We start from the raw sequence: 57,441 nt of genomic DNA, 5'->3' as shown, positions 1-57,441 counted from the left end.
TCTTCTGAGAAGTGAAATGGGGATAGCATTTAATTTGTAAAGTGTTGTGACAGCCAGCTAGTATAGTAGTATAATACAGTTCTTGTACTGAGTTTGTAGCAAAACTGACTGTTCCTCACTATAATAGGTCTGTTGCAAAAGATTCCTGCTAAAAAAGGTCTTGTCAGTTTTTCTGGGATTTTGGAGATATATGTACATGTGCATAAAGGTACAAGCAACTCAAAACAGGGTCTTATAATGGGAAGTGGACAGGAACAACCTTAACACACTAGCAGCCCTATCTATAATACACATTATTCTCAGATCCCAGTAATAACAGTAGGCTAAATTGAGGACAAGAATAGTAGCCAAACTCTGAATTTGGTTTCCATACTGCTATATCACCTTAATTTTTAAGCTAATTTTTAAAAATGGAATAGTTATAATATAGTAACATTCCCCTCTGGCATTATCTGGCCCAGTGATCTGCTAGGTTACTCCAAACCTTGACTCTGGGAGCCAGCCTTACCCTGCTCTGTTGTTCAAACCCCCCCTCTCCCCACACACACCCCTGGGCTGTTCACGCACAGCCTTTGGTATGTAAGCTGCTTCCAGCTACTTGCAATCAAATGATACTAATCAATATCTCCAGTCCTAGACAACCTTAGGAATCTGTCTTGCTGTGTTTCAGTTATGCCTGCTGGATGCTGCAAGCTTTTAGGAGTTTGTTAATTTAACAAATTGATATGTACCAGGCTTGTTATCCCAAGGGGAGTCTACGATGCACTTCAAATGCACTGCTTTAGGTAGAATAAACAAACAGATTTATTAACAAAGATAATTTTAGTGATTATAAGTCAACATAAGTCAGATTTGGTCAAATGAAATAAAAGCAAAACGCATTCTAAGTCGATTGTAACACTTTCAGTGCCCTTACAAACTTAGATGCTTCTCACTACAGGCTGGCCAGTTGCTCTTCAGTCCAGCTCTCTCCTTTGATCAGGTCTTCAGTCGCTTGGTGTGGTGGTGTCTGTAGATGTAGGTGGAAGAGAGAGGAAGAGCGTGGCAAATGTCTCCCTTTTATCATGGCCTTTCTTCCCTCTTGGCTTTGTGCCTGCCCCTTCAGAGTCAGGTGAACATTACCTCATCACAGTTCAAAACTGACCAAAGGAAGGGGGGTGACTCCCTGGAGAGTCTAACATTCTTTTATTGCTGCCTAGGCCAGTGTTCTTTGTTCCTGGGAGGCTGGGCTTGTCCCATTCCTGCCCTGATGAGGAGTGAACTGACTCTCTGCTCTTGGAGAATTTTTGCTTGGGCTTATTTTAAGCCATGAGGATACATTTTCAGCCTCATAACTACATACATGAAATTATAACATAACATTATTGTAACAACAATGCTCAGTGCATCATGAGCCTTCTGAAGACACCTAACATGACAAACTGTTGGATACCACACAACCATTTTACAAGGATGAACATGGGGGTGCTGGGTGTTCCCCTGAGGTACAGAGCATCACACCCGTATAATCAGGCTCTGATAACATCCTCCTTGCTACAAACTGGGCTTTGTAACGGGCCTCTGCATGTCTTCTGATAGCTGCAGTTAACTTTTCCCTTAGTTGTCTTTTGGGTTCTGGAATGCTTTCTCTGTTTTCTGTGTTTATCTGGTGCCCAAATACTTCAATCTGTTAAGGCAAAAAAGGAACTCTTAAATGGGAGACACAATATTGTAGCAATATTAAATAGTTTACATCTTATTCAATGAAGCCTTTGAGTTGTAGAAATAGTCAAACACTTTTAAAAAGATTTGTTTGGAAACCTCTAAAAAAGGACTGTTTTACTATTCTGTAACAATCTCAAAATGTAAACTAAGACTTTGATAGCAGTAGGCAGGGGTGGCTCTAGGAATTGCGCTGCCCCAAGCAGGGCGGCACGCCGCGGGGGGCGCTCTGGCGGTCGCCGGTCCCGCGGCTCCGGTGGACCTCCCGGAGACGTGCCTGCGGAGGGTCCGCTGGTCCCGCGGCTCCGGTGGACCTCCCGCAGGCATGCCTGCGGATGCTCCACCGAAGCTGCAGGACCAGCGGACCCTCCGCAGGCACGCCTGTGGGAGGTCCACTGGAGCCGCCTGCTGCCCTCCCGCGGCACACTGCCCCAAGCATGCGCTTGGCGCACTGGGGTCTGGAGCCGGCCCTGGCAGTAGGGTATTTTTGTATTAATGTTTTATTTGACATTTGCGTGGTCTCTTCTTGCGTATCAATGGCCTACTTGCATTAATGTCCCTCTTAAGCTACCAACTCTCCCAGCCAATTGTTCATTTCCTAATGCAAAAACGTGTTTATATATATATCAAATATATATTTAAATTAAAAACATTACCTTACACTGTTAATTCTCCGGAGGGGCATTAGTATTGAAACGTGACTTATTTTTTCCTGACCTTGGTGGCTTATTTTTGGGCCACATGTTCTTTTTCTTGGTTTCTTTCCCCATCCTTTATGATGTTTCAGAGCTCTGTGTTGTCATAACCTTACATCAGTAAAGATGGTTGGGTGAGTCTCCTTCCAGTGCCATTCTTAAATTGTCCACCATTTTCAATAGAACAATCCACTCTTTAACCGTTTCAAGAGCTGAATGCACTGCCTATGTCAGTGGTCCCCAACCTTTTCCGGGTGGCAGGCACCGGACAACAAGCCACTGAGGACCATGGCCCGCGGACAAGCATCCGCCGAGAAGTGGCAACGTCAAAAGGTGTCTGCTGAAATGCTGCCGAAAATCAGCGGCATTTTGGTGGCGACGCCTCTTGATGATGCTTTTTGGTGGCATTTCGGTAGATGCTTGTCTGCTGGCCAGTACGTGGGTGCACATAGATGCCCTGGCGGGCGCCATGGTGCCCCTGGGCACTGTGTTGGGGACCACTGGCCTATGTAGTGCTTCCAGCCTGGAGAGAGAGATACAAGCAGGTAATCTAATTCTAGTCCACCTACAAATATGTGCCCTGTTAAATCAGTTTTTTAATAAATCACACCCTTATATAAACTGCAATTTTGTAGTCCAGGCCTGACAACATGATATGAGGATTAAGTGCCTGCATCATTTACACTGCTGCAATACTTTCCCTCTCAAATGTACACTGCATAACCATAGGGTTATATCATTAAGGGGAGAGAGGCTAAGGGTGAGTAAGCATATGGAATACCTCTGCATTTTTGCAGTCTTGGTTGTAGTTCCGAAGATGTTCTTTGGTAGCTGCATTCAAAGAATCCTGCTCAGCTGCATTGCTCCCATTAGCAACTGAAAAACACAAAATAAATTCCTTTTGGACACTGGGCATCAGAAAAGTAAATTTACAACAATTTTAATTCCTTATGGAATATAATTGTATTTTTGAAGCTTATTTGGAATAGTGGTGTTTTAAACAAGACAAGCTGTTAATACCCTGTTAATACCCACTTTAATGTAAATCATTGGAGCCGGTTCTCTCAGTGCAGGCCTGCAACTCTTTGGTGTTAACTAGACACATTGGCTTGGAGAATCTCCCCTGAGGGCCTATTTTCTTAAGCAGAAGCAATTACATTTTAACCCACAGGATGTCGTCATTGCTCCACAGAAGTGCTGATTTAAAAAACAAACAAACCGATTTTTACATTTTCACTGACATTTGATTATCATTGCAAGTTTTGTTCAGCAGGCTACAAATATAGAGCCAGAAAGGGCACATCAAGCGAAAGGATGTTTACACCTAAAGATGAATGCAGGTACCCTCTTAACCTTACAGATGGGCGGTTCCTTCAGAACAGGCTCATTGCTGAGGAAGTAGAACTAGTAGAAGTGCTGTTTTGGACCTAGAAAGACTTTGAGGCTTTGTCTATCAAGATATGCACTGCCCAGCATCAGAAGCTTGTAGCATCTTGAAAACAGTTGGGAAAATGTGCTCTACTTTATAAATCCTTTCCTTGGATAGCCATGCAGAAGAGAGCAAATTTGCCAAGTAGTTTTCTATCAAAATACTTCAGTCAACTGATAATTCTTGTTAGCATGTAGCTAGATTAGATAGACATAGTAATAGAATTCCGAATTAGGAGAGGATTGGGCCTGGGAGCTTCAAATATTGCAATGTAATGCTAAAATTGATGGAATTTTATAATTTAAATTAATACCATGAGAGGTTAGAGCCCTGGTTATTAATCCAGTCCTGTCAGAGGATATAGTTAGTAGTATCTGAATTTTAGATATGACATTCACTGGTACTAGTAAAGGGATATCCTGATATTTATGTAACTCAGTTTTTTTTTTCAGTTCAGTGACTATAACAGGATTTGTCCAGAGCCATTATGTACCTGACACCCCAGGTATAGAATTATTTGTCTAACATGTCCATTGGGTTGCACAAGTGGAGCAAGGCTATAGCAATCACTGTTTTGGAGATGCTTCTGAACCACTTATCCATGGTATGGATGGATAGAGGCAATATACCTAAACTCCAGTTATTGGTAAGTCACTTTTCTGTACTGCAAACAACATATGCGATATATATAGTAATCACAACAGAAAACTATATTTGAAACCATTGGTAAAAAGAGAAATATGATCAGTCAACAGATATTTCAGGGACTTTATTTGATTTGTAGCTTTTTAGAAAACCATATTACTTACTTGTGTTTCCAGCCTGCATTAGCTGTTCAAGTAGATCCAATGTTATAGTTTTTGCTGTTTTGCCATGAATTTCCCTGGTCCTGTTTGTGCCATCTGTAACTAAAGCAAAGGCTACAAATGTAGACTCACCACCTTTCAGTCCAGGAATAAATTTCTTAATCTCTTTAGAGGTGAATAACATACGGGTTATGAGGCTCAACCCTGATGAGGAAAGGTTTCTATGAAACTCCCTGATAGATAGTTATGGAATGATCTTCCACAAAAGTTTTTTCCTAATCCCAGGCTTTTAGTTTCTGGCTTATGCTCTAAAACATGAAAGTTTATATCTTGTATATATTTTTATTTGTCCCTCTCTCTTGTGCTTCAAAAATATCTCCAGCTTAATCTTTCCATGCTAGTGAAATAGTGCACTATACTGTAGCTAACGCAGCTGCCACTGGGGGTGAGTGAGTTAAAGAGCTATCCTGGTTATATTTGGTAACTGTAGACCAGCAGTTCTCAAACTGTGGATTGGGACCCCAAAGTGGGTCGCAACCCCCTTTGAATGGGGTTGCCAGGCCTGGCTTGGACTTGCTGGGGCCCAGGGCTGAAGTCCGAGCCCCTCTGCCCAGGGACAAAGCCAAAGCCCGAGGGCTTCAGCCCTGGGCAGCAGGGCTCAGGTTGCAGGCCCCCTGTCTGGGGCTGAAGCCATCAAGCTTCAGCTTTGGCCCCCTGCACAGAGCAGTGGAGTTCGGGCTTTGGCCCCCCCCCACCTGAGGCAGTGGGGCTTGGGCGGGCTCAGGCTTCGGTCCCCCCTCCTGGGGTCGGGAAGTAATTTCTGTTGTCAAAACGGGGTCACGGTGCAATTAAGTTTGAGAACCCCTGCTCTAGACTAAATAACTCCCTCCAAGGAAAAGTGCCACAAAAGGAATAGGGAAGTCCTGCCTAAGGTAGCTGTTGATGTTCTAATGATTCATATATAATGCCTGATACTTTAAAAAAAAACCCAACCCTGATAAGCTCTGGGCTTCAGTAATATGTTGTAGCAATGAGTTCCACAAGTTAATTGTGCAGTATTGTTAGCCCTTCCTGGGAAGAGAAACACCTAGCTAACTCCTCTGGGATACTGAAGAGCAGGTTTGACTGATTTCAAAGGCAGCCCCAGTCCTCAGCTGATTTCAAAGCTCAGCCCCAGCCCTTCAAAGCTGGAAGGAATGTGGAGCATCACTGATTGTACAAATAAGAGCTGATCAGTTTTTTCCCTAGGGTACTCTCCATGTCCCCATCAGAGCCTTTATGATATAGGTATGTATGTGATAAGAGCCATGTAACTTTCACTAACCTGTAGGAGGTGGTGGTTGTACTGGGGAAGGTTGAGGATGCAACGTCTGAGATGGAGTCAGGGACTGCAGCGAAGGTGCAGGTGCTATGAGGCTATAAGAGAGTAGAGACACATTCTCATATTTTCCAAAGGCACACTCCACTGTGATACATGCTGTATTTGTTTTCCTGAAGTCCCTTTGATGCTGCTTTCTATCACACCTGACAACCTGCTTTTCATTGTCTGACCATCCCCTCCTTTTCACTCCCTGTCCTTTCTTTGTCCTACATACTTGTGCATAAAGAGGGACAATAACAGAGGTGAATGAATTCCAGATCAGGCTAGAAGAGAGATGATACCTGAGTCCTTCCTTTTGCTTGAAGCATAATATCACAGATAACATAAAATGATCCTATATAAGCAATACAGATTTTCAGTTTTTATTTTTAAGTGAATTTGATGTTAGTGAAACACATTGGCTTGACAATCCTGAAAACTGATGTCTTCTCTTATCCATAGAATGGGTACAGCATAGGCAGCAGCAGTGCAATCTTTCAATGCACTCCCAACTAGTGTACCATAACCCTCATCTGGAAGAAAACATAGGGGCAGTGGATAGCTCAGTCTCCATGCCCTTTGTGAATCACACTCTTAATCCTTAACCTCTCAGTTTAAAGGTGCCAGTTAGTGCCACTTATGTTTAGAGCCCTGTTCAGATACAAATTTAAATCCACAGATATAAATTGGTATCCGTGGAACCTCAGGGCTCTCCCAGGAACCGCAGCAGCAAAATGAGCATAATGTGGGGCCACTGCTCCCAGAAGCTAGCGCCCTGTCCTGGAAGCTCTTCTGGCGCAGCTGTATTGCCCCCAGCCCTGCCCACTGGGGTGGGCACCAGGCTCACTGGCAGCTGTCCCTGGTTGTGCTCTTGTGTTCAAACGGCACACACGCCCCCAGACGGGAGACTCAGACAGCTGCGTGGAAGGGACAGGGGCAGGGCTGGGGGCGGTACAGCCGCACTGCGGGAGCTCCGGGCATGGGGTGCTGGCTCTTAGGAGCAGCAGCCCCATGTTCTGCTCCTTTTTCTGCTGCAGTTCCCGGGAGAGCTCTGCGGTTCCGCGGATACCGATTTATATCTGTGGATATCTGCATCCATGGATATAAATTTGTATCCGTGCAGGGCTCTACTTATGTTGTTGGAGTTTATGAGGAGGACTTCATTCCACCAGCTCATTTAACAGGGGCTACAAAACATGTATCAGGTACAATAAGTACTTAGATAACAATGATTTTGAGCTTCTTTCATCTTGGTCTGTATTCATAGATTCCAAATCCAGAAGGGAGCACTGTGATTATCTAATCTGGCCTCCTGTATAACAAAGGCCAGAGAACTGCTCCAAAATCATTCCTAGGGCATATCTTCTAGAAAAACATCCAATCTAGATTTAAAAAGCAATGATGGAGAATCTACCATAGCCCCTGGTAAATTGTTCCAATAGATGATTACCCTCACTGTTAAAAATGTATGCCTTATTTCCAGTCTTAACTTGGCTATCATCAACTTCCAGCCAGTGGTTTGTGTCATTGTCCTTATTTTACAGATGGAGAAACTGAGGCCCAGCGAGGTGAAGTGACTTGTCCTAGATCACCCAGCAGACAGGCAGAGCCAGGAATAGAACACAAGTCTCCTGAGTCTAGTTCTCCATCCACTGGGCCATACTGTCTCTGAGTGGAACAAATGACTGAAAGTGGCCGTATATCATTACTAATCCCCTGAGCCATTCAGTCCTCCAGTTCTATGGAAATTTTGTCCCACGGTTCTGGAGAAAGAATCTTCTTCCCACTTTTGGTCATATGACTTAGAAATATTTGGCTGGAACTCTTAAAATATTTGTTAAATTGTAGTTTACTGTATTTCATATGGGATTTTGTAAGGCATTAATTACTCTGGTGCATTACAAAACAACTGTGGAAAGTCTTGGGGATGTTATCTTGACTAAGATCACGCCCCCACCCCCCAGTGTTCTCTTTGGTAGCATATCGCACAGTATCTTACCTTCCCTCTGAGTATGCATCAATAGAAAGCTACAAGAGAAACAGAAAGCAACATCCTAAATCAAGATTTTTTTAAACAGCTTTGAGATTAGCTCTGCTTTCATTATGTCTCCCCCTGAAGACCCATGTCAGAGCTGTGGCAGGCCAGCTTTTGAATATCAGACAAGACAGAGTGGGCCTGGGAGAGTTTCACTCCTTCCACAAAGGTACCTCTCCCAGTCTATTGAACAAGGGTTCTCTGAGCTACCTCTGGAAGGTTGGGCTGTTTGGCAGCATTGTTGACAGAACATTCATTTGCATCAATGTTAGTACAAGGCAGAATCAATGCAGCACCGGATAAGTATGTTTTCTCTATGGGTAACTAATAAATCTGGAAGGTTGAAAGGAGTTAAATTAGGTTATTTATAATAAATTGCTCTTCTGTAATGCCCTTCATTCAGATATCTTAGAACACATATAAATATTAAACTTCATAACCCCAGTAGGATATGCCGTAGTAGTTATTATTCCTACTTTGGAGATGTGTAAACTAAGGCATAGAAGGGATCTGTGACTTGCAAAAAGACATATATTGAGACAGGATTAGAATCCAGGAGTATTGAGCCCCGAGCCCTCTGCTCCACCTACTATAAAAGGCTCATTTAATTCAAATATAGTTTATCCATTGAATGGAATTCCTCAAGACCAAGACGTAAGACAAAGATGCTAATCAGAACAACCCAAACTAGCAAACTTTACCACAAGTTTCTGAGGATTATAAACTGGTTGCTGTGGAAATGATTATGATGTCACAATGGAATTAAAAATATGATGGATAATAACAAAAGCTTAATTAGTAAAGACCTTGTTTTCATGTATAAGTGCCTGATGATACTGAGGGAAGAAAAATAAATGATTTAAGCATCAAAATTTCTAAACAGAATGTTCTTAAGAGTTGGCTATAGCCCTCATGGGCTCTTTATGACCTGTAGTACTTAGCAGTGTCCATTTGGGCTTATTTTAATAAATTCAGCTCTTTTATTACCCTCTTCTCCATGAGTTGTTTGATTTCAGCTTGCAGCCCACTGATCTGTGCCTCTGCCTTCCTCTGTATTTCATAGCGCAATTGTTTCTCCTGGAAGATGTAATTTGAGATGGCAAAAGTGAGTAAATAGTCTAGACATCAAAAGCCAGTTGTGTCTTTTGGCATCTAGTTTACCAGCAGTGATCAGGAAGGCAAAGATCAGTGAAAATTCTGTTGCCACTACAAGAGAACAAGCACAGAAAACATTTCTATTAGGGCTGTCAAATGATTTAAAAAAATTAATCACGATTGCACAATTAAAAAAATTAATCCCAATTAATCGCACTGTTCAACCAGAATAGAATACCATTTATTTAAATATTTTTGGATGTTTTCTACATTTTCAAATTTATTGATTTCAGTTACAACACAGAATACAAAGTGTACAGTTCTCACTTTATATTTTTATTATAAATATTTTCACTGTAAAAAAATAAAAGAAATAGTATTTTTCAATTTACCTAATACAAGTACTGTAGTGCAATCTCTTTATCCTGAAAGTTGAACTTACAAATGTAGAATTATGTACAAAAAATCTGCATTCAAAAATAAAACAATGTAAAACTTTAGAGCTTGCAAGTCCACTCAGTCCTACTTCTTGTTCAGCCAATCGCTCATACAAACAAGTTTGTTTACATTTGCAGGAGATAATGCTGCCTGCTTCTTGTTTACAAAGGCTCCATGAAAGTGAGAACAGGCGTTCTCATGGCACTGTTGTAGCTGGCGTCACAAGATATTTATGTGCCAGATGCCCTAAAGATTCATGTCCCTTCATGCTTCAGCCACCATTCCAGGGGGCATGCGTCCATGCTGATGACAGGTTCTTCTTGATAACCATCCAAAGTAGTGCGGACTGGCACACATTCATTTTCATTGAGTCCGATGCCACCACGAGAGGGTTGGTTTTCTTTTTTGGTGGTTTGGGTTCTGTAGTTTCCGCATCAGAGTGTTGCTCTTTTTATACTTCTGAAAGCATTCTCCACACGTTGTCCTTCTCAGATTTTGGAAGGCATTTCAGATTCTTAAACCTTGGGCTGAGTGCTGTAGCTGTCTTTAGAAATCTCACATTGGTACCTTCTTTGCATTTTGTCAAATCTGCAGTGAAAGTGTTCTTAAAATGAACAACATGTGCTGGCTCATCATTCAGGACTACTATAACATGAAATATATGGCAGAATGTGGGGGAAACAGAGCAGGGGACATACAATTCTCCCCCAAGGACTTCAGTCACAAATTTAATTAACACATTTTTTTAACGAGTGTCATTAGCCTGGAAGCATGTCTTATGGAATGGTGGCTGAAGCATGAAGAGGTATACAAATATTTAGCATATCTGGCACGTAAATACCTTGCTACAAAAGTGTCACGCAAATGCCTGTTCTCACTTTCTGGTGACATTGTAAATAAGAAGAAGGCAGCATTATCTCCTGTAAATGTAAACAAACTTGTTTGTTTTAGTGATTAGGTGAACAAGAAGTAGGACTGAGTGGCCTTTTAGGCTCTGAAGTTTTACATTGTTTTGTTTTTGAGTGCAGTTACGTAACAAAAAAATATATAATTTGCAAGTTGCACTTTCATGACAAAGAGATTGCACTACAGCATTTGTATGAAGTTAATTGAAAAATAATATTACTTTCATTAACCATTTTTACAGTGCAAATATTTCTAATAAAAAATAATATACACTTTGATTTCAGTTACAACACACAATACAATACAAGTGAAAATGTAGAAAAACATCCAACATATTTAATACATTTCAACTGGTATTCTATTGTTTAACAGCACGATTAAAATTACAACTTTTTTAATCGCGATTAATTTTTTTGAATTAATCGTGTGAGCTAACTGCGATTAATTGTCAGCCCTAATTTCTATAATGATGTTCGGGTTTGTATCCTATCAGAATTAAAATTATGTTGGGCAGATTTCTGGGGTTCTTGCTAAGAATTCCATATTAGGACAGTGGGGGACAGGGGAGCTGATGTGCTACTGGAGGTGCCCTCCTTAGACAATACATAAAAATTAGGCCTCAGCAACTTGTCATTAAATGTCTGATGGCATCTTTTGCAGGATATCCAGGCCACGTTTCAACTCAAATAATTGCATGTTGCCTACAGTAATTAAGTTCCTTCTGCAGCTTCAGTTGGAGAAGCTTTCCCTCTCTTCCTAAGGACCTTGTTGTGTGGTGCTACCGCTAGAGATAGACTGCTGTATCCCACCACAGAGAGACTATTCCCGTGAAGAGGAAAGTGGCCCTGATATATTGCAGACTAAAGCCTTTTAGGATCCTTCAGAATAAAGCTCTGTAGAAATGTAAGGGATTATGGCTGAAAGCATGTTATTTCCATACAGCCGCTGCTATCGGGGGTGTGAGGAGGTAATTACAACTCCAGTTTGGCTCATATCCTGTATCAGCCATGCAGTTCCTCTTCCTCTCCATTTCTCCAAATTTCACCTGTGATAGTTGTTCTTCCAGATAGACCCTTTGTGCTTCAAAGGTTCCTTTAGTCTCTTCCAGAAGCTGTAGTAGTTTGCCCTCTTGTTGCCTGTAATTTCATTAGTTAATTTCAGATGGTGAGACTGTTTTGTAGAAAGTGTAGATCACTTAACATACACAGGGGAGGAGTTTCAGACAGTATTTAAGATGCCTCCCCTGCATGTCACTGTATATTACATGAAAAATGAGTGCTTGGAGAAGGGGTACAGCCACCTCCGTGCTGCTAGTTAGCAATAAAATAGATTCTTTGGCGGGAATCAGACGAGGTGGCGTGTGATGGGGAGCCAAGGGGCTAAGAGGAGAGAGTCATAAAGGGGAGCAGCGTGATGGGAAAGTATAATTGTAGTCCTATATCTGGGAAGACTGGGATTGTTTTGGAGGTTTTTTTGTCTTTTTACCTCTTTTGTTCCTCTTCTCTAAACCTTTGCAATCTTTCTTCCTGTTTCAGTCTCTCCATGTGCTGCCTTTGAAGCATCTCACGCTCCGCTCTGCAAACCAGAACATACTGATTTTTTTTTAAAATAAGTATGTGTGGATTTCCACCTCTACTCCTACATCCGAGACACAGCCCCAAGTATACCTTTTCCTTCCCCCTACAGTTTTATTCCTTTCAGTGCCTCTGAGTCATATCTGGCTTCAAGGGTAACCATGCACAAGGCTTTGAAGCTGGTGTTCTTGTTTAGATTGTCTTTTCTTGGTCTGCTCCTCAAGAAGGCAAGCACTGCTGGCTAGAGGCCTGGGGAGCTAGGAGTATGCTCTTGGGCTTGATCTCCTTATTGGCACTTGCATTAAGTAACTGCACACCACTGAGCTAGTGCCAGTGAATGCATTAGTCTTCCTTAGAACCTTTTCTCCTGCAAGGAAAGAAGTTATCACCTCATATCCTAGCACAGTAGGGATATACACCACTAACTGCAAAATGTTTAGGAGTTAACAGTGCAACCGCCCACTATGAGTCAGATGCCTCAAGCTTAGATACTGATATGCTTTAGCTCACGAAAGCTCATGCTAAAATAAATTTGTTAGTCTTTAAGGTGCCACAAGTACTCCTGCTTTGTTTTTTTTTGATATGTTTGTGTGCATGTGAGGGAGTTGTGTATGTAAATGGGTTCCACCGATCAGCACTTCTAAGAGCAAGGAGATTAATCTTTAGAATTGACCACATACACCCAGTGCTACTGCTGCTTTGCTTTCCCATGTCCCTTTAGGACACTACGGTGCATAGTGCTACTTAAAAGAAGCTACTGATTCGCAGAGCAAGCATGGACTCTAGTTTAAAAGCACAAAAGGAATTTTATTTAAACTCTCAATTTCTCCCTTTTCTAGTTGAGAGTGAATTTCCTCTCCCAAAATGTGCCTGGGACAGGTCTCCAGAATTCTACATTGTTTTGGTTCCTGGAACATTTAAGATGCCCCAGGCTTGCAGGGAGTTCCCATAAATGCAGAAGGTTAAGTAAAACTGCATTTAATTCTGATTAAAGAGACAAGATGGGAGAGGTAATATCTTTTATTGGACTAACTTCTTCAGGTCTTCTTTGAGTTCTGTGTATACTCGAAAGCTTGTCTCTCTCCAACAGAAGTTGGTCCAATAAAAGATATTACCCAACTTGTCTCTGTAATATACAGGACCAACACAGCTACAACACTTTAATTCTGATTGTTCTGCTAGTGTTAGGTTTAAATATAGTAGTGTGTAAATATCAGGACTGCAGCTCAGTCATCTGCTCAGCAGAGAGCATTAACCTGACAAAACCACTTGGGGGGGTAATGATTTGCTTATTAGCATACTTATAGCGCTGATAATAAAGTGGAGTATGGGAGGCTGCCAGTGGATGGTGCTAATGTTTTTTGTTAATCATTGTATTTAGGGAAGGACACTCTAGGAGAATGGGGGGAAGAGGGAGAGGAAGAGAAACTTTTAAAGTCAGTGGTTGAGACAGACTCTCTAACTCCATCTACCCCCAGGGTGGGTAGGAAATCACAGGCTGGTATTGCAGGGTCTCCAATGTGCATTATCCCCTAGGCTCCCTAGAGGTAAGGCTAGTAAATCTGTTTCAGTCCCAGGTATAAAGTGGGAATCTTTGTATACTTTTTGCTGTTCATGGAGGTTGGATAATAATGAAGCTAGAAGGACCAGTTTCACTGTTTACAATCAATTTCATTCGCTGGCTCTCACACACACTTAGCTCAGTGCTGTTGGGTTTGTGACCCAAACACTTTAGGAAAAGATTTCAATTCCCCTTTCCCTTCAACTCTCTTCTTTAAAATTTACCAAAAGAAAAACTGTGAAACGACTCCCAGGCTTATGCAATGAGCTTTCTGTAGGCCTCTGCTTGCATGAAGCTCATTGCAAGACTTGAGTCAAAATCTAACTCAAACTGCCCCCCCACCCATACATTTTACAGCTGATCCTTAAAGTTTGGCACAAAATACTCAGGGTGCTGGGAGGTCCCACACTGAATCCAGCAGCTGGAGAGTTAATTTCTCTGCTCAAGTCTCACAGCTCATAGCTGCAGAGGTGAAAGCTGTTGGTATAATAAGGTGGGGCTCCTGAGGGGAGCAATCAGGAGCCAAGTGCAGCACAACGCCATAAATTTGCCTCACAGGCAGAAGTAGGAGACCTGTGGTGAGCAGCAAACAGACTAAATCAGGCCTCTCCAAGGAGGTGGATCTGGGCAATAAGCTTTAGAGGATATTTTTTTGGTGGTAGCACATCAAGGACTTTTGATAGCTGTTGGCTTAAAATCATTTGATTAAAACCTGTTTCCCTCCAACTCCTGCCAATAGACACTTGGGAGGAAAACCCCACATCTTGGAGCACACTGACAGACTCTGCTGGTTTACTGCTCTCTAACCCTTTTTAATAGGCACCCAGCATCTCCTCTATCCCAGCCCTGAAGACAGAGCAAGGCAAGGATGGAGCTGCTCTGCACCTACTCTCATGGATGGTATAGTGCCCCTTGCAAAAATGCAAACATGGTTTCTTCTGTAATGTAGAAGTGCATATTTGTTCCCCTTTGAAAATTGCTCTTGGTGCCTTCCCCTCCGTGCCCTTGCTGGGCTGTGTCACAGATATCACCCCCAGGTCTGTACTGCTGCACCGGGTATGTATGGTGCATTCAGGGCCTTTGAGATGTCAAAGGCAGCAGTCTTGGAGTGAGCTACCCATTTTAATAGTCCCAGCCCTGGCAGTAATGTAGAGAAAGAGATGAGTTCTGTATAGTTACATCTACTGTCATCTCTAAATATGACTCAAAGTCCTGGTAAGAAAGCTCTTGCCCTGTGAAATGCAGGTGACAGTAATGCCCAGTAGAGCTACCTTGCCTGTCTTCTGTCCTGAGGGCTGGTTCTTGGAGGTACTAGTACTCTGTGCAAGTAGCTCCAGGGAGGCAAAGCTGTGGAAAGGAAAATAAAACCAGTGAGAACATGGCAATTGTCAGCTTTCTGAGGAGCACACATCGAGAGCCAGATGACAGCATCACTTCCCACAGACATATTAGACATGAATCCAGATCTGAGTTGATAGACGTTCCATGCAGAGTACATACTGCTTCATCTGCACGTGTATATATTCAATAGCCGGATTATAGAATTCTCCAGGAAAAATTCCAAATACTTGTGGCTGAAAGATACTTTTAGGAAATAGTGTGAAATCTGCTAACAAATCACTGTAATGTAAGTGCTCATCTATCAAACATCAGTTATTGGGGCTTCCTGCTCAGGTTGTTTTAAGAGCATTTATTCACCAACTTCCTTCTCTACTGGCATGATAGCATTCCCATGGAACAGAAAGTCAGGGTTTTTTAAGGGACAGTAGTGCTGATTATATTTTCTGTGTTTTGCACTTTTACATTTGTAAGAACTGTTCCTAAGTGCAGAGGCAGTGGCCATTTTCTTCTCAGAGTTGCTGCAGCCTGTACAGAGGAGATGCATCCATTGTGCTTTCCCTCGCAGAGACTTTACTTTTTCTTTCTTGCTGTTTTTCCTGTAATCTGGAATAAGACTGAGAGCATATGGTTCCTTTTTTGGCTATAGGAGAAACATAGTACTTGTCTGTAAATCAAGATCTATCATGTCTTGTTACATCATAGTAGTGTTCTGTCTTATAACTAGGTCTGCATTTGCCTGGTCTGAGCCTGTTACTGAATTGTCTTACGGATCTGATAGGAGCAGTAGCACAATCCATTAACAAGGTTAAAACATAATTTAGGTCCATCTGCACAGGTGAGACCAGACTATGCTATAACAACTCCTTAACTGTGATGGTTTTGCTAGTTGTGATGCATGGCTAGAAAGGGTTAAATATCCTGCAAAATAAATAACCCTCAAAAGAGTTGGGAGATGTTTGTGGTTTTGTGTATTTACATATGTATGAGTAGGGTCCACAATGTTATCAACAGTCCCTGTCTGCAAGGGCGGCTCTAGGCACCAGCAAAACAAGCTGCTGCCTAGGGCGGCAAAATGTAGGGGGCGTCCCCTGCCGCCGGGGAGGGCGGCAGGCTGGGCCGGCGGACCTGCCGCAGTCATGCCTGCGGGAGGTCCACCGGAGCCCCGAGACGACTGGACCTGCCGCAGGCATGACTGCGGAGGGGGCGCTCGTCCCGCGGCTCGGCTGGACCTCCCGCAGGCATGACTGCGGCAGCTCAAGCGGAGCCGCCGGACCCGCGAACCGTCTGCAGCCGCGGGAGGTCCAGCCGAGCCACGCGGGACCAGCGGACCCTCTGCAGTCATGCCCGCGGGAGGTCCGGTGCTCCCGCGGCTCCGGGGCGCCTCCCGCGCATGACTGCTTGGGGCGGCCAAAAACGTAGAGCCGCCCCTGCCTGTCTGTTCTGTATTCTGATAATTCAGAGGTCAAAAAAAATCCTATCATTTAAATGAATTGTAAACACAGGATATCTTGATATTCATCTCTTTTTTAAATGTACTGTGAATGGTGGAGGAACAAGCAAATGGCCTTATGTTAATTCATATAGCTAAGTACCAGTGATGGACCTCCTTCAAAGTCATCCTAATTACCTTTTGTTCCCTGAGGAACTCTAACTTGTCAAAATACATTAAATTTTATAAAAGATCCTTGGATCCTGATTCTGTCATCTCAGATCTGCTTAGGCTTCATCGAGGAAGTTTGAGTCACAAGACTGAGGTCCCAGATATGCTGGTACACCCTGGTTATGAGAATTGGACTATAAATTATGAACTATTTCTGAAAGAACTCTTTCCAGCTACAAAGCTCACCATTTCTGCTATGACTCTGAACCTCGGTGAATTGAACTCATATCTTTTTTTTTTTAATAAATTTTAGTTTAGTTAATAAGAATTTGCTGTAGCGTGTATTTGGGTAAGATCTGAAACATTCATTAACCTGGGAGGTGATGTGTCTAATTGTTTGGGATTGGTAGAACCTTTTATTTTATATGATGAAATAAGATTTACAGAAATTTTCATCATATTTGATGTGGGTACCTGGATGGAGGCCTGAGGCTGGCTCACTTTAAGGGAACTGTGTGGTTTGGACTTCTGAATGTAACCAGTAAGGTAATAACAAAGCTGTTTTATACTGGCTTGGTGAATCTAAGTATTGGAATATCCACCAGCTTTATGGGCATACTGCATCTAGCTGGGTATGTTGTTCTTGTGACACCTGTTCCAGGTGCAAGTCTTGTGCAGTGCCCGGTGCAGGATGTGATCTCACCTTGTGTGGGATCATGGACTGGGAAGGGGTCACTGTCATCTCTGTGTAGCTGGCTGGAGAGGTCTCTGAAGAAGTGTTTTCTGATCACGTCTTGAAATTCTTGCACAGACAAATTTGGCCCTTGAGTCCTTAGAGCCGCTTCCACCTGGCCTGGCTAAACCAAATAATAGGCAGTGATTTATGTCCCAGTAAAATGGAGTGCAGTTGCTGTGAGCTTTTGTGGCATCTCCTCCCTGCCCTTCCTTTATATCTCTGCACCCTCTTCTGTGTCAGGATGCTGTTGAAATTATTTTTTTAATCTTTCTTTTTGTCACTGACTCACCTCCTAACCTCAGTGTTAAGCACACTTTAGCTCTTTAGCTCCATGTTTTATTTACCCCAAACTACGATTTCTAAAATAAAAGTGATCATGGACTTGAATCTTATGAATGAAACTGCATGTTTTGTGAGAAAGGAAATGTGACACTTACCGACTGACATGTCTTCAGATAGTCCCGAAGCAATAAGATGAAGGCTGTGCTGAATGCAGGGAGGCAGTTATACGATGGCTGGTCAAGTCCAATGATTACCTGGTCCCAGACATAAAGCAGTGTATCCATGGTCAGGTAGCCTGTGAAAAGGTGCAGAGTGACCCTTTTACTACAGGCAGGGATGTGTGTATGCATGAGATGCACCGAGTTTGGAAGATCTGCTGGTCATTACAGGAATGAGCTGTACAATCACTCCTCTGCCAGGAGACTATGGGTAACTCAAACTCCCGTTTTACATCTCTGTTTGCTTCTCGTTGCTTGTTGGTCCCCAGAATGAATAGGAAAGGGGACAGTGATAGCTGAGCAAATGTTAATTTCTAAATTGCTTCATCTGAGTGGATTTGTGGGCAAATTGACTCTTTTTTCCTTTCCAGAGATGATCTGAGGCGTGATTGTCTCTGCTAGATTTATCCATGCAAGGCTGGCTAAAAATAGCCAGTGGAGGTGCAATGGCATGGACGTCAGCAGGGGCTAGCATTGTGAGTACGTGTCTAGAGTCCTCCGTGTGCGTATACAGCCGGAGTTGAAGCCCATGCTCCTGTGTTTACACTGCTGTTGTTAGCCATGCTAGTGTGGGTCAAGTCAATCCGAGTATGTCTACCTGTGCTGTAATTACACCTTGGACTGCAGGACCAAATTAACGACTTCCATTTACTAATATCAGTGACACATTTGGCCCTATCTCTCAGTCTTCCCTCCCATTGGAGGGAATATCTCGTACCACTGTTTTTAATATACAACATTCTTTGTTCTCTTACAAACTAGTGGCAAAGCCTGATTCATTTTAGGATTGGAAGAAGTTGGCTTGTGACTCATTTGAAAACCTCAGAAAGGGCCTTACCCACAAAGATGGTACTGATGGCTGGTTGAAGCATGTGCTGCAATGCCCTCTGCAAACGTTCCTGAGGCTCCTCTGCTAGGACACAATGAAAGAGTTCAGGGTAAGTAGATTCTGCATAACGGTTGGAATTTATATGAAGTTTCAGTCAAGCTCAGAGACTAATGTGCTGGTTGTCTCATGAGCTGGTGACTGTATTTACATTCTACAACTTATATAGGGCCAGATCCAATGGAGCTTTACTGATTTACACCAGCTGAGGATCTGATTAATAGAACAGCTTTCCGCTGAGATGATGAACAGAGCCTTAATCCCAAAGTGAAGGAAGATAAGGCTTTTTGTTTCACCTCCTAGAGAGTGGGCAATTATTACCATATAATACTTCCGTTAATTTATTCACTGTTGAGAATATTTTGCTAGCTTGGCAGTTGGTAGTGTGGGAAGCTAAGATGTTTAGGTTTTTAGGATGGGTTAATTAGGCTTTGAGCTTTGTTTTGAGAAGTTGGCCTTGGCTAGTTCTATGAAGTTACAGCTGCGGGTGTGTTAAATTTGTTAACCAATTAGCAACTGCTTGCTTGCCTGCTTTAAGAGTATAAAGAGCATGCTGGAAATGAATAAAGTACTCTCTGCTTATGATCACATGGGTTGTCAGACTCTGTCCCTGCTCCTCTGCGATGCAACAAATGGTGACCCCGACGTGATTGAATGAGGACAGTGTTGGTGGCCTGAACTGAAAAGAAGAAAAGGAGGCGCACCTGAGTCTCAGTGTCGAGCGGCTAGGAGCCGCAGGGCGTCCGAAAAGAGGGGCGCACCTGAGCTCAGTGTTGAGCGGCGGCCGCAGGGCGTCCGAAAAGAAGGGCGCACCTGAGTTCAGTGTCGAGCGGTTAGGAGCCGCAGGGCGTCCGAAAAGAGGGGCGCACCTGAGCTCAGTGTCGAGCGGCAAGCCGCAGGGCGTCTGAAAAGGGAGGCACACCCCAGCCCAGAGGTGAGCAGCTAACATGGGAACCGCTGCATCAGCGGAAGAAAGGACGGTGCATGAATATTTGATGCGCATCGCGGAGCGGCAGGGAGAGAAGCTCCCCTCTGATAAGTTATCCCGTCTGCTGCGGTGGGGACGGAGAAGGGGACTTTCTGTTCAACCAAGTACAATTTTTGATAAAACTGTTTGGGAGCGGCTAGGCTCCGAGCTTTGGAAGTCGGTGGCTCGGGGCGATAAGGAGGCCTTCTCCCTGAGTCCAGTATGGAATAAGGCGAAGGAGATAGTAGAAACTCTCGCGGCCGAGGCAGGAGTGCAGGCGGCCCTTTCTGAGCTTTGCCGCCCAACGCCCGGAATGCCTTCTGTGTTGCCGGTTGGAGCCAGAGAGTTTTTCGGTGGTGAGGACACGGTGATACCTTTGGCTTCCAACCCCTACCCTATGGATGATGTTGCCCCTGCTACGGCCCCACTACCCTCCAATGTGGCTATCGGCCCCGACATGATTGATCCTGCTACGGTCCCGTTACCCCCCGATACGCCCGAGCCTATGGAGACAGCCTTGCCGTATGCACCCCCTCCAAAGCCATGCCGTGTCCACGGGGCCTGGGGGTGCCTCGATTGCGGGGGGACAGAGGAGGCTCGGGTGGAACGTGTGCCATCAAACCCATATCCCGATTTGACTACGTTTACTCAGTTTACTCAGTTTGATGCCTTCTATAAGGAGATGGAGCGCCAGGGTCGACAGCTGCAGCATATGTGTGATAAGTTGGACCAATTGGAAAGTTTTCCACCTGGATCATCGCGGTCGCATCTTCACAAGTGCTTTCATTCAACTCGCCCCCCCGCCCCGCCTGGCCCCGGGGACCCTCCAACTGGAGACCCTCCGGATCCGGTACAGCGCTGGCATGGGGTTTTAAGAGAAGCCATCCTTGAAGGTCTAACACCCGAGGCCTTTCCGGTGATTACGCCAGACCCTCAACACCCTAATCATAGACGGTGGGCCCCTTTGGACTGGAAGTTGATCCGTGAGGCACAGAAATCGATCATGGCTTATGGACTAGATAATCCGTATGTACAGTCTATCATTGAACAGGTATTTGCTGGCCAAGCAATGTGTCCGTACGATGCGATTAAGCTAGCTGACATGCTTCTTACACCTACACAGAAATTGTTGTGGAAAGATGATTGGGCTAAGAGAGTTGACTTGGCTCTTGTCCGCAATTTGGATTTACCGAATGATGATCCTCGGCGCGTGGCCACTGCTGATATGTTTTTGGGAGCCGGTCGCTTTGTTGACCCGCATTTGCAAGCCCGCCTCGATCCCCGGATCCTGCAGCAGTCGCAGGAACTGGCTTTGGCTGCCTTTAAAGCGGTGCCCCAGATGGGAAAGCCGGTCCCTCCCTATGCTAAAATTACACAAGGCCCATCGGAACCGTATTCCACCTTTTTGGATCGCCTTCGAGAGGCTATTGATAGATCTCCCAATCTGACGCCAGAAGCCAGAACTGCAGTTGGACTTGATCTTGCCACCCAGAATGCAAATCCCACTTGCCGCCGTATATTAGCCACCTTGCCCAAGACTGCGACCCTGATGGAAATGATTGAGGCATGTGGTAGGGCCGCTATGCTTGAGGAGACGGATAAGGCAGCGATTCATGCTAAGGCACAGGCCTCTGCACTAGCCGTGGCGTTACAACCCCTGCTCGGGCGACAGCGGGGGGCTAGAAGACCGACCCGGCCAGCCGGCCCCTGTTTTGGTTGTGGAAAACCCGGGCATTTCCTGCGGAACTGCCCTATGCAAAATGGGCAGCGGGCCTCTGATGTGTCACCCGAAGCTGCAACTGGCGCTTGCACACGATGTGATAAGTTTGGACATCGCGCCGCCGACTGTTGGGCGCGTTACACGAAGGATGGAACACCGCTGCCGGGAAACGGATCACGGAGCGCCCCTTGGAGGAGCGCGACGACACAAGTGCCTCCACCCGCCAACCCGGCTGCCTGGAACACCTCACCGGAGCAACCCGTGGCAGTGCCGGAGTGGACTTGGCCACAGCGACAGATGTAGTTTTAGAGACTGACGAGGTTCAAGTTCTTCCTTCCAACACCGATGGTCCATTGGGATTTGGACTGAGTGCCCTTTTGATTGGCCGTTCGTCAACATCGAAACAAGGTATTTTTGTTTTGCCTGGCCTTATTGATGCCGACTATACGGGGAATATTGGGATAATGGTACGTGCCCTCTGTCCCCCTGTGACTATAACTGCTGGTACACGTCTTGCTCAGTTAATACCTTTCAAGGGATGTGTGCCCCGATCGACCCCAATTGACCGCGGGTCTCGAGGGTTTGGATCCACTGGCCCTCCCCAAACTGCCTTTGCTATGGACAAGCCCACCCGAACTGCTCGGCTTCAGGGATCCGATGGGCGGCAAATCACTCAGGAAGCTTTTATTGGGGATGCAATGCAGAGTGGGGTAACTGAGGCACCTGGGACGACAGAGGTAGAAGATACTGTGTTTACCTTGGAATCAGAGCACACTGAAGCGGTTGCAGCTGAGGCCCCCATGCAAAATGATGTAGGAGATGCGCCATCTAACCTAGTATCAGAATGCCCAGGGGCAGTTGTAAATGGGGCCCCTCTACAGAGCGACATGTGTCCTCAAGAACTGCCTGTGTGTGGAAAGGGAGACGAAGAGGAGCAAGGGAATTTAGCTGTGCAGCTGGCAGATACTGGCTCACCCATTTTTAGTATTGGAAGCTCTGGGGCTCAAAAAACATTTGTGCCTGTTACAGCTGCAGCAATTGAAGAACAAATCATTGCAGAAACTGTAACATCTATGGAAACCTCAGCTGAAACTTTAAAGCCTTTAGAAGCAGTGCCTGGAAAACTATTTCCTGAACTAGTCCAAGATATGACCACTGCTCATTCGGGATTTGAGGCTGCAAACAGTAGGACTGAAGAAATTGCAACTGTGTTAGTATCAGAGATGTCTGCTGCAGTGGTGGATGGAATGTCTGAAAGGGCCACACGATGTACACAACCTGGGCCCCTGGAGGAAAGTTGCTTGTTTGCTATGCCAGGATTATTTTTGTTTGATCCTCCCTGAATGATTTAATTGATTGAGATAATTTTTGCTTTGCCTGAATGTATAGGATGATGTCCTGATAATTTCCCCCGTAGAACTTGAACCACGATGGTGGTGGAACAGGAGAAAAAACACTTACATTATTGATATTGCCAATGTCTAGAAATTCCTGACTAAAAAGACATTGAGAACTGACCCTGGTAAAGAAGCAAAGAATTGCACACTGGCAGGAAAAAATTTGGGACTCCTGCTAAAAACTGTGGTATTGATTGGATTTTGGGGTTTATTTTGCAGGCTGCGCCCTGTGTTGTGGAATTTTTTTTTTAGCATGTATTGCCCTCCCTAATTGGATTGTAAATGATATTACCCCTCCCCAAAACCCTGTTTTTTAGAGCCTATTTGTTTTTTGTTTTTAAAGTTTGGGAAAACTTGGCCTAAAGGTTTGTTTGAGTATTCTTAAAGCGGGGAGTTGTAGGCATAAATCTAGGAAATTTGGGAGAATGGCTTTGAATTTATGTGACCCAAAATACCTTTATGTAAAGTGCTTTGGATCGGGCCCAGGCAGGCACGCAATAGATAGAGAACTTGAGGAGGAAAAAAGGATCGGGCCCAGGCGGCGGGCAACAGACAACAAGCTTGGAATACTGGTTGATAACCTTGAGGGTGTAGTTGATAGAAAAGGTAATTAATTACTAGCGAGTAATGTTAGGCAGAGTACAAAGTTAACTCTGTGGTTGCTGGAGGGAATAGCAGTTGAATTTAGAAGTAAGTTAGGATGCAATTGTATTACTGTAAATGATTTAATTGATGATGTAATTTTCCTTTTTTGCCTGATGGTACTAAGGGTATTTGTATATTGTATGTAATGATTGATTGCCCAGTAGGGGTAGTTTTGTTTTGTTTTTTAGATATTAAGAAAATTGGTGTTAGCTGCATAGCATTTTATGTACCATGCATTTATTTACAGAGTTAAATTTATGTTATGTGTTTTTTGTTTTGTTTTGTGGTGTTTGTTTGTTTGTTTTTTTCTGGCCAGGATTGTTTTTTGTGTTTTATGTGGTTTATGTTGTGTTTTTTCTAGGACCCCCCCCTCCCTCAGTGTCAGTTTGATCGCCTGACATCTGAGGGATAATTTGGTAATAGAAGTTTGCCACAAGTTGGTGTGCTATTGAGTAGGGGGGAATCCTGTAGAATTTACACCATTTATTTGTTGTGCTTTGTTTTTGTTTGGTGTTGTTGGGGTTATGTTAAGAATTGCATGGTTATATAGGTTGGCTTTATAAAGTTTTAATTTTGGTTTGTGATAGATTGTGGTGTTATGTTGTTATAAGTTGGAAATGTTTTGCTAATGTTTTTATCCCTTTTTTTTTTCCCCTCCTTTTTGATTTTGGGTGGAGGGGGGAGGTGTTGAGAATATTTTGCTAGCTTGGCAGTTGGTAGTGTGGGAAGCTAAGATGTTTAGGTTTTTAGGATGGGTTAATTAGGCTTTGAGCTTTGTTTTGAGAAGTTGGCCTTGGCTAGTTCTATGAAGTTACAGCTGCGGGTGTGTTAAATTTGTTAACCAATTAGCAACTGCTTGCTTGCCTGCTTTAAGAGTATAAAGAGCATGCTGGAAATGAATAAAGTACTCTCTGCTTATGATCACATGGGTTGTCAGACTCTGTCCCTGCTCCTCTGCGATGCAACAATTCACCACACGCAAAATTACCTGTCTGACTGTAAATGCCTCGAATGATGTTGGCCAGGTCCCTGTCCTTTTGCTCTAACATTGAGGTTGCTTCCTCCAATATATTGGCACTGGCGGGATCCTAGAACAAGAAATAACAGCATCTGTGTGAGAAATTAAAATGCATCGAGGGGAAGGGACACTATGTCCTATTGACATCTTTCCTTTATACAGCTCTCAGAAAAGGTTCTGTATAGAACTAAGGAAAATGTCTGATGCTCCATTAGCCTCTCTAACCCAAGTGGTTTTATTCTAGGGAAACAATTTCTAAGGCAAACTAATGGCACAGTGTGTGGCAACTCCTCGTCTATAAAGGTCATTGAGAGAAACTGAAGAGGGTGGGTGCATAGCTTTCCCCTGATTCTACGTGGGGCACGACCAGTACAAATTTCATCATATGTTTGAGGGGACTATGCGTGTGGCATAGGAGCCTGTGCTGTGAGGGGCAGCCAAGGGTAGGAGATCCATGGAGGAGGATGGAGAGGAATGATGTGGCTCTGATCCCAGTCACATGGACTCAGTGAAGCCTCTGTAGACAGCTGCATTCTCTTTCTCCAGAGGGTGGATAGCCCTGAAAAGGGGAGAGGGATTTGACTCTACCTTGGTGGAGGAGAGCCTCATTAACTGAGGTCGAAGATTCATGAATGTGATAAACTCTTCAGCCAGAACAGCAGAAATGGAGTCCAAAGATAGGCTGGGGGCAGCAGCATCTAGGACGACTTGCAGCAGAGGCACCAGTAAAAAATAGTTTGTGTCAGGCAGATTCGTGGCTGTGCCTTGAAGTTTATGGTAATAAGAGAGGATATTCCTCAGGGCTCGTGCTGCAACTGAAATAAAAACCCCAACTTTTTCGAAGTCCTTTTTACCCTGGTGTTGTACACAATCTTTTATTAGTTGCAAAAAGTAAAGGTCATGGCTTCACAATCACAAGATGGCCACAAATGACTTCACCTTTGTTATTTTTCAGGTGCTGGAAAGTGGGTTCAGTGGACAGCAGAGCCTGAGACCTCAGGAAAATCTCCCGGTCCTTTGGGGATTTAGCTTTATTCACTGCTACTTGGGACAGATATTCCATACGTGCTGGAAAGAAGAAGAACAAGGGAGGTCATGAAGGAGCCACAGGATTCAATTTTTGCCTGATCTTTAATTCTTCACCAGATTTCTTATTAACACACTACTAGATCTCTCTGTGCAATTGAACCCACTTACATTCATGATAATCTTTGTCTAAACTTTGTACTGATCTGTATCCTGGGCCATTGATATGAGTGGAGCTGCACAGGATGCAAATTATCATAGAATTTGACTCCATGTGTGTAATGACTCCGCTACCCTGCTGCAAGATCACTTCTGAAAATAACTGGCGCAAACTGATCCATTCCAAAGGCAAGAAAGGTGCTCTTCAGAACTATTTTATGAACCCCAGGAACAAATAATGGAGGGAGATCGCCCTAAACCTCTCTTCAATTTGGTGGCAGAATTTTAACAAGGGCCTCCCAGGAGCCCCTTCCAGTGTGTCATTTAAAGAAACAACATCTCTGCAGACCAATAAAAACCACTGGATTTTCATCACTAGCCATGTGGAGCTTGTCATCAGACCAGTGTGGTGCTCTGTTCAATGTTGATCTCACTCGGCTGCGTGCGTGTGTTCCCTCTGTGTGCTGTCCCAGCTCTGCGCAGATAGCTGACACAGCAGATGCTGAGAGAACCCCCAATGACCACAGATTCTAGTAAGGTACGAAGGCATGTCAGCCAGGTTTATTGTCGAAGAGAAACAGCGTCTCCAGCTTTCCCTGGCATAGAAGTCTAAGGTGCTGCTAAGGTGCTGCTAGCTAGTACATATGTGCTCCCTGACAATGGACTCAGCTCAGTCAGTGGCGGGACTTTCCACTGCCCCCTAGGCTGGACAAAGACACCGCCCCAGGGATGCATTCTTATACACAGGTACAAACAAGTTACACATCACTCCTGACGTACTGAGGTGCAACCCCTCTACGTAGCAAGGCACAACCCCTCTACATAGTAAGGTGCCGCCTCTCACCTTGTACATGTTGGTTCGAACAAAACAACTCTATCCATCATATTCCCCTTTTGGCCCTGTCATTGGGATGGGTCAGCTTGTTCCTTGTTATCTGTGTGGAGTGTACAAGTATGTGAATGTTCTGATATCTGGTGTCCAGTTCCTTTTAGGTATGTCTCTTTTCGCAGCATCAGCCCTTTCCTTGCCAGCTTCTGCGAGCAGGGCCTGCCTCTGGCTCACAGCTTCACTTTGCTTTATGTTAGCAAAGTCTTGACCATTACTTTAGTTCAGGCCTCAGGCCTCATACTGGGCCTCGGATAAGGGTTTATGTTTCAGGGCCTCATCTTACTACAGAGCTGTTTACACTTGTCGTTGTAAAGTGTAAACGGGGAGGGATAGCTCAGTGGTTTGAGCATTGGCCTGCTAAACCCAGTGTTGTGAGCTCAATCCTTGAGGGGGCCACTTAGGGATCTGGGGCAAAATCAGTACTTGGTCCTGCTAATGAAGGGAGGGGGCTGGACTCAATGATCTTTCAGGGTCCCTTCCCAGGTCTATGAGATAGGTATATCGCCATTCATTTATTTATTTGTTCAGACTGTGAACAGCAGTCTCCAGGTACCCTGTCTTTTGTGTTGTGGGTAGATATTAATCCCTATATGTCATACCACACATGAATGGCGTAGATAGGATAGACTGATTTCTGAACGTGCCCAGAAGTTGGGATGGTCACATATTTTATAACAAAAGAAGGAACCATTGAAATAAATAAATACCTTTGGTATTAGACAGGTAGAGCCTCCAGGTGAGCCTTCTCAAGTCTGCAGGGAGGGGCTGGTTGAAAAAGGCTTGTAATTTCCCCTTCATAGCTGGCCTTTCCTCCAGCAAATTCATCTGAAAAATAATGCACAACTGATAGCAGCTAAATTCTAAATTAAAGCCTTTCAGTGTAAGTACAAAGTGTCCCCTCAATATGATAAGGACCCCTACTGTAGTCATGGAATCCAGTGAAACCACTCAATGGGAGTTTTCAGACATGAGGTATATAGAAGCAGGCCTAGGCCTTCCATCTGCTTCAGGTGGAAGGCCTAGTGGGAAAATGAGTTTCCTTATCTGTAAAATCAGTTAGAATAAGGAGGATAATTAAATCTAGGTTTTCAGATCTGCCTGGTGTCAGCTATATTTTATAGATAAAGCAAAGGACAGGGAGTCAGACGTCTGGGTTTTATTCCCAACTCTGCTACAGATTTGCTGTACTGCCTCGGGCAAGACACTTAGCCATTTATAACCGCTGAACTATTTACAATTTTCAAAATCAAGAGTGTTACAGCAGGAGGAAAGTGAAGTCATTTCAAGCATAAGAATAAGGACTGCCAATGGGAAATCAGCCTGGTTCAGATTTTTCCATCCTGCCTGCTGTCTGTCTGGTTTGCCCATTCCTGCCTAAGTTAGTTGTATACAGCAGCTGTCAGGCTGGTGTGCAATTTGATGAATTACATGCAGGCACTAGGCAGGACTGTTGGTTTACAGGTCTGTGCATTGCTCCATCTGCTTAAGATTTGGCAGGGAAAGGATGAGTGGATTTATTCTGGTTCATTTTGTGCTGGGGAGTGGGTCATGGGGCATTGATAGTTTAGAACTGGCCAGGTTGCTGGCAGCACCTCTGCTGTGGATAGATAAGAGATAATCAGAGTTTCAAGGGACAGGAAGCACTGATTTACCTCATAGTCCCTTCAGATGGACTTGTTTGGCAGGTGACCTCTGCACCTAGGTGAGCGAGGATGGAGAGAAGGTCCAAGATCAGAATGGAACTTTGCCAAGTGCTAAGGAAAGGACAGGGTGGCACATACCAGCGTTTGGAGTTGAGAGAGGAGGTATTGGTCTTTCCTGAGCAGAATGATGGAGGTTCTAAAGCGTAAATCAAGAGGGACTGAACTAGGACCTCTGCACTGATGACGTTGAACACATCTTAGATTGCACATAGAAATAGAGAGCCCTGAGCCACTTGGGTCCCAGAGCGGCAGTTTTGGTCTACAACCTTGAGGACAAAATCACAAGGTGGATTCCTGGCAAATTTCATGCCGTTGGAGCAATATAGATGGACTACAAAGGAAACTGGTTTGTCTTTAGACTGTGCAACAATTGCATCAGGTTGGAACAGTTGCAGGTCACATTAGTCCTTTATTTTGAATTTTCATGCAAATAAAATAACCCTCTTAGAAAAAGATAAGTAAATGTACCACTCCATTCTTGATGTGACCCAGAACCAGAGCTGACTTGTTTTTCAGACGATCACCATCTTGCAGTTCATGAGCAACTTGAATGTACAGCTGCTCCTCTAGGCAAGTGCTAACTTGAGACATCAGGGCATTATACGGGTCTCCTGAAACAGTCAAAAGGTTTCTTCAGTGTTTATCAGGATAATGGTAAGACAACCGGAAAATAAATAGGGCGGTGTAACTCGGTGATTTAGCCATGAGTGTATGGCTAACATTTAACTATTGTAACAAAACTACAATCACCAGATATTATTGTAGCAGGGCTCAAGCCTTTTGGCATTTTCTCTTGCAGTGCAGCATTTGAGTTACACAGGAGGTAAAGTACTAGCAGAAGCCGTCAGGCCAATGCAATAGAAGTGTGCATCTTGCCCTGATTACTACCCAGCTAAACTCAATGTACTCAGATACAACAGTGATAGGCACAGTATAAATGCCCATACAGGTACTAGGAGAGAAGCCAAAGGCTAATGAGCACCTTATTGATCTGCACAACGAAAGGATGAAAGGAAAAAAATGAAACAACCGGGTGGTAACCTAGAAGTTGAAGGAAGAGGGAGGCTGGATATTCTTCCCTTCCCAAGCGGTTACCTCCTTGGATGGCCTTGGCAGCTCGCTGAAGGACGAAAGCCTTCTCTGCCGCAGAGAGGTCAGTGAAGAAATGGACATGGCTCTCTGTCATCTGCTGCTGGGCAGCATCACATAACTGCACCGTGAAGTCTCGCCATTCCTGCCCGACATAGACGGGATTCTGTTAGGCCAGCCTCCCTTGGGCCTAGATGTTCATCCCAAATGTGTGAAGACAGCCACGCTCTCCATGGGTCAGGAAAAGGGATACAGAGGTGGACATGTGCATGGGGGAAGTGCTCCACAAACTCCCTTCTGGCAGGCATTCCTTCAAGCCTAACAATAATCCCCCTGAGATTTACAGTATTCCTGTCAACCGCCATCTCTGGCAGGGTGTTGACACTGCAACAGTGTGTACAAGACCTAGAAAGTGGCAGTGCAGAGGCTTTCTCCTTGGGCCTCTAGGGGACTCAAGTGTTGTAGATGATTTAATTACAGACAGGCACAGCAGAGTTACAGATAGCCCAGATGCTATAGGCACAGCACATGAGGTCACAGAGGTCACGCAGGTTAGAGAGACCCTCCATCAGGACAGCTGCTGCCTTCTTAGTAAGTACAGCGCCAAAATGTCCCTCTGTGACTCCAACCTCTGCAGTAATCACATCACTGGGTATTTTTACAGGCAATTGTCTTGCTTGTTTCTCTAGCAGAGGGGCTTTCTGGCTTTTGTACTGGTTGCTCTATGTTTCTGAAGCTTACATCAGATTGCCTCTGGCTTTAGCAGAAACCTATAACCGACTTGCAATTCAGACTCAGTGGCGCAAGACTCATGTATACAGTCTGTTATTTTAGCCCAAGGGGCAGGAAGCTCAGCCCCACATCCCCCAAATCCCTTGATATTAACTGCAAGACAATCCCTCCTCCCAGGGCCGTGGACTCAGGAAATGGGAATTCCAGCATTTGGCCCAAGATCAAGAAAGTCCAAACTTTAAACTCCTTCTTGGCCCATCAGGACCTGTCCTGACTTTCTGTGCCTCATTCTACCGTACCTGTGAGTTCTCAATGTGATTTCGGGCTTTCTGTAGCCATGTCAGAGTTCCTGAGCCACCTGCCATGGCTTCGGACTGTCTCAGCAGAGGAGTCCCACCGTTGCTAGGGCCTGTTGCTACAGCAGACTTTACCAAGGCTATTTCCTTGTGACTAGTGCTGCAGCCAGACTAGAAAGTCTATTCACCTCTCTCTCTCTCTCTCTCTCTCTCTCTATTCCGTCCTCCCCCTCCCCCCAAAACCACAACCTTCTAGTTATCTGTTGACTGACATCAGTTGCTAAGAGCTGGTTGATTTCACCCTTTGCTTTTCAGCATAAATTAAATTCATTCGATCTCTTAAACAGTTTTAATTGTATTTATTCTACACTAAGTGTTATGATGTTAAAAGGATCCTGCTAAAGGGCTCTTTTTGTGTGAACTTGCTTTGGTTTATATGAATAACCCCTTTGAAACCTGAAACTGAAGTCTCTTGTTACAGATATTGGGTTATGCAGCAGCCTGTTGGTGATGGGCCTCTTCTGCTGCTCATTCTGGACTATACAAGACAAACCGAAATGAGCAGGAAGCCCAGACCAGCTCATGTTAACTATTTAAAATAGTTCTAGTTGATACTATGGCTCTGGAATATAACAGGAATCAGTGCGCACCACTGAATCTGAAAACCCTTCTCCTTGTCCCTCTTAAGCCATGCTAGATGTGAGGTTTATCTTCTATCATAACTTTCTTAATTATTTATGTGATGTTTCAAGCTGCAAAGTACCATATACAAGGCAGAAGAAATGGTCCTGCCTGGCATGTGCACTTTGGTTCTGCTCTCTCAGAGCACTGAGTACAATGTAAATAAATAAAAATAATTCTTTCATGAGCTTCCTTTTCCCACAGTCTCTAGAGTCTGGGAGAGCAGAGACAAGGGATGTGCTGTAACTGCCAGCTGGTCACATGGAAACATTCAGACTCGCAAAGTGAGGGTGGGGGATATTCATGTGGTATCTTTGTCATAACTATGACCTTGTGAAATGATTCCCCTGGGGGCAGAGGGACAGTGGCATGAAATCTTTATAGTCTGTTAAATTCCTTTAACAACCATTAATGTAAAAGAACTAAAAGTTGTGCTCTAGTTCAAACAGGAATTAATTCCAGGAAGTTTTATGGCTCATGTGATACAGGAGGTCGGACTAGATGATCACAATGATCCCTTCTGGCTTTATAATCTATCAGTCTGTTATTTACATCCCCACCCTTTTTAATGGAGTAATAGAAAACTGTCCCCTCCATAGATTCAAGTTCAAGTGTGAAATTGTTCACTAGTGAAATAAGTTTGTTGGCCAGAAATCGGTTCCCCTCAGACAAGTCTTGTGACTGGAGCCAAAGCACTGGGAGTCAGGACTCCTGGGTTCTATTCTTGGCTCTGACACTGACTTATATAAACTTGGTCAAGTCATGTAACTTTCTGCCTCACTTTCCCAGTCTGTGAACTATATTAACACATACCCTGATGTTGTCTATGGGTGTGTGTAGTGTTGCAGTGATTGAAGAGAAGTATTTGCTATTGTGATATTCAGTGTTTAAATTCTGTCCTTCGTAAATCCTGTGCCAAAAGTTCCTATTTTCCACGTCCTTCCTTAGCTTCTTTGGGCCATTGTGTGTTTTGCTGTTCTGACCCAACAGGTGGCAGAGATTCCTCTCCCAGCATACCTATGCACGCTCTCTCTCCTGTTGTGTATGATGTTAAAGCCAGATTCATATAAAGAAATCTTGCATTGCAATTCTGTGGACTTGTTCCATTCCTTGGTATGACAAAGTATAGGGATGGGAGGCTATTTCATATGTAGCCCTGGAAAAAAGAACTCAGAAGGACCTGGTCTAGTTCAAATTCTGGTCCTGATTCTATGGACTTTTACACCAGTGTAAATCAGAAGTAATGTTACTAAAGCCAGTGGAGTTATACCCGTGTAAAGTTGGTGTGAAAGAGAGAGGAGAACTGAGCCCTGTTTGCATTTCTCTGCCTGTGTCTGATTTCTGTCATTTTCTGGAATCTATGGCACAGTCAAAGCTACTGACAAGGAAAGGAAAGCAGAAATAGCTTTACATCATTATAGAACCAGCTCTGTTTCTCCCCAGGGATTAACACAGACATCTGAGAAACTGGCTTGTGACTTAATTCAGAACCATTGAGCAGGTGGATGGTAATATGGCTTCTGACAGAATTTCAATGAGAGGCAGATTCTAGCTAGATACTAACTTGGAATGTTTCCCTGGGGAATGGCCAAATCGCCCCTATGCTGTCTTGTGCCTGCAGTCCTTCCAGCTGAGAACTACTCTCGATTTCATTGGGCCTCTGGCAGTGTTGGGTAATGAGAGAGCAGAATCTGAGCTGTGAGCTCAGTATCTTGCATGGCAATGCAGAATAGGGACCACTCAAGTTATTGGGCCTCAAGGGTGTTGTAGGCCCAGCTAAGCGGTGTGCTGATGTGGTTGGGGGGTGCTCTGAATGTCATCCTGCACCGACACTGCTGAAAATAATGGAGGTTACACTAACTGCAGAGGCTTTGACTCTGCTGTGGGAGGAGGAGAAAGAACTGAAGAGACCACGGGGCATTGGCTGAAGTGCTCTGCGACTGGTGAATGTGAAGTATACCATTGCTGGGAACTTACTGCTGGACTGATCAGGCTACGTGTACCACATATTCAGTTGCACTGGCAATTCTTGCATCAAAGGTTCCCTTAATAAGATGTCAACGGATGGAATTTCCCTTCTCATAGTAGGACCCCACTATCCCACAGACAGGGCAAGATATAGCCCACAAAGAAAAGACCACAGTCAGGATCTACCACCCTAATCTCGGATATGCAGCTCAGCATTTTCACTTCAGGTCTGGCTGTAATGAGTCAATGCAGACCATGTTGGAGAGAGGAATGGAACAAAATTCCCCATCTGCATTAGAGGAAGGAAGCTGAAAATGAATGATCAGTATGAAATCCTTCACCTGTGCATTAATTTTGGTTTTAAGAATACCTTCTCTAAGTTTTGCCAACTCGCCTCATTACTGCTTTGCAGCACCTCCAGCTGTTCCAGTCCTGGGTTCACCCACAGTGTAACTGCCACGCAGTGTAACTGCCCTGGCATGGCAGCTGGGTTCCCTATACATCATATTTTTGGAGTGGGAACTAGCGGTTGTCCCAGCACCTTGCTCTCCATCATGATGCAGCCAAGTTAGTCTTCCATCAAGAAGGAGCATGTAGATGAGATCAGAATTACAGCATCAGCTATCAACAATAAATAATTATTGCGTTGGGGTCTCTGACTATCTGCAAGGGGTCTTGTCCAGTGCTGCGTCTCTTGGGAGCAATGGCGCATTGAACTGTGCCGCTGACAACTGGAGCAACAGAGCCCTGCTCTTTAGAACTGGGATGCCTTTGTGCTATCCCTTGGGCTCGTGTTGTGCAGCTGATACTGTGAGTCTTTCTTGTTAACATTGTGGTTAAGCTGGTTCTTGTTTCATTCTGATCTGAGCCTTGCCACAGCTTGGGTATGTGAAGCTATGCGTGGAAAAACTGGCTTTCCTAGGAAGTGGGCTGGTGGTATACGTTTCCGTGACAACTTTGCTCATCTTGGGGCTGATCCCTAAGCCTTGTGACATACTCGTGGGGAAAACCACTGGCTACAGAAAGAGCGAAGATAAAATTTACGCACCTCCCATCAGACCTGAGCCTCCTGTGGTTGGTTGACAGCCTCAAAACTCTACCCCTCCACATGGGTAACCAGGAGTTAAGAATACAACTTGCAATGTACGGATTGAGTCAAACATTGCCAGTATAACTGCCCTCATTGGCTCTCTAATATGGATTTCTTTCTTACTGCAAAATCCATCTAGTCACTTCCTGCTCAAGCGCTTTGCTGCTCTTCCGTTATTCACTGAGTGGCTAGCCAGTGCAGAATCAATAGCTACTCCCTACAAGCAGTCTGGATTCCTCATAGGCACCAGCCAGGATTCCACCTAGGGATGCTCTTTCTCATCATCAGCATGCAGTAGTGAGTGCTAAAAGGAGCACCGTTTCTTTTGCAGTGTAAGATGAATCTTACCTCTGCGTAAGAGCTTTTTAAAATCTTCATTTCACTTTTGCACTCTCGCTAGTGATCACTGGCATTTGCCTGTGCACCGAGGGGCGGTCAGCCTCTGTAAGCTCATCTGGGACCTGTCTATCAGGGCAGCAGCATTTCTTGGGTAGAGCCCCTGCTCAGCATGTGTGCTGAGCTTTTAATTTGACTGCAGGTCTTGCTTTGTGCTGTGCAATTCAGAGTGGCTTGGTAGTTGACTAGCAGCCAGCTAAGGGGTGCCCCCCCAGCTTGAATAGACAGGGGAAAGCTCAGCTGGGGAGCAAAGAATGCCCTCTGGATTCTCCAGGGAGCCAGAAAGGGAGTGTATTTCTTGTAAGGTCTTTTTTAGGACACATTTTGCTTTTGTTTTTAAAGAAAACCTGAAATGCCTTCTGAGTAAATAGGACTGTACATCTTTAAAGCACCGAGAAGGGATGGAAACTGCAGCTGAGAGAGAATTCAGGAACAAGAAGCCACAAAAACGCAACCTGGGTGTGGTATGAATAATAAACACTTAGCTCTCTGAAGGCTTTGTGGCTGCCACAGTAAGTGTTTGTGGGGAGGGCATGAAGGGTGTGTAGGGGACTGTTTGTGGGTGCATAGGGGTGCTTGGCAATAGAATGGGGCCTAAGATGCATGACTGAAGCCCTATTACAACTTAAAATAAACTGGTTAATATAGACTTTCTTTGCATGTGCCTTTGCGTTTCTCTTGCTGTGAACTGCATGAAAATTGCTTTGTAAACATACACTGCCTAGATCTAAATAAGCCTCTCTGCATCCTAATCTAGAGCACGGTGCTTATACTGTGTTCCTGTGATGCTGCCCTGACAGAATAGGGAGCCTGGCTTTCCAACCCTGCAGCATGATATTCCTGAGGACCTGTTAACTCTTTGCAGACAGTGCATGTGCAGAAGGCACAATTGATAAAGGATGTTGTTTAGCTCGAATTGGTCATGGGTGTTTCCTTGCCTCCTTTTAGGCTCCTCTCAGTCATTTCCTCCTCTAGTGGATCAGTGTGTTCAGCGGGAGCTTGCACAGGTGGGTTCTGAGATCTAACCAGATATTTGTAAAGAGAGGGCTCAAAATGATGGAAAAAGAATACTGGAAATATTAGACTCTGGTAGGCAGGCCTGGTACTGTAATGGCTAGTGCTCAGCACTGCTGTACAGCAGATCTTGCTTCATTCTCCCTGGCTGGGAGCGCTGAGGCTGCACTGTGCTCAGGCCAGAGAGCAATAATTACCGGAATAGCTGCTGTACACGGTATGTGCATGTGCCCGGGTTGTTGATCAGAGGGTCAGAGCCCATGCGCTTGTGGATAGCAGTGGCTGGAGCATGCCACAGCTTTGAGGAGATGTTAGGCCATACACACTCATGCCCCAGTATGTGATGCAGCAGTGCACAAGGAACATACTGTGTGTTAGGCATGAGTTTACCCTGCAGATATATCCCCCTTTCCTACTTCCAAACAAAGAACTTGAGCAAACCTAACGCTCCCTTCCAATGAAGGCCTGTTGTTAATAATCTTATCTCATGGGGCCACTTGGTAGCTAGCCTTTACTGGGTACATTAAGACAAGAGCAATGGTGTCCGTGTCCTAAATGTTGCTATTCCTCCCCTTCCCGTATTGCTGAGTCCTAAGGGATTCCGTGCAGTACATTTTATCTAAGGACCCCATCTGTCAATAGCAGGTGAGGTAATCTCCAAATGGGACATGCTGCCAAGCACACCCTGCTGGTCTGTACCCGCTAAGCTGCTTTTACAACTTCTCTTTGGTTATTTCCCTGCCCCAAAGACTATTTAAGGCCTTGATCCTCCAATCTGATGGGTGCAGGCAAGCTCCTAGACCTGGGCAGAGTCCCACTGAAGTCAGCAGGTCTTTGACGGGACCCACCCACATAGATACAGTTGCAGGTACAGGCCCTTGAATGGTAAAAGTCTTTGGGGCAACGACTGTGCTACCTTCTCTGTCTGCACAGCACCGAGTAAACTCTAGGTGTTCAACAAGTAAATAACGACGTTTCACTGTGCAGATGCTACTAGACCGTAGGGATCCCTGGACAATGGTTTGGGAACCTCTAGGTCAGCCCTATGGGGAGCTCTGTTGTTTTGTGAGAGAAGGAAGGAGCAGGGTGGAGAAGGATGGACTGCAAGTGAGAGGGCTAATTCAGCTGCAATATCAAATGAATGCTCTCACTCTTTTGCAGATCTGGGAGCAACTTTGATGATCTGAAGCATCGTCCTACCAGACATGGATACCTCGTCCAAGAAGCCAGGCCTGTCACAGAACAGGCTGATAGGTTTGATCGAAACGGATGACAGCATCCAGGAAGGTAGATCTGCAACTGGTGAACAGGGAGAAAATAAAGGGAAGGAAAAACCACCCCTGGAGACTCCTTACAAGAAAGAGAGCAGTGACTTTGATCCAAAAATCATGATTAACTTGAATTATCGACCAGGACTTTCCAGCAAGTAAGTAATTGTGGGATTTGTCCTTGGGAAGCCTTCCATTACTAAGTGAAATTCAAGCTGGTGCCAGAAACTTTGCAAGAGAGTGAAAATGCATGCTTCCTGAGGGGGTGGTATGCAGATGGCGAGGGGTACATACTACCCCTTTCCCCCACACTCGGAGAGGGCACCTCTGTCTGGAACCAAAAGATGCTGAGGCCAATACAAACAAACAAACAAACAAAAAAAGGGGTTGGGAGAGTTAGCTCTCTCTTTGTTCTTTAACTTTAAAGAGTTTAATTCTTTCTTCTGCCAAACTGCCGTGCCCATCACTCTTCTTACAGTGAAACCATGGCAGCTCTCCCATCACGGGAGACTGGTACATAGTCTCTTGTGGAGTGTCTAAAATGTGGTTAACTCTTCACATTTCTCCAGTAGCCAAAAGGACCCAGATCGGTTTGATAGAGATCGACTCTTTGGCGCTGTCTCGAGGGGTAACCGAGAGGAGCTGAATGGTTTGCTTGAATACTTGAGCAGGACCTCTAAATTTCTCTCCGATTCAAGATACACAGGTAGATACAGGCTCAGTACTCTGGTGATTTAACACAGACATGCCTTGATAGTGGCCTGCATAGCTCAAAGGGTTTGTTGCTCACTTTGAATAAGCACCAAACCAAAAGTCTCTAGGCTCACAACTCCCCCTGCCCACAATACGTCCTTCCACCAAATCAAAAGTTTGGACTCTGAACCTCTTGCAGCCACAAACAAGAGTTGGTGTGGTCTAGGGCTAGAGCACAGGGGTCTGGGTGCTGCTCCCAGCTCCGCCACTGGCCTTATGTCAGGCAAATCGCTTCCTTTTCCCATGTCTGACTTTCTCCATCTGTGAAATGAAGATAATGATGCTTTTACCCACCTGTGTGCAAAGCACTTTGAGATCTGTGGATGTAAAATGCCAAGCAGTATGGTTTTTCTAAGCTCTTTGCTTCTAATGCAGGCTGGAAATACTGTGAGAAAGGGATTTTTAATTAATGTACTTAATGCTACATTGAAAGTTAAGTTCTGGGCAAGACGAAAGTGATGGTGCAGTCATGTACAAAGCACAATTATGCCCCTCTCTGTGCTGTCTTTCTCTCTACCAGATGCTGAAACGGGTAAGACCTGCTTAATGAAAGCCCTGCTGAATTTAAAAGATGGGACAAATGCCACTATCCCACTGTTGCTAGAAATAGACCAGAAGACTGAGAACCCAAGGCCACTTGTCAATGCTGCATGCACCAATAGTTACTATGCAGGTAAGTGTTCTCCAGGACTGCGTGTCTGACTTTGAGGTCAATAATCAGCAAGGCAGCAGCTATGGAAAATAATAGGAATTGGATGGATGCGTAATTGATAGTATGCTGGAGTTCTTCGTTTGTGGATTGCGTATACCGATGGCCTGAACACAGGAAAGGGAGCTGGGTATTTCTGAGTTCTAATTCTGTCTCTGATACCTGGAGCAAAAATCTGTCTGGGAATTAGTCCTGCTTTGAGCAGCGGGTTGGACTAGATGACTTCCTGAGGTCCCTTCCAACCCTGATATTCTATGATTTTACCTACTTTCTGGCCTTGAGCAATTCACTTAACCTCTCTGTGCCTCGGTTCTCTCATCTGAGAAATGGGGGTAATACTGGCTTATATACTCAGGATTATGGTGAGGTTCTGATGTTAAGGTTTGTAAAGTGCTTTGGAGAAGGAAAAAGATTATGTAGTATTATTCAGTGAAAACATGTTACATTTAAGAAATGAATGAGTTCTGCCAAGTAGATTTATCCGTTTAACGGCAAATTTCTAAAGAAACATACCCCTGTGTGCATGTATATTACCTCTATCTTTCTAGATCATTAGTACTCCTTCATGGTCAGATCTGAGATCTTATCGTAGCTCTAAGAGAAATTACACTGTTCAGCTCCTCATAGTCTTGGGGGAGTTTGTGTCTGACAGCTCATGTGCTCGGTGTCCAAATTGCATTCCCAGTGGTCGCTGTTGCAAAGTCAGCATTTGCCACCAGTTCCCTGCACACAGTATGTCTGGGAGGCCATGATTATTTTACCATATTGACAGTATTGATGTGGGTGATTTTATATGTTGGTGGGGTTTTCTGGAAAGGCCTTTCCTGCTCCATCTGTCCCTGGCTCAATCACAACAAACTCTGACTGTAATGCCTGTTTCCTTAGGACAGACTGCACTCCACATTGCCATAGAGAAGAGGCACCTAGATTTAGTGAAACTCTTGGTAGAGAATGGAGCCGACGTCCACGCCAGAGCCCATGGTGAATTCTTCAGGAAGAAGAAAGAAGGAGTGTGTTTTTATTTTGGTAAGCTAGCATTGCAGGCTCCAGCTTGCTATCTGGGAACCCTGCAGTATGTGGAGACACTGTCTCATCCTGCGTTTGCCACTCCATGCATTTGGTGTAATCTCTTCCATCCCATAACTCCAGGTGTCCCATCCTGCTGGGATAGCTAAACCTCTTCACCAGACTGAGCTCTCCTGTGAACAAGCGGTGCTTGCCTCCTGCTGTTCAGTTGTGTGCACTTGTCCCTGTCTAGGGACATGGGACTGCTTCAGATCTCCCACGTGTGGACTAAGCCCAAAAATAGATGGAGGGACTGGGTGCAGCCAAAGTCTGGCAAAGTGGTCCAGCCGCTCCCAGAAGTAGCGAGGGATTGTTTTTCTGTACCAATTAACTACAAAACATCCAAGCCTGAATACAGAGATTCAGCAAGAAAAAGCCCACCACTGTTACAGTAACAAGACTCTGCAGACTAAGATAAATAAATGTTCTTTCTAAACTACTTTTTTATTTTTTTCAAACCCTGCCTCCATCTTTCCAGGTGAACTTCCCCTCTCCTTGGCGGCCTGCACCAACCAGTTTGATGTGATAAAATACCTCCTTGATAACCCCTACCAGAAAGCCAGGCTCCAGGAACAGGATTCCCTGGGCAACACAGTTCTCCATGCCCTGGTGATGATCGCAGATGACACCAAGCAGAATACCGAGTTAGTGTGCAAGATGTATGATGAGATCTTAAAGGCAGGCACCAAGATTAACCCAGCAGAGAAGCTCGAGGAGATAGTGAACCGGGCTGGGTTAACGCCACTGAAACTGGCTGCCAAGAAGGGCAAAGTAGAGGTAAACGCCACAAGAGTGATTCTCTGGGCATGGCTAGAAATAGTGAGGACAGTGGAGTGAGTCCCCTGCCTAGAGGCTGGGTCTGATGTACATGCATCCTACGTTACTGTACATGAGACTCTTCAGGAGTGCCACTGCAGGAGGCATGAAGAAACCCTCTTCCAGACCCTCTCGTTAGGAACTGTGCTGATGTGATCACAGATGGGAGCACCTGGGCTGGGCTGAGAGTTGTTACTCGTTTGACAGAGCTTATAGAAGCTGTGCTTAGTTTGCCTCAAGTTCTTGGCCAGATCATATATATGACCAAGGACATATCTGCAAAATGTATGCAGGAAGCAGGGTTACAGGTTTGAAGACAACTCAGGTACGCTGGGAATTTAATTTTACATCCTAATGTATAATTAGTATAATAAACATAAACTTTCCCTTCAGATCTTCAGACACATTCTCCAAAGAGAGATCAAGGATCCAGAGTACTGGCACCTGTCTCGCAAGTTCACTGAATGGACCTATGGACCCGTCCATGTATCTCTCTATGACTTGTCCTCTGTAGATAGTTGTGAGAAAAACTCTGTGCTGGAGATCCTTGCTGAGAGCAGTGACACACCAGTGAGTCCTGAGAATTTATTTAAAATCAAATACAGAATGTCTTTGTCCAGTTTTTTATAGTGTTGTCATAAATTATGTAAATCATGTAGATTAATTTGACATTTCAGATTGTTTTATTTTAGGGAAATAAAATGTGTGAATTTGTTCATTATTAATGATGAGGATTTTACATATATGGTTAATGTTATTAAACCCCTTCAGATTTGTTGCTAATCTGCAATAAGGAAGGAGTTTGAGACATTTATATTCTGTTCCCTGGCGTGGAGCAGTGACTTAGCCTGGATCTCTCCAAATACAGGGCTATAGGACGCAGGCAGTATCCAAGTCCAATAGGATGCCAGCGTCCTTTCATGCTGAGAGTCTGATGAAATAGACATGCAGGGCTTCTGGCCACTGAATTCCAACACTGGATCAAGAAGGCTTTATGGTGATTCTGGATCCTTGATGACATGTTATTTTTTCTTCCTCACCCTAGAATCGATACAAGATGGTGGTTTTGGAGCCACTGAACAAGCTGCTTCAGCACAAATGGGACACATTTGCTGCCAGGAGATTTTACTTGAGTTTTTTCTGTTATTTTATATTCATGGCCATCTTCACGGTCCTTGCTTACCATCGTCCCCTGCAGTTACAGGTAGGACTGGCTTACTTGGATGGGGTGGAGTGAACTTGAATGCTGGGGCTATGGTTTAAGAGGTTTAAAGGGCTTTGGGTGGCTACAGCTCCTGCTGCTGTCTTCATATTCTTGTTTTTATCTCGCAGTCTCCATTTCGAGCAGAGTTCACAGCTATTGGCTTCTTGCAGCTCACTGGACAGATCGTTGTTTTCCTGGGAGGCTTTTATCTCATAATTGCTCAGGTACAAAGATTTCTAACCTATCTGCTCTGAAATAAAACAACCATCCCCATGGCATTGGTACACCACTCTTATTTATTTCCATAATACCATAAATGTGCACAAAGCTTCACAGATAAATGGAAGGAGAGGTTCCTGCCATCAGGTGCTTGCAATATAAGCAGGATATAGCAAGCAAAGGATGACAGAAAGGGAGGATTTGTAAGATGGGCACAATGTAAAAGATCACAAGAGGGGTTTTGTGTTACACAATAGTAAATATACATTAATTATTGGATACACTATATTAAAAAGACACATACAAGATCTATGGCTCAGTTACTATTTCTTTATTGGGTTTCTGTTACCAGGAGCCCTTTTCCATCTCTGAAGAGGGATGGTCTGAATTTTTCTGTCATTGGAGCAAATGATATAAATAAAAAGGCTATGAAGAAACCGTTCACTGTGCAGTAGATTATTATCCCAGCAGAGAATAGACTCAGACGTGTCTTGCTGCGTTAACGAACTGTCCCTGTTGATTTCTCTCTTTTTGGATAGATTCTGTACTTTTTGAGGAGATGGCGGAGCCTGAAGAACGTGTTCTCTGATGGCTGCATTGAGGTCTTTCTGTACGTTCTTTAGGTTGTGGGAAATGAAAGTTAATGTGAAATCAAACCTCTGTTAAGAGGCAGCTGAGCTAGCACAAGGTAGCTAGGTGGGTGGTGAGCAGAAATGACCCATTCTCACACATAGCTTGTTCTGCTGCTATGTCATCTTTCCAACCAACTCTTTGCTGGTTTCTTCCACCACTTGCCTCTTGTCATAATCCTAGATTGTGAGCTCTCTGGGTCAGGGACTGTCTTTCGCTTTTTTTCATTTGAACCGTGCCTTCTGCAATAGAGCCTTGACCCTTGGTTGGGGCATCTAGGTGCTACTGTAATACAGATGATAGTAATATGAACTTCTTCTTTGAGTGCTTGCTCATATCTATTCCAGTTAAGTGCGCACGCTGCATGCACGGATGTCGGAAGATTTTTCCCTAGCAGCTACCCATCGGGCTGGCTGTGGGGCCCCCTGGAGTGGCACCTATATGGCGCTCTATGTATGACGCTGCCAGCCCGACCCCACTTCAGTTCCTTCTTACCACCTGTGACAGTTGTTGGAACAGCGGTCTCTTGTTATCAAGTGCTCCACTACTCCCTAGCTTTCTCTTATCTTTGTACAGAGTTACCTTTGTTAGTTAATTGTTAGTAATTATCTTAGTGTTAAGTGTAGCATAGTAGTTGGGGGCGTCCTTCCCTTCAACGACTGCCTTGCGGGGCTCCGGGGCATGCTGTCCCAGGGCTTCCAACCCTGCAGTTCTTGCAGCAAGCCCATGCCCACGAATCAGCTTGCAATCCTCGGTAGATAGAATTATAACTTGTGGTCTGTGGTCCTTAAGTTCCAAGAACAACTCCCATCCAAGGCTTGTGCAGAACTGGGAGCCATTGCCAAGGAGGGCAGGTTAGTAGCTCGCACCTCCCTCCAGGGTTCTGTCGATGCCGCAGACACAGCAGCACGCACTTTGGCATCTGGCATCACCATGCGTTGGAACACCTGGCTCCAGTCATCGGGTCTTCCACCTGAAGTGCAACACACTATCCACGATCTTCCCTTTGATGGCCAAGGCCTATTCGCCGAGCAAACTGATTCCCGGCTGCATATCTTGAAAGACACAAGAAACACTATTAAATCAACTCAAAGAAAGCCGTTTAAACCTCAGCCAACCCAACAGCACCCTTTCCCGCCTAGACCCAAGCCCCCTCTGGGTCCTAAGCGCCCACTTTGAAAGCATGCTTGAGGATGGACTACCAGTTCACAACCCAGACAGCTACCCCTTTTTGAACTGCCTACCCTGTTTCTACCATGCCTGGTCCCTCATTACATCGGACGTTGGGTCCTTCGCACGGTAGAGGCGGGATATTCTATCCACTTCCATTCCTCTCCACCCTCCTTCCCTGTCCCTTTTCAGGGACCCTTCTCACAAGCAACTTCTCACCCAAGAGGTATAAGCACTCCTCGCCCTAGGAGCAGTGGAGGAAGTGCCTCGTGAGCTCAGGGGCAAGGGATTCTACTTGCGTTACTTCCTCGTCCCCAAGGCAAAAGGAGGCCTAAGGTCCATCTTGGACCTCAGGGAGCTCAACAAGCAGATCATCAACCTGAAGTTCCACATGGTCTCCTTGGGCACAATTATTCCCTCACTGGGTCCGGGAGACTGGTATGCCACCCTCGATATGAAAGACACTTACTTTCACATCTGGATTATCCTGCCCCACAGACGTTTTCTCCATTTCGTGGTGCACAAGACGCACTATCAGTTCACAGCCCTTCTGTTCGGCTTGTGCACAGCCCCCCGCATCTTCACCAAATGTATGGCGGTCGTGGCAGCTTTTCTTCGCTGACATGATGTGCACGTGATCCCGTACCTCGACGACTGGCTCATACGGGGCCAGTCTCATCAACAAGTTCAATCTCAGGTACAAATGGTCACGGACACGTTCAATCACTTGGGCATCTTGCTGAACATCAGCAAGTCTGTCCTCTCCCCAACCCAGACAATAGAGTTTATCGGGGCAGTCCTGGACGCAAACCAAGCATGGGCTTTCCTCCCAGAGGCCCGGCGTCTAGTTCTGGCAAACATAATCACCAGTCTTTGCAGATTTCCCACCACCAGTGCCTCAAGTTGCTGGGTCACGTGGCATCCTGCACCTACGTGGTGCAACACGCCAGACTAAGACTCAGGCCCTTACAGATGTGGTTAGCGTCTGTGTATTGACCAGGCCGCGACAATCTAGATATGGTGCTCACGGTCCCAAGCCACACGCTCAACTCCCTGTACTGGTGGCTGGATCCCCATATGGTGGGTGCCGGGGTCCCGTTCCATCCTCCTCAACCCACCCTGACTCTGGTTACAGACGCATCTGCGCTGGGATGGGGAGCACACCTTGGGAACCTGACAGCACAGAGTTTATGGCATGAAAATGAGCTAACCCTGCATATCAATATCAAGGAACTCAGGGTGATCCACCTCACATGCCAAGAGTTCCTTCCCCACTTACAAGACCGCTGTGTGGCAGTCCTGACAGACAACACCACGACCATGTTTTATCTGAACAAACAAGGCGGAGCCCAGTCATCTCTGCTTTGCCAAGAAGCCCTTCTTCTGTGGGAATTCTGTTTTAGCCCACTCCATCACTCTTCAAGCTTCATATCTGCTGGGTGTTTAAAACGTACTGGTGGACAGTTTGAGCAGACGCTTCCTTACGCATGAATGGTCGATTCGTCCGGACATCATTCACCCTGTTTTGTGCATCTGGAGGTTTCCCCGAATTGACCTGTTCGCTTCGCGGATCAACAAGGAGTGCCTTCTGCTCCTTCCGAGGCCACAGCCCAGGTGCGATTGCCGGCACCTTCCTGATCACGTGGTCTGGCCAACTACTTTAAACCTTCCCGCCATTTCCGCTGGTCCACAGGGTGCTCCTCAAGGTCCGCTGGGACAAGGCAGATGTCATACTGGTGGCTCCTGCCTGGCCCCGTCAATGCTGGTACCCCATCCTGTTGGGTCTGTTGATACGGGCTTCCCTGCGCTTACCTCTCAGCCCCAACCTCATCTCACAGAAACATGGTTGTCTCCTGCACCCGGACCTTCAGTCACTCCACCTCATGATCTGGAGGATCTCTGGTTGAACCAAGCTGAGTGTGCCTGTTCAGACTCAGTAAGTCAGGTGCTCCTGGAAAGCTGCAAGCCTTCTACTAGACTTACTTACAAAGCTAAATGGAAAAGGTTTTCCATCTGGTGCGCTCAGCGGCAGGTGCCCCCACTCCAAGCTTCAGTCCCATGCAGCCTGGACTACCTGAAGGACCAACACCTAGTCTTTGGTTCCCTTAAGGTTCACCTCGCAGCCATTTCGGCATTCCACCCTGGAGTGGCCGGGCGCTCAGTGTTTGCACATCCAGTCGTGCGGCGCTTCCTGAAAGGCTTGGAAAAAATCCATCCCCCGACGAAGCTGCCCGTGCCAGCCTGGGACCTTAACCTGGTTCTTTCCTACCTTATGGGTCCTCCTTTTGAGCCGCTGGCCTTCTGCCTGTCTCCTCTACCTTTCCTGGAAGGTCGCCTTCCTAGTGGCCATCACTTCGGCTCGTCGAATTTCTGAACTACGGGCTCTCACGTGTGAACCGCCCTATACCATCTTTCATAAGGATAAAGTTCAGCTGAGACCTCACCCAGCCTTCCAGCCGAAAGTGGTATCCTGTTTCCATGTAAGCCAGGACATTTTCCTGCTGGTATTTTACCCGAAACCACATGCCGACCTTCGGGAACAACGCCTACACTCACTAGATGTTAGAAGGGTGCTCACCCCTGTATAGATTGCACAAAGCCATTTTGCAAGACGACCCAGTTGTTCGTCGCTGTCGCGGAACAGATGAAAGGCACAGCGGTCTCTTCACAGCGGATATCGTCATGGATTACCACGTGTATCTGTACCTGCTACAACCTGGCAAATGTCCCTCTGCCTGCTGTCACGGCTCACTCCACGAGATCTCAGGCATCGTCAGCGGCCTTTCTGGCAAACGTTTCCCTCCAAGAGATCTGCAGTGCTGCCACATGGGCCTCAGTGCACACCTTCACATCGCACTACGCCATCGTCCAACACTCTCGAGACGATGCAGCCTTCGGCAGGGCAATTCTTCAGTCTGCAATACCTTGACTCCGACCCCACCTCCGAGGTAAGGCTTGGGAGTGACCTAACTGGAATAGATATGAGCAAGCACTCGAAGAAGAAAAAATGGTTACTCACCTTTCTGTAACTGTTGTTCTTCGAGATGTGTTGCTCATATCTATTCCATTCCCCCCCGCCACCTTCCCCTCTGTTGGAGTAGCCGGCACAAAAGAACTGAAGTGGGGTTGGGCTGGCAGGGTCATATATAGAGCGCCATATCGACGCCACTCCAGGGGGCTCCACAGCCGGCCCGATGGGTAGCTGCTAGGGAAGAAGTTTCCGACATCCGTGCACGTGGCGTGCGCACCTAACTGGAATGGATATGAGCAACACATCTCAAAGAACAACAGTTACAGAAAGGTGAGTAACCATTTTTCATATGTGGAATTGCTCATTTAGTGACTGGGATTTGGCCAGGTGGCCTAGTGGACAGAGTACTGGACTGGGACTCAGGAGCCCATTTCTGGCTCCACCAGTGGCTCCCCTTGAAGTCATGGCCTTGGGCATTACATTTCGTCTTCCTGTGCCTCTGTTTCCCAGTCTGTAAAATGGGGATAATACACTGACCTCCATTTGTAAAGCACATTGAGATCAATAGTTGAAGAGCACTATATGAGAGCGAGGTGTTTTTGTTAAGGGGAAGAGACTTTATAGTTTTTGTGTGTGTGTATTTCTATATGTGATGGGTCTGATTCTCTCCATTTTTATACCAGTTTCACACATGTAACTCCACTGAAATCAGGCCTGGTGTATGTGAATGTATCTGGTGGAAAAGAGATGAGAGTCAGGCCCAGTATCTCTGAGATTTTCCATAATGTGAACTTTGCTAACGTCTAATGAATCTACAATATATTTGTGCAGAAAGTAGGTTACAGATGGATTTAGATACTAACTCACCTATAACTACAGGGTCTGACTAGCTGCCACTTTATACCCCATTGGGTAATGCTGCAAGATGCAGCTGGCTTTGCCCAGTGTGGCACAAAAAGGATTTGGCACTGAGACTTTCAGCTCACTGTGTGACTATGATTGCTTCCTCCCCTTCCCCCAGCTTGCTCCAGGCATTCTCGCTGCTGCTTTCAGCTGTGCTATATATTGTGGGTTCAGAAGACTATGTGCCGACAATGGTATTCTCCTTACTGCTGGGATGGGTGAACATGCTGTACTACACTCGGGGCTTCCAGTGGACTGGGATCTATTGTGTCATGATACAGAAGGTCAGTATGGAGAAACACCCTGTAAGAGATGCTCAGGGACACGAGGCATTGTCCAAATGCTGCAGTTACTGTGGTCCTGTCAGGACCATCACAAACATGCAGGAGCTAATACGTAGGCTGTGGCCACTGAAATTCCATGCCGTTGGAGTATATGTATTCTCTTGGGGGAGGTGGAATGCTGCATGAGGCAGACGACTAGCTCAGTTTGCAGCAGGTTTTCAAATACTGGCTCAGGTCACAAATAAAAATGAGTTTGTTGGGACTCATCTTGGTCCCCCCAGAGCAGCCTGTCACAAAAAAAAATCCCCCAAAACTAAAACACAACACAAAACACAGAGTGGCAGTCTGTTCAGGAGATGTTTCCTAGCATTGGAAAGCCTGGATTGAGGCATATAAGCAGATTTGTGTGTGGTGCTCAGGATTGGAGAAGCATGTCAGAGATGAGGTAAGGAAACTGTTTCTGTTCTTGTTTCATTTAAATTAAGATGGTTAAAAGCAGCATTTTTCTTCTGCAGAGTAAAGTTTCAAAGCTGTATTAAGTCAATGTTCAGCTGTAAACTTTTGAAAGAACCACCATAACATTTTGTTCAGTTACAAACATTTCAGGGGTATGAACAGTTCCATTCCGGAGGTGTTCGTAACTCTGAGGTTGTACTGTATGTCTTATTCAACCTTTGAAGAGAGCAGGGTCTGAAGGAAAGAACTTAGGGCTGGGAGCCAGGAACTCCTGAGTTCTGAGCTCAACACTGTTACCTTATTGCTGTGTAACCTTGAGCAAGTCTCTCACCCTTTTATATCTGCACTGCCTCTGTGATGCTTTCTCGGGGCACTCAGGCCCGAGAGTCATCTTGTTACCCCCTGCCTCAGGGGGAGAAAAACTTGCTGCTGCTAAACTGGGTGCTGGCTCCCTGACACCCCAGTCTCTTAGACACCCAAACAATCTGCCCAGAACTCTGCCAGCCTTTACTCTGCATTGCAGTCCCCGAACACCTCAGAAGAGTCTCCCTGTGGTGTCCAGCCCCTGTCACTGGACATTCACAGTAATTACCAAGACCATTGCCTCCAGAGAGACCACGTATCCACCAGCTTGCTTGGTTCAGCTGAGGATGCACTCTTTACTTAATATCACAGTCCTGAGATGAATTTATAATAAAAAGAAAAAGTGTATTTACAAAGAACAGAGAATCACAGATTCAAGTGAGCAAGAACTATGGAAACAGAGATGGTTATAATAAATCAGAAGCATAACACGCATCTAAGAGACTAATATAACCTTGACAGGCTGCTCTCCTGTATCTCAAAACATTTCTCGCCCTCAAAGACCTTATGCAGAGTTTGCTGATCTTCATTCAATTTAGGATCCAGGTTGTTGTGAACCACCCCCTTCCTCCAAGGATGTTCCTAAGTGAAATAGATCACAAAATATCATTTTTTCTCTCTTCAAAGTTTGTCGTTGTTTCTAGAGACAGGAAAACCCCTGGTGCTCAGATTCCTGTGTGCTCTCCCCTGTTGGTTTCACTCCCTCCCGCCTCCAGTCAACTGTTGACTTCATATGCAAATAGCACTTCCTCTGTATTGGTTTCAAAATGCTTAGTTTACATTAGAGACAGGGTGGATAGGCCGATCTACGTCGCTTTGTCTGGTGAAAGCTGCTTATCAACCCTGCCTGGAACACAGATTCTAAAAATATTTTCTGTATATACATACAGCTTTTAAAATAACACCTATACTTGCATCTCTCAATGCTTATGATGACCAGTATGGCGTAAGCTTTCCTTTGGTCCCTCACAACATTCTTTATAGATAAATATGATGACAGCAATGAGTTAGGTGTACTGAGTTTGTCAGGCCTGATAGGTGTTGGTGACTCAGAGCAGTGAACCACCAGTGGGCCTCTGTATCACATCCTCATCTATTGAATGGGAGTAAAACTACTTCCTGAACTGCCTCCCTTGCGAGGGACTGTGGGGATTAATGAGTTAATGTTGCCAGAGCTGATGCAGAGCCAAATATCATTATTTGATAGGTGCGCTAGTTTCCTGTTTTCTTGGTGATTTTGTGCTGTATAAACCTCATGTGAGGTTATTGGTGATTTATAACACTGCCTTTTGCTCTGTCTCCAGACTATCCTGAGGGACCTGCTACGCTTCCTTGTGGTTTACGTGATCTTCCTCTTTGGCTTTGCGGCAGGTGAGGATTGACTCAGCACCGTGTTACAGGCAGACCTGCCAGGAGGGGACTTGCCGAGAAACATTCATTGTTCTGCTTTTGTTACAGCTCTGGTCACCCTCACAGGGGATGCCCCTCCGGCTTCCCAGAACAAGTCTGTTACCCCGGAGGATGGCGATAAAGGCCACGTTGAGTACAGTGGGCTGCTGAGCACCTCCTTGCAGCTCTTCAAGTTCACCATCGGCATGGGGGACCTGGAGTTCCAGGAGCATGTGAAATTCAAATACTTTGTCATGCTGCTGCTGCTGCTGTTTGTGATCCTGACCTACATCCTCCTGCTCAACATGCTGATCGCCCTCATGAGCGAGACTGTCACCAATGTCTCTGGTTACAGCAAGAGCGTCTGGAAGCTGCAGGTAAGTCTGTTGCGCCACTCACCTGGTCTCCAATATAGGCCTTATAACATATTATGCGCTAAATGTGGGCCTGTGGGAGCCATTTACAACACATTCTCTCCCGCTGTGCATGCACTGGGATATAAGATTTGACGCACGTTTTCGCTGAGCTCTAAAGTTCTATTTAAAGTAGTAAAAGTGTAATGCAATCTTTCTCTCTCCACATTTCTATAGTACCCATCACCCTAGTATCTAAAGTGCTGAGATATGTGCCTTCCAGATCTACTTGTAAAGACTGTGACCACCTTAATGGATGGGACTGTACCTGTTAAGTGGTGCTTTGTCACTTCCCTGCCTCTGGGAGGGAAGAGGAAGTGACGCTGCGCAAATGGTGCTTGTTGAGGGAAATTAACAGCTGAGTTTATGGGGAGATTTATTCCAACTCCTCAACCTGGGAGAGCTGATTCTGGTCTTCCAGAGGCTCCATGCAAGCAAGCTCTCCTTACAGATTGAGGGACAGCACCTTCAGCCAATAAAACACTGGATAAAACCCAACAGCATCACAATACACCTCTGCCTCAATATAACACGAATTTGGATATAACATGGTAAAGCAGTGCTCCGGGGGGCGGGGCTGCGCACTCTGGTGGATCAAAGCAAGTTCGATATAACGTGGTTTCACTTATAAAACAGTAAGATTTTTTGGCTCCCGAGGACAGCGTTATATCGAGGTAGAGGTGTACTTTCATTGGTTGAGCATACCCTGGAAGCAAAACCATGTTAGGAGACAGATGTTTAACCTTTTCGCAGTGTCATGCTTTTGTTACTTGAGATGTTTCTGTTCTTGTATGTGGGGCTCTGTTAAGATTTGTCTGTGTTTTATACCTTCTGTTGGCTTACCCTGGTTTGGAGGAATTTCTAATGTGGTTAGCAGCTCCTTCCATGACTGGTTGGTCATTGCCTGAACTAAGGAAGACCTTGTAAGGTGACACTAGGCAGCACAGGCTGTGCTTAGTCAGTCTGGGAGCTAGAGAGAACTACAGGATCTGTCAGAGTCCAAAATCCCCTTTTATACTGATGGCAACCCAGTCCTATCTTTTTCTCTGTCTAGAAAATTACAGTTTAGAGTAATTTCTTAAGCCCACAGGCCTAGGAGACGTTAGGGTATTTCCTGACAGCAGTAACAGAGCCAAGGAACATTCACAAAAGTGCCTTTCCAAGTCATGACATTTGGCGGATGGGGAAGACTTGATCAGAACTTAGGCTAGCTCAGAACATGGGTCGTGGCTGCACCAGTTACGCTCTAACATGGACTTGTATCCCCAGAGAGCCATTGCCATTCTGGAAATAGAGAAGTCCTGGCTGTGGTGCCCAAAAAGGAGGCAGAGATCTGGCTGCTTCTTGTCTGTGAGCCTTGATGATAAGAAAGATGAGAGATGGTGTTTCAGGTAAGATAGAAAGTGGAGGCAGCTTCCCACATTCTGAATTCTGTGTGCTGGCATTATGTGTGAATGGGGAAGCGTGGTTTGTTCATGCACATATATATATATATATGTGCATGTATATATATATGATATATATATATATATATATATATGTGCATATATATATATATGAGAAATGCACCTATGGATACTCGATTATCTAGGAGTGAGTAGGGTAATGTCTTGATTCCCCCCCCGCCCCCGTTTTTGTGTGTGTGTGGGTGGAAATCAAGACATTACCCTACTCACTCCTAGATAATCAAGTATCTGTAGGTGCACTTCTCATGCTCCCCCATCACCTTTGTATCTAGGCATCATGTAGTGCTGGTACTTCTACTGCCTGTGTTACAGCCAGGAGACTGTCATTCTCTCTTCCACTGCCCCTTTCTCCTGGAATGGGGCCCTTGGACCTGAAAGCTTGATCCTGAAAGGAAGCAGCTGAACTCAGTCTGAGTGGTTTCAGTCAGCTGCAGCACACAGCAGTGGAATTACCGAATCAAACTCCCCATGGCCTTGTCTATGCTAGTACTGTACTATTCCTAGCATTGGTTTTGGAGGCATGCGACTCCACTGATGTTAGCAATCCTGGATGCTGTGGTGTAATCAAGTCTCATGCATTTTCCTGACCTGTCATCTTGCGCTGCTCTGAGACGGTAAAAATGCTGGCAGCTCATCTACACTTGCGCTTCCACCGTTGCTACCAATGGTGGAGCTGTCCTGGTGCTAGACCAGCTGTGGGAAGACCACTAATGTCCACGTACCCTCAGTTTCCTGGCTGTGTGAATGCTGCTTGATAACACCTCTGCAACGTGCTAAGTGAACCACAAAGTGGCAGCACTCCCTTTGTTCATGTAAAGTGTGGGAGACTGGGACTGGGAATATCCCTTATCCTCATTCAACAGAGGGGGCCAGATCCAGAGCGCTCTGATAATGACAGCAGGACCTTACGGATTGCATTGTGTTACTCCATGCATAGAGACTTTTTGCTGCGGGAAAACTCCTTTAGTTAAGTGCGTCGCCCTTCCAGGCACTGGGGTGTTATTATTTAAACACTGGCACTGTTCACAACACAGAGGAAGAGACTAACGCACTCCACAGGACTTACTAGCTAAATAAGAACTCCCTTGGCAGCAAAGCCTTTTGTGGTACAGCCACTGCTGCTGTCATTAGTGCTGTGCTGTGCTGATGAGACCACCATCCGTCAGAATGGATGCCACTGAGATGCAGCCTTGGTATGCAGCTGTATGGTCAGAATGTTTTGCCCCCGTGCCTCATTGTCTACTGGCTGATGGGGGAAATTGTTCTATTTTCTGTCTCCAGAGTGGAGGAGATTAACTGGGCCAACTGGGAAAAGGAGCTGGGAGTCATCAAGGAGGATCCTGGGAACTCCAGAGCCTTGGAAATAGAATCCCTAGGTAAGACATCCCAGGGCTGAGCAGAGGATGTCAGCCCCTTTTCTACTACCTACTGGGCAAATGCTTTGTGCACTTTGCCTGTTATCTATTTGGTGGACTCTGTGTGCCAGAAATTTCAGCTGGGCTTGCCCTCACCCCCAGTACACCCAGTGAAACTGCTGTCTATCAAGTGTCCTGCAGCCTTGGCACCTTCATTTGTGATCGGCCAGCGCGCACAGTCTAAGTAGGTTTGGGTCTGTTCGGTACTTGAATGGTGGACACCTTAAGAAAAATAATGTTCTGTAGTAAGTGCTGTTAAAGATTCAGTTAAGTGCCTTCAAGTCCAAACTAAACCAATGACCCAGGTGTTTCCCTTTACAGGAAATGTAAAAATAAGGTCCAGACCCAAGGTGTTGCTAAAGGTCCCAGGGCACATTCAGCAAGAGTCGGGGTGTTCCCCTTGGCAAATTCTAACTTGTAGAATCACCTGCTACTTGCCTGAACATCCTCTTCATGTTCAAGTGGATACAGTCGTTCCCCCCCCCCCCCGGTCCTAAGCTGTGGTGCACCGTTACTCTGCAGGGTTAAGCAGCCCTACACTGAAAACAGAGATTTGTTCCTTTCAATGAAAATATACTGTTTGCTTTAATCCGCCAGGTCTTGTGTAGTAGCCCCATCAGGATTAACCCGACCCTTTCACTGTTACATCTTTGGTTGGTCTCCAGCTGCTGGCCTAGAGGGAGTGGGATGGGGAAGTTTACAGCACTTCAAAAATGCCTCAAATAGAATTTTTTTAGTTTTCAGTAAATCTGCAATAGCCCCAGGACCGGCTCAATACCCTCCTCCTTACCTTTGTCATCTCCCTGCTAACTAAGGGCCACCATTGTTCTGTCTCCTGTTACAGTGAAGAAAGTGCGGGACAGGATGTCACGGGAGCAGGCAAACTCAGCAGCACTGGAGGAGCAGTTGCCATTACATCCATTAGCCAGTGACTGAGATGAGGCCACCAGAAGAGGACAAGCCAAGAGACTGTAGCATGTTCTCGGCATTGGATCCTGTTGTTGCTCCCATCCCAATGAATTCTTCATTCTATGGTGCCACTAATATTGAGATGGAAAAGTAATCAGTATTAACATGTCTCATCAAAGACTGTGTTTCAGTCTGTTGCTTTTATGCATACAAAGTATTTCCTTTGAAGAAATCATTTCTGTTCAACTTCTTCTGCCTGCCTACAATGCTTAAAAAGAGGATGTGTGTGTGAGAGAGATTGGGGGTGTGTATCCTGGATGGGATGGCTTTGTAATCTAGGCCTCAGGTTTGAAATTTCTCACTGGAAGCCTGGGTTAAACTTTCAGCTGGATCAATTTAGCCCTTCATGCTGATGAGACAGAAAAATTTAGTTCCATGCAGCTCAATGTGTGTAGATTTTTTGGATGATACTTTTCCAAACACAGGCCCTGTGTGCTGACAGCATAAGATACCATGTACTTTGTATGAGAACAGAAGTTTGTCCTAGTGTTTGTGGCCAAAAATATTTTCCCTTCTGCACTGTTATCCTCAGTCTCATATGTGACTGCATTTCAGGCAATCTGTCTGGGAAGTGCTTTGGAATTAAAGGTGCATAAAGCATTGTTCAAAGTTTCTGACTGCATGACGGGTGGCTTGTATGCAAAACAGTGTGTGTCACTTTGGGAGGTATGTTAAGAGGTATTCAAGCTGAAACATTAAGCTCAGTGCAAAAGCTTCTATCTCAGCAACGTTGGCAAATCTAGGCATTTTGACAGCCACAGAACCACTGACCTATATCTGAATTGAAGGTGGCAAAATCACTTGAAAGTTGTATGCTTTACTAGCAGCTGCACTAAAAGTTCTTTCATATTGAAATTGTGACTTAGAAATGCAAATTTATATGACATCCCTTCCCCACAGATGTGCTCTTCTTGAAGTGAGAGCAGCTGAGCACTGCATATCAGAGCTTCTTGAAGATGCAGGGACTAATGGAACCTGTGCCTTTTTCACCCTTCTTAAACGGCTTCCTGTTTGGTCTTAGTGGGCTTCTGTCATGCTCCAAATGGTTGCTAAGATTATGTTGATTTTCACATGCTGACCACCTCAGACAGGGAGAGAAGCATGCTGTGAAATTCTGCTGGAAAGCAGGAAGAGAAATAATGCCTCAGTTTAGTCCTCTGTATAAAAAAAGTGGCAGCTTGAAAACTTTCCTTACGGTATCAAGTGCACCAGGGGCGTTTCACTGAAAGAGTTTGTCTCAGGGGTTTCTAGAGCTCCACGTACACACTACCTGGAGCAGGAGACCCAGCAGTGGAGGAGCACAGGGGATGATGTGCTCCGAGTCAGGGTTGGACTGTGTTGGCAGAGTTGGGCACAGCCCCTGCTTGCCCTAGGCTGGGCTCAAGTCAGTGCTATCGGACCCTCATTTTCCTGAGCACTGAAATGTGACAGAGGGTGACCTGCAGCCAATTCCTGCATCCACTTTTGAAATTGTAAATGTCTCATCTTGGTTTCCAATTCATCTTTGATCAGCGGGAACAGCCAGAGGCAAAGCTCAAAGAAGCATTTTAATACTAAAATGTTGGGGAAAGTGGGTACGCACTATGGCAGATTCGGCAAAGCAAGACCTGCCATTTCAGATCTCTGCCTGGAGGCAGAACAGGGAAACCAGGCAAGTTGTCACACAGAGATGAATCGACCCTCAGTCCTTTTGCTGAAGTGATACTGTCATGGATTGATTCCTTTCCCTCCCTCCCCACCCTGGTGGCACGCAACTGTCTGGTGTTCTTACCACCTTCTCAGCTGACTCTTCCTGCTCCATCTCAGACGCCGGCTCTAGCTACTAAATCACACTTCCCTGGGCATCACTGTCTGCTGCCTCTTACGGGTGAACGTGGCAAAATCATTTTAAAGTTGTATGCATTGCTACCGGCAGCACTAAGGGCAAGAAGCTTTACTGGTGCTGGGAAAAGCTCTGTTTCCTTAGTTCCCGTCTCCCCATGGAGCCGTGTATTTGAAAAGGCAGGTACATGCAGAATCTTAAATGTTTTACACATTCATTTATTTTATTGATTCTTCACATTTTACAACTTGAGCTCTTAGTCGGAGGAAGCCGAAGGTGTATCTGTCACACCAGCAGGATTAATGTCCTCTGTAAACAAAGCATAACCCACAATAAACTGGGGTGGAGAGCCCTCTTTTCTAAGGGAATCTGCTTCCAATGCCTTCTGAAGAAGACCAGAGTAAGAAATTATTAGGAGCTACAGTTATCCTAATGCTGAGTCAGAGCAAGTTTCATCATTTAACCTCCCACCCTTAAATCTTCTGAGGCAAAAAGAAATCAGTAAATCACTAAGGAAAAAGTGAAGGGGGAGAGAATGGATCTTCAGTTCTCCTTTCAGGAGGTCAGAGTGCTGTAGGGTTGGCTATTCTTATGTAGAGCCTCAGAGAGCTCCCCCCACTCTTACTATAACCTACTTTCCATTCTCTGGTTTGTGGCTAGCAGAGGGAAGCTTTGAAACCCAACAAGCCAGGGGGGCTCAGCCCCTGAGAGAAAGAGAAGCTTTGAAAAGCTAGACACTGCAGCCGAGTCTGCACGAGCTGCAGGGAGTTAGTTCTGCACCAATTCAGCTTGCAGACCTCTGATGCAAGTTGTCTTATGACTAGCAGTGAGCTTTGCAACCACCGGGAATACAATTATATTCTAGAAAAGGTTGGGTTTTTTTTTTAAATGGGTCCTCTGGAGCTTTTAAAAACTCTTCATTTCTGAGAAGGCTTCAGACCTGATGACTGTCTGAGTCACAGTGTGGCCAGACAGACAAGGATACTGTGTGTGTGTGTGCGTGAGACTATCACACCCACTGACTAACACATGCTTCATGTTCTCTTCTGATGTAATTTCTTCTCTGTGCAAAAGGAGCAGGCAAATATCTGTGAAACTGGAATAATGCTGCCCCTCTGTGCCACGAAGCTTAGTTGTTGAACATTTATAAAGCACTTTGTGATCCTTTGGGGTACAGGAGCTAAGAAAGAGCAAAGTAATAATATACTAACCTCCTTTGGTATTGGGTGCGTTTTTCTCTCCCAGGAATGTTGGGTATAATAAACACAGAAGCTGCAAGCTGGGAAAGACCATCCTGTTTCTAGAAACGCTCCCTCTACTTCCCTGCCTTTCTGAGTGATTTCAGATGTAATGAGACTTCTCTAGCCCCTGAGCATTGCCAGTCTGTGGGGAAACCAGGTCTCTGCCAACATGAACCAGTTAGTTGCGGCTATTTCTGTGCAGCTGGAATCCAGGAGCACCGGGAAGGAGGGGGTGGGGGACAGCAGGTGGAAGGGGTTTGCTCTGGCCCAGGGTCCCACAAACTCCTAATCCACCTCTGGGTCAGAGTAGCATGCAGCATGGGTATTGAACATATACTGACCCTTCCGACTCCTAGGCCTTGCCCCTATGAACTGTGGTACAGACACCCCAAAAGGGGCAACACTAAGAGCAAAGGATGGGCAGCACGGGGGGTGGAAGTGATAAGCTCTCCTTTCTTTAGT

General features: G+C 45.4%; 2 protein-coding genes across 10 annotated transcripts; one reads left to right on the top strand and one right to left on the bottom strand.

Moving 5' to 3' along the window:
• Positions 1–643: 643 nt before the first annotated feature.
• LOC123353197 lies at positions 644–30,395 on the bottom strand. 3 transcript variants are annotated; one of them, XM_044994132.1, is made up of 19 exons: positions 30,308–30,395; positions 29,283–29,421; positions 28,656–28,798; positions 27,192–27,309; positions 25,350–25,478; positions 24,999–25,225; positions 24,381–24,480; positions 18,616–18,690; positions 17,715–17,854; positions 17,245–17,398; positions 14,872–14,947; positions 11,951–12,040; positions 11,511–11,601; positions 9,014–9,103; positions 7,991–8,019; positions 5,956–6,047; positions 4,635–4,733; positions 3,178–3,272; positions 644–1,666 (listed from the first exon to the last, which is right to left on the bottom strand). In XM_044994132.1, exons 1-19 carry the CDS (start codon positions 30,371–30,373, stop codon positions 1,445–1,447), a joined length of 2,175 nt encoding a protein of 724 aa, XP_044850067.1. In that variant the 5' UTR covers positions 30,374–30,395; the 3' UTR covers positions 644–1,444. The 3 variants fall into 3 exon arrangements, with proteins under 3 accessions (XP_044850067.1, XP_044850069.1, XP_044850068.1); XM_044994134.1 differs by having other exon boundaries at positions 4,635–4,727; XM_044994133.1 differs by having other exon boundaries at positions 18,616–18,687.
• Positions 13,458–54,511, top strand: LOC123353196 (transient receptor potential cation channel subfamily V member 2-like). Of its 7 annotated transcripts, none has more exons than XM_044994130.1 (18): positions 33,880–34,375; positions 34,782–34,951; positions 35,388–35,446; positions 36,615–36,879; positions 37,294–37,427; positions 37,995–38,147; positions 39,069–39,209; positions 39,727–40,025; positions 40,458–40,634; positions 41,110–41,268; positions 41,397–41,492; positions 42,027–42,097; positions 47,280–47,445; positions 49,569–49,635; positions 49,723–50,030; positions 51,336–51,457; positions 52,814–52,908; positions 53,792–54,511. In XM_044994130.1, the coding sequence occupies exons 4-18, from the start codon at positions 36,659–36,661 to the stop codon at positions 53,881–53,883; spliced, it is 2,301 nt and encodes a 766-aa protein (XP_044850065.1). In that variant the 5' UTR covers positions 33,880–34,375; positions 34,782–34,951; positions 35,388–35,446; positions 36,615–36,658; the 3' UTR covers positions 53,884–54,511. The 7 variants fall into 7 exon arrangements, with proteins under 7 accessions (XP_044850062.1, XP_044850064.1, XP_044850065.1 ...); XM_044994124.1 differs by having other exon boundaries at positions 33,882–34,375; positions 37,291–37,427; XM_044994126.1 differs by having other exon boundaries at positions 33,882–34,397; positions 37,291–37,427.
• Positions 54,512–57,441: the final 2,930 nt, after the last annotated feature.

Source organism: Mauremys mutica, chromosome 19 (assembly GCF_020497125.1).
Source record: "Mauremys mutica isolate MM-2020 ecotype Southern chromosome 19, ASM2049712v1, whole genome shotgun sequence".
NCBI classification, from domain to species: Eukaryota; Metazoa; Chordata; order Testudines; family Geoemydidae; genus Mauremys; species Mauremys mutica.
Note: the sequence above shows the minus strand (reverse complement) of the source record. Positions and strands in the feature narration are given on the sequence as shown.

Bases quoted from the DNA above. Each gene is read 5' to 3' on its own strand.
- LOC123353196 (XM_044994129.1), top strand. From the start codon at position 36,659: ATGGATACCTCGTCCAAGAAGCCAGGCCTGTCACAGAACAGGCTGATA. The intron at 37,428-37,994 runs GTAGATACAGGC...TCTCTCTACCAG, and splicing joins CTCCGATTCAAGATACACAG to ATGCTGAAACGGGTAAGACC. The intron at 49,636-49,722 runs GTGAGGATTGAC...CTTTTGTTACAG, and splicing joins CCTCTTTGGCTTTGCGGCAG to CTCTGGTCACCCTCACAGGG.
- LOC123353197 (XM_044994132.1), bottom strand. From the start codon at position 30,373: ATGGCAGGTGGCTCAGGAACTCTGACATGGCTACAGAAAGCCCGAAAT. The intron at 29,422-30,307 runs GTACGGTAGAAT...TATGTCGGGCAG, and splicing joins ATCACATTGAGAACTCACAG to GAATGGCGAGACTTCACGGT. The intron at 4,734-5,955 runs GTTAGTGAAAGT...CCTTTGCTTTAG, and splicing joins ACAACCACCACCTCCTACAG to TTACAGATGGCACAAACAGG.